The sequence below is a fragment of the Homalodisca vitripennis genome, unplaced genomic scaffold, assembly GCF_021130785.1.
Source record: "Homalodisca vitripennis isolate AUS2020 unplaced genomic scaffold, UT_GWSS_2.1 ScUCBcl_2785;HRSCAF=7874, whole genome shotgun sequence".
NCBI lineage: Eukaryota > Metazoa > Arthropoda > Insecta > Hemiptera > Cicadellidae > Homalodisca > Homalodisca vitripennis.
In genome coordinates this window covers 1-62545 of record NW_025778893.1, presented here as the reverse complement: position 1 = coordinate 62545, position 62545 = coordinate 1, and the positions used below count along the sequence as shown (strand labels likewise).

At 37.3% G+C, this 62545-nt stretch overlaps 2 protein-coding genes across 2 annotated transcripts; both read right to left on the bottom strand.

The window, feature by feature from the left end:
* Positions 1–40535: 40535 nt before the first annotated feature.
* LOC124372231 lies at positions 40536–40877 on the bottom strand. The gene has a single exon (XM_046830606.1). The coding sequence runs from the start codon at positions 40875–40877 to the stop codon at positions 40536–40538; it is 342 nt and encodes a 113-aa protein (XP_046686562.1).
* A 112-nt stretch (positions 40878–40989) lies between these two features.
* LOC124372230 lies at positions 40990–42273 on the bottom strand. The gene has a single exon (XM_046830605.1). It carries the CDS (start codon positions 42271–42273, stop codon positions 40990–40992), a length of 1284 nt encoding a protein of 427 aa, XP_046686561.1.
* Between the last annotated feature and the right edge of the window lie 20272 nt (positions 42274–62545).

Sequence of the window (62545 nt, the reverse complement as noted above, 5' to 3'; positions counted from 1 at the left end):
TAATCTTTTTCATTTAGGTACAGGTACCTTGGAATTTTAAATGAAAAATATTAAAACTATTAATGAAACGCTGATTGTATAAAATTACGTTCATAACATTAAATACAAGATTTTCTTAACTTACATTTTGTTTGCACTTGACCCTATTTCCCCTAAAAAATTTTTTGTCACTCAAAAAGACTAGCACTGCACTCCCGAACGTCGCCTTCCGAATGCACTGCCAGAATTCCTCTATCTCCCTCGTTGTTCCTGGTTTTTTATGTTGCCCCCGCCAGCTCTCGCTGACCACGCCCCTTCCAAATCTCTCCATCGTAATTGGTGAGTACCAATATTTTTGATATTAGTATGGCTGTCTCTTACATAGTCGTATGATGTTTAAAAAATAAGCATTTCCGCTGCTTAAACAAGAATTTCTTGATTGTTCATCATCGGTGTCCTGGGCGGATGTGGTTATCCACTTACATCCGAAGGATGTTTGTTTAGAATTGTAATACAATACTTCCTTTCCCAGAAAATATCTGTTCATTGATTCTATGAATTTTGTTGTACTGATAATTACGTATGTCTTACACTAAAGATGGATAATTCTAACTTTTAATATTTATTGACACCGACACCAGAAGATGACTTATTAAAAGCAGAAACTACGGTTTGTAACTGTTTGACGAAGGTACGTAGTTATTGTTATTTGTAATTTGATTAAGACCGATATACAGTATTTCCGTAAAATAAAAAGTAAAAATAAAAATGAAAGTTAATATATTTAATTTTAGACTTAATATATATGTTTCGTTGATAAAGTTTTTAAACCCTTTTTCCACCGCTTAGCTCATAAAGACCGTTAAACGGTTTATTAATTGATACATATATGGCGCAAATAAAAACGGCTGAAGGTAAATTAGAAATGTTCAGAGCATGTAAATGAGTTGAAGTTTTTATTCATTTATGACTTATGAAAGTTAAATGTTGTAGTTAAATATAATAAAAATCACCGCAATTTAAATGTTTTTCTGGCGAAACAATTTTTTTAATTAAAATATCCTAAAATCTCTTAACAGTGTAATTTTCAGTTTTGCAACCTTTTCATAAGAAAACAATTATGCATCCAAAGCTTTAAAACATTTCTGAGATTATTTTTTATAAATCAAGGTTTTTTTCAATTTATTTTGTATTAAAAATTTTAATTAAAACGTTGTATTATAAAAGGTTTACATTTTTAATATTAAGTTTTGAATTTCTTATTACATGATGTTTATTGACGCTGGGATAATATTTTTCCCACAAAAAAGTACATCAAGAAATGCATCAAAATAATATTTATTTAATAATTGTATGGACCAACTGAAAATCATCACTCTCTGTTAAACCCCCAATTCTTAATACGCCGCATTTTGTCACTTTAAAGGGTTAATGAATCTTCATGGGAACAATTTGCCTCCTATTTAAAAGCTGCAAACAGATCTTAATTTTGATACATAACGTTGTCATCCACCTATAGATAAATTGAAATACGTATTTTTCTAAGTGTTCTAGGTGCCTGAATATCATTATTCAGGTACTATAAAACACAAAATATGATTATTGAACAAAAAAGCACGTATTATTGAAAATAAGTGGTGCTATCTTACAGAGAATTATTGGACATTACTTAACTCAAATCATGGGAGAAGAGGGCCCTTTAACATTCGTCGTATATTTCTAACTAAAAATAGTCGTCTGAGGAATGGTTGACAGTGTTTGAACAATTTTGACTCTAAAATAACAATTTTACGACTATAAATTTATATTATTCAATAACTTAAATTTATAACACAGAATAGAAGAGCTATAAGGTCAAGTTTGTATTGTTAGGAGGCACATTAACGCAACGCAACTCTCCAACAGCAATGACCGTGTAATCTGTTTATCTGTAGCGAGCTAAGCACAGCAATCCATCTGACTGTGAAGCTGCTGCTAAGTGACCATCCATTACAGCAGACACGGTTTACACGGAAAATGCTGATTAATTTACTGTGATACAAAGTTTAGCAGGATAAGCAAATACGTCAGCCCCACCAATTAGTTTCATAACATGAGAATATAATTTTATGAGGAACAAAGACTAAACGGTGGTCAGTAAATGTTAACGCAAAATGGAAAAATTTAAAAATAAATTTTTTTATTTTAGTCCTAATATGTGTTCTGTTGATACAGATTTCAACCCTTTCCCCATCACTTCTATCATAAAACCGCTAAATGTTATTAATTACTACTATATATGTGAATTGTTTTAAAAAAATACCACCTTACCAAACCAGCTGATATTTCCAAGAATGAACCTCTAGATCTGAGATATGCCTACACCACATCCAAAATAATATCCTAATTTAGACCTTAACTTTACAAGTTTGAAATGGCAGATCCAAAAAGCGGCCAAACGATTTGTTTCCTTAGCCATTGAAGAATTGTAGTAACCTGGTGCAAGCAAGAAGAGTGTAAAATAACACGTCAATATCATTATAAAGGAACAAAACCGATTGTTTTTGTAGCATATTTCAAACGTCCATTACTGTTAATTTTAAATGCACTAACTAATTAGATATTCTTTTATCTTATTATTCAACAAGGAATAGTTATCTGCTTACATATCTTAAAAATTGGCATAATTAGAAAGAAACTTCAGAATTGTTTGTAGAAAATCTTTCATCGTTAGTTAAAACATAATATTAGACACTTAGCTAACGTATCCCACTTTAATATATTTACTATACTATTATATAAAATGTATATTTTATTCTTATTAGGAAATATTTCAATGGTAGAATTGAGCAGCATAAGTAAATAACGGTAAGTTACTTGCTTCTTGAGACGTCACAGGAAAAGGACACAGTGTTAGGTCCTTTAAAAGTTTTAAGTATAACTACATAACTTAACCACCATCATTGCAAACTGTGAGTTCAGCTCCAGCTCACCTTCCTTTTTACACAGCGTCTAGAATCGTGCGCTGAATTGAAACAAACCTTACCACCATGTTACCTACGTTATGTGTAGAAAACTCGATTGCTCCACCTTGCTTGGGGATCATATTAGAAACTTGTAGTGCATTTAATTATATACCTGATGACACAATGAGAACATCTTTTCATATAGATACCAATATATTTACTATATTTTGTCTCTGATGTCGAAAAGGTATAAAGAGTACGTTTTTGAGCATTTTTTGAGTACGTTGACTTTTACTGAACTTCTACGGATCTTTTCAGACGAGCATATCTCCAGATTCCAAGAGTAAGTCTGTGACAGCGTCGGATTGCAGGCACAGCACTGAGAGGATAGTGAACTCAATTTCGCATTGAATAAACATTTCCTATCATAGCTACGTTATTTTTGACCAGTATTGATCTTCAGTTTACTTAAAATAAAATTGAGTAACGTGTGGATTACATAAAAATTATCTATTAGTTTTACAAAGTAGGCCTAATAGGAAAAATCTTACCCAGGAATTGTTGGAAGGCAATATTTAAATTCTCGTGACAAGAGGTTTAGTGTTTGCATTGTCTTATACATTTATCTCCTTTATCTGTCAATAGAAACATTGAAAACCTTCCTAGTCTGCTTAAACTTCGTTGTACTTACTAAATATATATACTAACAATTACATATGTTTTCAGTTTAAAAGAATTATAATGATTTAATAAAATACTGTATATAATTACTTATTTTATTCAGTTCAACTTAAACCTGAAGCAGGGTGACAGAAAATGTCTATTAATTATCAACTGATTAAATAGTTTATTTGAAAATAGTTTAAATCCAAAACCATCTACATAGCTTCCATTTCTTATGTCTTAAATCTATGTAGCAATAGCAATACTCTAAATTCAACGTTATGTGGTAAAAAAGGAGACAAATACCACTAAAACCATCAAAACGATGCGGTTAAAAACAGTTAACGTGAGAGCTGGTAACAATATGAAGTAAATCAAGGTGTACTTGGGAGCGTTCACAAACATCCAATCCATCACTGCTGCAATAGTTAACTCTAGAAGAACTAAGCAACATATCGTCGTGGTAAAACAGTGGATCGTAGAACGGTAACGACAGGTCAAAGATTTGCCTTATAAGGACCAAGTGTAAAGTTTTATAAATAAAGAAAGATTTAATAACTGTAGTAAAATAATAAAACCTTAAAATATACATAGAGTTTTATACGATTTCTTTTCTAAAGTATTGCATGTTTTATTGAATAATGTTTTTGGTACATATATTTGTTACAAAGAATAGTTTCTAATTAATGGAACCTTTACCATAAAATGACGAGCTAATTGAATAAACTCCTGCAAAAGATCTAATTAAGTTAGTATCGCAGGTTCTAAATCCACTTTACAGCTGACTGTGAGGTCGCTGAGTGTCTTTACAAAGACAAAGAAACAGCGAGAGAAAGTCAGTTGGTCTCGCCTAATATTAACCTAATTATACCGAGCGTTACAGGGTTTGTTCAGTTTCAGTGCACTCAGACAGAATTTGTTTCTTTTTACTGAATGACGCAACAATATCCTTAAAATGTCTGAAAATCGAAATGTCCTAGGTGTATTACACATTAATACATTAAACTGTAAATCAAATAGAATCATACATAACAGAGAATATTATTTATGTGTTATTATATTATTAATATTTATAAATTGCGTACACAAGAATCTAGATTTATTTATTTGGTATTTAAATACAATAATATAAATAAATATTATAATGATGTAAATGTAACAGGGTTTTACAGACTATTTTTTTGACGAATTCATGAAGGCGTCATACATTAAATTAGTAGATCATACGCTTAGTCCGTCTCTTTTGGAATTAGGCCGCTTTGATTGCCAATACTGGAAAACGATACGTTAAATTTTAAATTTACTCTAAAAATTATTTGATTTTATTCATTACGCCATCATGCGATTTTAACGAGTAACTTCGTTAAAATGGTGGAAATCTGTTGGGAAATGAATGAAAATGATTAAAAAATAAACAAGATAAAACCAGGTTACAGAATAGAACAGAATATACAGTAGGTATCTAATAAATCAGTACGGAGTCACGCTACAATTTTCCGAACGTCACCTAGAATGGAAGGTCACACCGTCTTAAGATTTCACGCCACCTATTTCCTCTATGATGATCACAATTCATTATCTAGTCCATCTCAGTGGCCGGTGTAGACCCATTGTAACCCATTTTGTTCATTATATAAGTGAATAATTAAATGAATAACTCATTTATTTATGTATTCTAACTAGCTGACCTTAAGTTATCGTATATACAGGTAAGCGGTCCTCCACTCCCTCTGCGCCCAATCTCAAGAAGGGTTGAAATTTACATAAAATTACTTAATATAAAAGGAGAAAAAATTGTCCGTTCTACAATAATTTTAATTAGCTAATATATCTTTCAGGGCCAAGTGAAACCAGATAATTTTATATTTATATATAATATATATATATATATATATATATATATTATATATATTACTACAGTTACTTAACAGTTCACTAGCCCTTGTATTGATCGATCCGTTTCATTCATCGTTATTGTGACTCGGTAACGATTTCGTGCCATATTTGTCTGGGAGCCGGGGAGCGAATTCGGGTTGCAATAAGCAAATGGATTAGCGTTAAAATCTATAGAGTTATTTCCCTTGCGAAATTAATCAATCGTTAGGCACGTTTGTTTTCGTGAGTTTGAAAATGGGAGGGTACCAAAATGGTCACACACACACACACACACACACACACACACACACACACACACACACACACACACAACACACACACACACAAACCGCTTGTGCACGCTTCCATAAAGAGTATGGCAGTGGCAGGGATGATGGGACTAATAGTAATAATATATTTTCTTATTCTCTTTCATCACATGACTCAAGTATAAAAAATCACAACCCAAACAATACATAAAGGTATATATAAAAGTATTATATAAAAAAGTACAAAGCAGAATAAACACTATATAAAACTATTAAAAAAATTACTTGCTCAAAATTATATTACAAGATTGATATATTAATAATTATATATAATGACACATTTATATTGTTACAGTACAATATAGAAAAAAAATCATTAATAAACTGATTCGCAATATGATCGCTCACTTATAAAAATTATAGAAGAAAAATATTATAGACGAAATGATTGGCCGAAGATAATAATTTTGAATTAGGATGGTGTTATAACCTTTTTAAATATATATTTTACTGACAATTTTAAATCCTTCCAGCTAAAATAATGTAAATAAAGGTGTATTGAAATTTCAATAATTTTGATTCTTTTTATTTCAATTTCCACCAAATTTAAGGCGTTGGCGAATAATATTTTTTTCTCAAGAAAAATTCCTTCTACAACTTGAACAAAACCAGGTTGTGCTTATACAATGCAAACTGTTTCTCCGATCCTAGAAGACAATAGGCCCATTAACTCTAATAAATGCATATAATTTTCTTTCCAAATTTCAGAAGGCTCTCAATGTCTGCATACATAATAAAATTTTTAATTTTGTCACCGAACTAAAATTAGACTGGCCGGAAAATTTTTTAAAAAAACACATTCAACAATAAGAGGCATCACATTTAATTGGAGCATATTTACAATTATGTAAATGCATACAGTTAACAATACAAGTATTCAATTGACTCACTAGTGTAATAAATGCTGAAAATAGTACAGACCTAACATTAGATCCAGTTATAAATTAGCTTAGTGAGCAGTTTTTCCTTCAGCCCAATTCAAATATTTTCATGTACTTTTTAATACAAGGAGAATAATTTGAATTTTGCTTCAACTTTAGCTATTATACTAAATATAGACAAAACTTTAAAACATATTAGCCTAATTTGTAACATATACAAATTAAATGTGACTAATAGTGATATCGCAAAAATCACATAATTTAATGGATCATTATGGAAGAAGTTGGAGGAATAAAATGTGTTTAAACAAGTGCTAGGAGGATAACAGTAAAACTGGGACTCGTTATTGGAAATAGTTGACAGTGACCTTGAGCCGGGGGCTCAGTTTGGACAATTTATTTTTGTCTATTATTTTTCCCACCTCGGCCACTCTTGTCAGTCGGTGGGGGAGTCACTCCGTCAAGTATTGATTTTCTGCCTGGTTGGGAACTGTTTGGTTGAGGTCAGCTGGTTGACCTTGACTAGTTTTACCGACCAGCTGTTCTCCGGCACCGGCACTGGCTCTGGCTACTGTTCGGAGCGGTCAGGCACGTTCGGAGAAGCTTACTGTGTTCTGGCTGTTCTCTGTTCTTCCCGTTTCTCCCATGGCTGGCTAATTCCCCGACTTTCGGCAGGTAATTGTCTTTTTCACTCTCTTAACTTATTTAGTTGGCGGTTTTTCTTTCCCACCCAGACATATATTATCTTAGATTAGTTATAAGTAATTTATATATATATTTATTTTGTAACTTGTGTTCCTCGTGTACGTGTTCGTGTCGCAAAGTGTTCGTTCCTGTCTTTCGTACGTTCTAAAATTTGTTAATTTATTTACTATGCTAGTTTAGTTTTTTATCTTTTGCTCTAGTGCTTTCTAACTGATCCGTTCGGCGAACGGAAATTATTTTTTCCGTGTACACACCTTGTTTTTATTTAGTGTAAGCGAGACGGTACAGACTTTGTAAATTTTTGTTACCTCGTGTGTTTCGTGTGTTGCGTGCATATTTGGGTGGCAACATCCATGATTTCAATTTTATTATTTAATTATTGCCTTTATTAGTAGCGTGAACTGATTTAGAATTTAATTATTGTTATTTGGGAAATAATGTATTGTTATTATTTGTAAATTATATAATTATTATTATGCCTACCTTACAATTAATATTTAATAGCAAAATGTAAATTATTATAATATTATAATAGAATGATTAAAAATCCAGCGAATTATAGTTATAAGTAATTGTTATCACGCTTAATCATTTAGTATGGCTGTTCTAGCCTATAAGTAAATGTTTATATATTTGAAAATTTTGTTTTGTTTGTAATATTTTAATATTGTCACCAAGTAGTGTATCTTTTAATACTTGGTGTCGAGGTATTTTTGGGAAATAGTCTTCTGATACTTAAAAGGTACTGTTAGTTACAGATTGTTTATTTTTTTTTAATTGTTAAATTTAAATATTTTATTATACTTTGGCAAACATAATTAAGTTTTTATTATTTCTCGGGTTTGTAGTAAAGTTGTTCTGAATATTCTACTGGTTATGTTGGGATTCTATAGGGTCCCCGTGAGTGCCGTCAGCGGGGAGACTGGTGCGGCGAGTCTGCCCGAACAACTGAAAAATTGAATGCCTCGCGCCCTGCCAGCGCTATTGGACCCGGCATCCAACCGGAGTGTAGTGCTCCCCATTCATTTCTTCTGGAACAAGGTTGGATTAAAAATGTGTTTTTTTTACTTCTTATACTTATACTGAACTTGCGAGGACTGGGGTGCAGGGAGCGCTGCCAGATGTTAAGATCTGGAGGAGGGCCAGTACCTAGCCAGTATTTATTTAGTTAGTTACATGACCTGAAGGGGAGGATTTCATCTTTAATTCGGATTCGTGGACGCAACTAAGCCCCCGCCTCCTTCGAAAATTGGCTTTAAATAGATTTTTTTAAATTTCGGCTACAAACTTGAAACAAAATTACTTTTCAAAAATAGTGGGCCTAGAAATTCTACAACCTTTTTCCTCCCCTCAGTTCATAAAAAATTACCAGTTAAAATTTTGCTACTGCCGTACCTGATATATGTTATTTATAGACCAAATTTCTATTTATTGTGTTATTATTATATTATTTATTTATTATGTTATTGTCATTATTGGAATTATATTTATTGTTGTTATTTAGTTTTTAAGTTACGCCGGTGCACCGTGGTGCTGCATAATTGTATTTTGCATGGAAATGTTTGCCACCTACTAATTATATTTCTTGTACTCGAAATCTATGTCTCGTTTTTGTCTCTTCCCACTAGTGGCATGTGATTTTTTTTTTATGATTTTGCTCCGAGTTTGGGAGGGGCACGCTTCCGCGAGGCCTCCTGTATTTTTTCACTAACTCGGAACAAAATGGTAAGCAGAGCGTGGTTACGTGTTTTTACCCTCTACGGGCCCGGGGTTTTTTGTTTTGCCCACTGGTGGTGAGAGAGATGAGTATGAAGTTGTTAGTTTGACTTCCTGCGCCTGTGCCGTCCTCGCTGTGCTATTTTCCGCCGATCGACAGGAAGTGTTGTGAACCTATTTATTTCCTGATTATTGTTTACTTGTGTGTTTTTGTTATACATTGTCATCGTTGTTGTTTTTTTTCTGGTTTTTGTTCTGGTACGGCGTAGTGTTTTGTTGTGGTTTTTTTGGTTTCGCTGCCGTGTTTCGTGGACGGCAGGAATTCTGGGGACCCTGCTGAGAGTGTTGTCTCACTAAGTTATTCACTTGTCGCCTTAGTTATTGCTTTGTTAGTCGTTGACTTCGAGTCAGTGTGTGTTACTTGTTAGTCTTGTGTCATTTATTTATTTATCCTGCCTGTCTCTCTGGTGCCTGAATACTTGTTGAAGGAGGATCTCCATTTTTGAGTTGTTGGCTCGTGGGCGTGGGCTTACTCCGGGTTCCGACTGCGAGTCCATGCGGGAAGCAACTGCGTGATAATATGGAACTGGACACGACCTGGCCTAGAGATTTGATTTGACGTTCCAGAAGCAGAGGCCTATTTTGGAGGCTAAGTTGGAGACGTTTGAGAATAGTCAGGAGGACTGGTTGGAGTCGCCGCCTACTGGCCGAGAGAGGGCTAGGTATTTGTCCCGGCTTACCCATCTACATATGAGGCTGTCGCTACTTAGAGCCAAGCTTACCAGTTCTGGTGATAAGGAGTGGTTGGAGGAACGCGTCACCTTGGTTGACGGCCTGCTGACTGTACTCGAGAGGGACGAGGGGGGCAAAGGCTCCTGAAAAAACTTTGTCTGCGATTGACTCTGCTGCGGCTGTTAAGGGTGAATGCCGGATCCCTGGGTCAGTTGTTGCTGATTTTGATGTGGGCGTGGCGTCGGGGGTGTCTGGTGTGGACGGGGCCCGGGGGGCCTGTGACCCAAATGCCTGCTGGATCTGGGGGACTGGGGACTGTGGTGACGGGATCCTTTGTTCAGTATCACAAGCTTCCGAACCCACTTACCCCGTTGCTGCAGCGAACTACCAACGGTGGATGGTCTAGATACTGAAGCCTTGCTGCGGTTTTCTTTCTGAGATCCTGCGACTGCATGACTTGCCTGGTCTTCAGGGAGCGAGCTTCCTGCATGTCATCTCTCCGTTTTGTAGGCCACCTTTGGGTGACTGTCTGGTTCGAGTTCTCCAGAGGGGTGGTACCCTGGATGATTTTCATAGGGAGGCATTGGATTTCTTTGTTCCTGGTCAGTTGAGGGAACGTCTCCGTGTGGAGAGAAATTCTTTAGGCCTCAGGGCAACGGAGAGAGTTTGGCTAAGTTTGTGGCCGAGGTGAGGGACACTGATAGGGTGTTAAGGCTCAATATCCCCGAAAGTACTGTGGTCACCACCATTCTTGAGGGTCTCAATCCTGAAGAGAGGTCCCGTCTAGTTTTTGCTGGTCGCCCTTCCACCTTTTCTGAACTGGACCGTCTGTGCATTGCTTCGCGCAGCGTGCAGTTTGCTGACCGGCAGAGGGCGGAGAGGAACAATCATCGTTCCATCCAGCCCTCCAGGGCTGTCCACGGCCGTAACAGAGAATCCCGTGGATGGGCCACATCACTCTGGTGGGCTTCATCCACCCATCTGCTATGCCTGTGGTGGAACGAGGTCATACTCGTCGGGAGTGTCCTAGGAGATATCGCACTGGTCCAAAAAACTAGATCAAAGGGGGGGTTTTTCTCTGAAGTTCCCCCGAGGTCTAAGAAAAAATTTCAAAAAAATAGTACCTGTGCGAAAAATTTGATTAATAGTTTGGACACTATGAGCCTAGCAGAGAAGGGAGACCTACGGCTTAGGACAGCATCTTCGGTGTGCCCTTATATCAATATCTTAGTGGGAGGACTCAGTGCATAAGGCCCTAGTTGATTCCGGGTCAGCCTGTAGCCTCATCTCTTCCCGTCTTTTTGAAGCCATTTGAAGGTTAGGTTTGGTGAAGCACACCGAGGAAGTCTTCTTTAACTTGCTGGACTGCTTCTAATTCCCCTCTTCCAATTTCGAAGAAGGCTTCAATCAAGTTTAAGGTTGAATATTTTTCATGGGTTGTGGAGCTTCCTTGTGGCCCAGGACCTGAGTATGGATTGTATTTTGGGGGCGGATTTTATTCAAAAGACTGGTTTGGTGCTGGATCTTCAGGCGGGCCAGTCTTATTTCAAATTCAATCGGCGAGTGTCAGTCCCCTTTTCTGATAAATGCAAATCGACGCCGCAGGTTGTGGAGGTGGAGTGTGAGGAAGGTTTCTGCCCCTGGGGACCCGTTCGGTCACTTGGATGAGGAGCAAGCTGGGGTTCTCCGTGAGCTTTGCTCAAGATTTCCGGAGGTCCTCACACCCAAGCTCGGTTCTACCCATCTCATTGAATATGAAATTCGTCTGACTGACACTCAGCCAGTACGCTCCCACCCATACAAGTTGGCTCCTCCAAAGATGGAGGTTATGCGTGGTATCATCAAGGATCTCTTGGATCAAGGAGTTATTGAGCCCTCAAACTCATCGTATGCCAGTCCAGCGTTCTTGGTTCCAAAGCCTAATGGAAAACATCGTATGGTGGTTGACCTAAGAAAACTTAATGCCAAAATTGAAATAGACTCAGTGCCTCTCCCCGATCTCCATTCTGCTTTTGATTGGTTCGGTAAGGCCAAATTTTTCACTATATTTGATTTGAACCAAGCATATCATCAGATTCCGTTGAAGAAGGAATCACGTCCTCTCACGGCCTTCTGTGTTCCGTGGAATTTGTATCAGTACCGATCTGTGCCTATGGGGCTAGCTGTGGGGGCCCAAACGTTAACTAGGTTTGCTCGACTCCATCTTCCACGATGTGAAGTTCAGGTATGTCTTTAATTATCTTGATGACCTTCTGGTCTACAGTGAGTCTTTCACGGAACACGTTGCCACGTTAAAACATCTTGAGGAGGTCTTGGTTAGGTTGGGTAGGGCTGGCCTTACAGTCAATCCGGAGAAGGTGTCTTACGCCAAGTCTGAAATATCGTTTCTCGGTCACCTCGTGTCGTCTAGGGGTGTATCTATAGACCCTGCCAGGACTCAAGGCATTCGGGATTTCCCTCCTCCGAAGGATGCCAAGGGTGTTGCCAGATTCATCGGCATGGTTAATTTCTACCGTAGGTTTATTCCTGACTTTGCCGAGGTGGCCGCCCCTCTGAACGCCTTAAGAAGGAAAGACGCAAAGTTCGTTTGGGGTGAAGATCAAGAACGTGCTTTTCAACTGCTTAGGGAGGCCATTATCCAACCTCCTGTGCTGCGAATACCGGACTTTAGTAGGCCCTTCATCTTGCAGACTGACTCCTCATCCTGTGCTGTAGGAGCTGTGCTTTCTCAAGAATTCGACGGCGCTCGGCAACCTATAGCTTTTGCATCTAGGACTTTGACCCTTCAGGAAAAGAAACCTTCTATTTATGAGCTGGAGTGTCTGGCGGTCGTTTTCGGCATGGATAAGTTTCGGAGGTTCCTAGAGCATTCCGAATTTCTGCTGGAAACTGACAATCAGGCTCTTTCCTGGCTATTGGCCCATCCTCGACAACTCGGGAAGATTGGTCGCTGGGTTGTCAAAATTGCGGCCTTTAAATTCAGGGTGCAGCACATTCGCGGCACCCAAAACGTCGTCGCCGATGCTCTTTCTAGAATGTATCATCTACCCAGCGATCCTGTTGGTTCTCAAGCACCGTTGTGTGGGACTGTGATGTTGGATTTCCCTGCTGCCTTTGAGAGTTTTGGCTCTCACCAACTTCAAGACCCCGAGTTGTCAAACATCATTGGTGAGCTCCAGGAGGGAGAAGCCCACTCTCCTTACTTCTTGTCCAAGGGTGTCCTCTGCTGTCGTGCCCGAACGCGGAGGTGGTCCCAAGATTGTTCTGCCGAGTGCCCTCATACCGATGGTCTTCTCCTACTTTCATGTTTCTCCCGTGGGCGGTCATTTAGGTATTCACAAGACCATCGCTAAAATCAGAGATAAGTTTATCTGGAAGAGTATGGACAGAGACATTGCTGGTAGAGTACGAGCTTGTCATCTTTGCTCGGTCAGTAAACCAGCACAAAATACCAAATTAGGACTTCTTTCCTCCGAGGTGGCGGAGCGGCCTCTTGAAAAGGTGTTCATTGACTATGTGGGACCCTTTCCCCGTAGCAAGTCAGGGAACACCTCCCTGCTTGTCGCTGTGGATGCTTTCTCTAAGTTTTGCTGGTTGATTCCTCTTAGGAGTGCCACGGCGTCGCTCACCGTCAAGGCACTCAAGTCCCGCCTGCCTTCTACAGAATTTTGGAGTGCCCGCCACCTTCGTCTCAGACAACGGCACACAATTCGTGTCGAGGGAGTTTCATCGCTTCTGTTTTGGGCATGGAATCAAACATGTTACGACATCTCCTTACTACCCCCAGCCTTCTCATGCTGAGCGGTTCAACCGCAATCTCAGAGCCGCCCTCATCGCTTATCACGCTGAGAAACAAACTACCTGGGATGAAAACCTGAGCTGGCTTCAGTTAGCCTTCAATTCTGCTCTTCACGAAAGTCATGATTCCCACGCCTTTCCAGGTCATGTTTAGTCGTCCTCCTTCTGATCCCTTGTCTAATCTCTGGAGTCTGGATAGTCTTCTACCAGTACCTGGTACTCCCAATGTGAGTGACACTTGGGAAGCAGTCAGGGTTAAGCTCCTACAGTCTAGGGAAAGGGTGAGGAGAAAATTCAATAAGGGACGTATTGCTAACCCCTTCCAGGTGGGGGATCTTGTCTTTTGTAAGGCCCATCCGGTCAGTTCGGCCGTTGATAAACGGGCAGCCAAACTTTGCTATCGGTGGACAGGTCCACACCGGATTCTTCGTTTTCTCTCCCCAGTCACTGCTGAGTTAGTTGATCCCGTATCGGGGGAGGTTGTGGCGGAGGGCCCACGTTTCTCATCTGAAGGCCTTCCGTGGTGACACCTCTGGTCATGCTCTGGATACTGGTGCGGCTGCGGGGGTGTCCGGGGACTGATCACCCCTGGTTTTCTCTGTGGTGTCGTTTTACTCTCTTTCTGTTTTCTTCTTTCTCCAAGAGAGGCGCCTCTCAAAATTTCAGGAGGACCGTGTTTTGTCTGCCTCCTGCTCAGGACTTCGTTTCCTGTTAGGGTTCTCGACTTCCCGTATCCTGTGCCAGAGCTTGTTGGTTCTTCTTTCAGTGGGGGAGAGGTTTTGTTTGGGGTTGCACCCTTTTTAGTGGGGGAGGTTGAGCCGGGGCTCAGTTTGGACAATTTTATTTTTGTCTATTATTTTTCCCACCTCGGCCACTCTTGTCAGTCGGTGGGGGAGTCACTCCGTCAAGTATTGATTTTCTGCCTGGTTGGACTGTTTGGTTGAGGTCAGCTGGTTGACCTTGACTAGTTTACCGACCAGCTGTTCTCCGGCACCGGCACTGGCTCTGGCTACTGTTCGGAGCGGTCAGACACGTTCGGAGAAGCTTACTGTGTTCTGGCTGTTCTCTGTTCTTCCCGTTTCTCCATGGCTGGCTAATTCACCGACTTTCGGCAGGTAATTGTCTTTTTCACTCTCTTAACTTATTTAGTTGGCGGTTTTTCTCTCCCACCCAGACATATATTATCTTAGATTAGTTATAAGTAATTTATATATATATTTATTTTGTAACTTGTGTTCCTCGTGTACGTGTTCGTGTCGCAAAGTGTTCGTTCCTGTCTTTCGTACGTTCTAAAATTTGTTAATTTATTTACTATGCTAGTTTAGTTTTTTATCTTTTGCTCTAGTGCTTTCTAACTGATCCGTTCGGCGAACGGAAATTATTTTTTCCGTGTACACACCTTGTTTTTATTTAGTGTAAGCGAGGACGGTACAGACTTTGTAAATTTTTGTTACCTCGTGTTTCGTGTTGCGTGCATATTTGGGTGGCAACATCCATGATTTCAATTTTATTATTTAATTATTGCCTTTATAGTAGCGTGAACTGATTAGAATTTAATTATTGTTATTTGGGAAATAATGTATTGTTATTATTTGTAAATTATATAATTATTATTATGCCTACCTTACAATTAATATTTAATAGCAAAATGTAAATTATTATAATATTATAATAGAATGATTAAAATCCAGCGAATTATAGTTATAAGTAATTGTTATCACGCTTAATCATTTAGTATGGCTGTTCTAGCCTATAAGTAAATGTTTATATATTTGAAAATTTGTTTTGTTTGTAATATTTAATATTGTCACCAAGTAGTGTATCTTTTAATACTTGGTGTCTTGAGGTATTTTTGGGAAATAGTCTTCTGATACTTAAAAGGTACTGTTAGTTACAGATTGTTATTTTTTTTAATTGTTAAATTTAAATATTTTATTATACTTTGGCAAACATAATTAAGTTTTTATTATTTCTCGGGTTGTAGTAAAGTTGTTCTGAATATCTACTGGTTATGTTGGGATTCTATAGGGTCCCCGTGAGTGCCGTCAGCGGGACTGGTGCGGCGAGTCTGCCCGAACAACTGAAAAATTGAATGCCCGCGCCCTGCCAGCGCTATTGGACCGGCATCCAACCGGAGTGTAGTGCTCCCATTCATTTCTTCTGGAACAAGGTTGGATTAAAAATGTGTTTTTTTACTTCTTATACTGAACTTGCGAGGACTGGGGTGCAGGGAGCGCTGCCAGATGTTAGATCTGGAGGAGGGCCAGTACCTAGCCAGTATTTATTTAGTTAGTTACATGACCTGAAGGGGAGGATTTCATCTTTAATTCAAATTCGTGGAGGCAACTAAGCCCCCGCCTCCTTCGAAAATTGGCTTTAAAATAGATTTTTTTAAATTTCGGCTACAAACTTGAAACAAAATTACTTTTCAAAAATAGTGGGCCTAGAAAATTCTACAACCTTTTTCCTCCCCTCAGTTCATAAAAATTACCAGTTAAAATTTTGCTACTGCCGTACCTGATATATGTTATTTATAGACCAAATTTCTATTTATTGTGTTATTATTATATTATTTATTTATTATGTTATTGTCATTATTGGAATTTATATTTTATTGTTGTTATTTAGTTTTTTAAGTTACGCGGTGCACCGTGGTGCTGCATAATTGTATTTTGCATGGAAATGTTTGCCACCTACTAATTATATTTCTTGTACTCGAAATCTTGTCTCGTTTTTGTCTCTTCCCACTAGTGGCATGTGATTTTTTTTTTTATGATTTGCTCCGAGTTTGGGAGGGGCACACTTCCGAGGCCTCCTGTATTTTTCACTAACTCGGAACAACCTGTTTGTGGAATCCTTAGTCGGTACTGATATGGTAAGTTATTGTGCATAATAAATGTGTACGCTGTCCCTTCCTTGATGAAGTTTTGATGACCATTCACGTGAAATATAAATATTACGGTGTTTGCCACAAGATTTCAGCTACACTAGAGAGAGATCACGCTCAACTCAGAACCGAGGCAGAGTTAACTAATATACAAACTCTCGTAGTTTGTACAATCAAAACCACTAACATGACAGCCTTTGACTTGAATACTCGGAATCACAAACAGATACGAAATTGTCAAGAGTAGACCTTGCTCCCCTTGGGCGCTAACATGGGCTCTTATGGAGTTATTTTAACATGGGCTCTTATGGCGATATTTTTAGCATTGTCTCTTATGGGAGATACATTTCGGTGTTTCCTAACCACAGACTTCCTGTTTTCCGGCGACTTATCTCAACCTAGACTTCCTGTTTGTCACACACCTCTTTATCTCTGACTTTAATGTACTGCTTAACCACCCGTCCACAGGTTCCGTGTCGACGCCTATTGACACTCACCTTTTTGAGTACCTGAGAGTCTTAACACTCGCACCCGCGTATCTGATGGCTCCTACCGGAGTCCGACACTGTCCTACTACCTCCCATACTCCGAGCCAGACGTAACGCCCATACCACGGATTTTGACCGCCTAACCTTTAAGGGCCATGCACGACATATTCCGTCACCCATCTTTTCGAGTACCGGAGCGCATGAAAAACCACACCCACATTTCTAACGGCCCCTGCCCAAACATTTCGATTGCCTCCAATACTTAGGGCTCTTAACCACATATATTGCCCACACTGTTATTTATAACACTCCACTCCAGGACCTAGCCGCCCATCTATACCCCCGTCTCTTGCAGACCTACACCTGAACAGTCCCTCACAGGGTTCCAACTTATACTCAAATCGGTACTCTGACCGCCTACCTTTTATCGGATGAATGATGAACTTTTAACCGTGTGCTTTCACCCTGCCGAGACCCTACACTTTTCGATTGCCTCCAGTACTCCTAGCCGAGCGTATCGCTCTTACCCGAATTTTGACCAATTTACAGACCAATGTACCACATAGGCCTGCAATATCCCGTCTCCCGGACTTGCTAAGACCTGCACCTGTATTTCTAACGGTCGCTACAGAAACCTCACACTATCCTATTACCTCTCATACCTCGACTCTTAACCACGGACATTGCACATACTATGATTTCTAACTCCCCCGACCTTTACGTGTGTATAAGCCTATAGCCTCCCACCTCTCTCGTGTACCCAAGCGTCTTCAGCCCTCATCTGCACCCTACCGGGGCCCCATACTTTCCACTCCTAGTCAGGCGTAACACCTATACCCAGATTTTGATCATCTACATTTTACCGACCAATGTATCAAATAGGACTACAATCGTCCATCCCTTGGTCATGCTAAGGACCTACATCTGCAATTTCTAACGAATCCTGCAGAGGCTTCACACTTTCCTATTGTCTCCCATACCTCGGCTCTTAACCACGGATATTGCACATACTATGATATCTAACTCCCCGACCTTTACGTGCGTATACGCCTACAGCCTCCCACCTCTCTCGTGTACCCAAGCGTCTTCAGGCCCTCATCCGCACCCTGCCGGGGCCCCATACTTTCCACTCCTAGTCAGGCGTAACGCCTATACCCAGATTTTGAACGTCTACATTTTACCGAACAATGTATCGAATAGGACTACAATCGTCCGTCTCTTGGACATGCTAAGACCTACATCTGCATTTGTAACGGATCCTACAGAGGCTTCACACTTTCCTATTGTCTCCCATACCTCGGCTCTTAATCACGGATATTGCACATACTATGATTTTTTAACTCCCCGACCTTTACGCGTGTATACGCCTAAAGCCTCCAACCTCTCTCGTGTACACAAGCGTCTTCAGGCCCTCACCCTCACACTGACGGGACAACAACACTTTCCAACTGCCTCCCGTATTACCCAGGGATATCACCCATACCCAATTTTAGACCACCTACACATTACCGACTAGTATCCACAAAGTCCAACAGGCATCCATGTATGTCGTTCACCACGTCTCTTAGCCCTTACACATTTTTAATTGTCCACGACTCCACACTCTAAAGTGTTTACTACGCGTAGCGTCACACTCGAAAATTGTCTTCCCACCATTAATACCCTGTACTGGTTCCCACACATATACTTAACAACGTTTACCGTATTAATCTCCATATACGAGTTGGGCCATTCTCAAAGCCTTGCTGATTTTTACCAAATATATCTTTGACAAAAAAGTTGTTTTTTAATTTTTTGATTTTTATTTATTTTGGTTTATTGTATCTTTTACTTTATTTTTGTACACAAGGTTCCAACATTGTGTTGTATTAAGTGCTTGTTTAAAGAGATTTTTCTTCAAGGAGAGTAACAAATCTCACGGACCGTCACAGTGCTTTTAAAAATGATTTTTTCATATGTAAAAATACTCTAATTACAATTATTGTTTAATGATTCATAAAACCTACCTATAAAAATTTCAAAATCATGAAAATACATTCATAGATTTATATTAAAGTAACTTTTTTAGGTGATGTTGTTGCAAACATAGTGTCATTCCCAGAAAAAAGTACAATTTTGAGTATTTCCATAGTACTCGATGACTAACTTCAAAACCTAACATTTTTTTTTAAGACAACCCATAATGAGTACTATTCAAATATAGAGGTTTTCAATAAAAAAAAAAATGGACTGGGTCATGATTTAAATTTTTATTTGGCGTTGTGACGGTTGTGAGTTTAGTGTGACGGTTGTGAGGTAAGTGTGACGGTTGTGAGTGTTTCCTGATGCTTGTGAAAAAAATGCAATTTTTCGTTAAAACTAACCTTTGAACTATAATATCATCGATGGTACTCAATTTTCTGTATTATTTATAATTTTTGTTGTTAGTTTAATTATTTTTTTCCCCAGTTTTTTTTACAGAAAAGGAAAATTACACACAGATTTGGATTTATTAGTTTATTATAAATTAATGCAAAAATTGTACTGAAACAAAACCAAAAAATTGTACTGAAAAAATTTAAAACATAGTTATAGAACAAAAACAAAAATTAAAATGAAACAGAATTTGAGAATACGATCAAACTGTGAAACTTTACTGGAGCACAACCTATGTTGATAGACTATTTTATTTCACGTTTAAATTTATATCAAGGTCTTTAAAGGAAAAGTTTCCTCTGTGTGATGTGACCTCTGTTAAAAACTTGAATTATATCTTTGAGTTGGACTGAGGCGATGTCATCAGGGAAAATAAATTTTCCACCAGTTGTTTTTCTCAAAAATGTCACCTCGCAGTCACCATCAGCATTACATTTTCATCACTTGTCCAATATAATGGGTAACAGTCTTTTTGTTACAAAATCTCACTAGAACAAAGTCACTATCGGAAAGATCGTTGACAACACTTTCTGGTTGATTAGGAGAAGTAGGGCTAGTAGAATTGTCCAACGTTTCATCTTCATCCGAGCTATATACTTGATGATATATATTCATTCGAGACTGTATTTTTTTGGATTGTAGACCACATAAATCTTTAGTTAAGGAATAAAATAAAATGTATTGTTTATTTACGATTAAACCTTATTAAACGTAAGAAATATTTTTTTTAATTTAATCATAGTATTTAAAGCAAAGAGTACATATATTATCATTTTCTGTTTAGCTGAAAAATATTTTTATTTCATTACACTGAGATATTAAGATGAAATTAAACTGTAACAAACAATATTAGTTATAAGAAAAAATATCAGTTTAAAATATATTTCCAAAAAACAAGACATGTGAAATATTTATGAATGAAGATATTAAATAAATAGTTTAAAAGGATACTAGTAGACGGCGTAGAAGAGTTGATATCAGCATTCAATAAGTTGTGGTCATATGTTGTTTGGTGGGTACACATTGTCTTGTTTCTGCAGTTTATGCACGACAAAAATCTACAGTTCAGCTTTTTTGGACCATCTTGAGAATTCCAGACAACCTGGTGAAGCATCATTGTATTCTTGATCGGCAGCAAATTTAAGTGTTTTTTTTTTAAAATATCATCGACTTCTATCATACTGGCTCCTTCAACTTGTAAAATAAGTGGTCTCATGTTGCCTACAGAGGCCAAGAACTGCTCAATGTTTGCTACATCTTTTCCCAGACGAACTGCAGAGTCAGCTGTTCTTTTTACAGTACCGCCAACACCGTCAGCAATGCTTTTTCCGTGTCCAGCCTCACTGAAATTGTAAGAAGCTATTTGGAACCCAAACAATTTCATAAAGTGACAAAACAGGAAAATGTTACTCTTATTCCTGTACTGTTTTGTAGGTCCATCGCTCATGATGTGTACCCTAGTAACGTTCTCGTGATCTTCTTTTATCTTCCTAAATATAGGGAGAAAGGTGAGCCCAAAATTGCAGCTGCATCATGACGAATTACATAAAGAGACTGTGCAAAATGTCCTGATTTTGATTACAGAGCTATCTTCACACATGGTTTTAGCTAGGTAAGCAACCTGTATGAAGGGCAAGCTGTTCATTCGAAGCTCCGAAATGACGACTTTGAATTTCACTTGAGTATTTCAGCTGGTAGTTTTCAGAACAATCTACCACGATGAATACTTCATCATCATTCAAAATTAGTTCTCACGTACTTTGAAAACTTGCTTTGGTTATGCACTCTAAACTTATGTTTCATGAAAAATTACTATCTGAGAACATAACTTGTCTTTCAAAGTTTGTAATGTACATACGACTTTGACTTTTCTTAGTAACTTTCACAAGTCTTGTCTGTCCATTTTTAACTCGTTCCTCTGGAATTGTTTTCCATTCATAGTGGTATGTAATTGAATCCAATGGTACATCACAGCTTTCATTGAATAAAATCTTGCTCGACTTGCACATCGTACATTCCCTATACATGCAAGTTTTTCTTGGTCACATCACAGCAAAGGCTACTCACTAAATCGTTCAAATTAACATGTTCTATAACTTTATATTGTTTACATTTTTGAAATATGAATGAGAAGTTTTTCATTGGTATTTGCACATGCAGGTATCTCGCTTGTTAGTAGGTCTATTAACTACCCAAAAAGGTTTTAGTCTGCAAAAATGTGGATATGAAATCTTGGCGCCCTGGGTAGAAACAAACTTTTTGTGAAGAGCCAACATGGAATCCGTTAGGTTTCTTAATTGCTTTTTAATTTTTTTTCTAGTAATGGTATCTTTGCGTCCAGGAGTAGAGAAAGAATGTTCATCATCAATAAAGAATTTTTGCACTAAAACCTTGATGTTATGCGAATTTGCAATACGTTTTTTATTTCCAGGCTCTTGTAACTGAGTACTCTTAACTGCCATATCGTTACCTACATTTTCACTGATGACTTTTGTTTCTTGTTTGAATACGACTCTAGAATGTTTTTTCTTCCACTTTTCAGCCTTTTTCTTTTGATGTTTCAATTGCTTTTCCAATTGCTTTATCTTTTTCCTGTATTTGTCTCTACTTTTTCGAAGTCTTTTTTTTCTGCTATCATTTTTCATTGCCTCTTTGGTTTTCAAAAACAGGTTCAATGTGTAAGTCTGTAGCTGCAGACGGTGAATTTGGTGGAGATTGTTCATCAACAAAGTTCTCAATTCGTTGCTGCTGAAGTTTATTTTTTGCGTGTTTATGGTAACGCTTTCTCCATTCAGCTCTTTGTTTTCTCTTTCCACGTTCACTCAAGTCATTAATACTAGGAATCTTCTTTTCTTCTCTTCTTTTCCTACTGCGTTCTTTTTCTTTTTCTTTCATCATAGCGTATTTTTCAGGATCTTCACGAAGCCTCTCTCGTTGTTTTCTTTTTCTCTCAGCTGCAGCTTTTCTTTTGTCACTAGGGGGTGCCATCTTTTTTTTATTTCCATTACTTGGTGGTGTATTCATTTCTTTCATGTATAATAGTTATGTTCTGTAAAACCAATTAAATAAAAGAAATTGCTCTAAATCTAATAATAAATTAAAATAATTTAACTATTCTTTACGTGTTGAAATCTCAAATTTGTATTTTAATTTTTGTAAAAATTATGTATTATAGTATAATTAAGTTTTAGATATATTTTTTAATTCCTAATATTTAATAAGGAAACGTAATTTATCATAAAATATATTATACAAGCAACATATATTATCATAAACTCTTTATCACTCACGACCGGCTAGATCTGCTCACGACCGTCACTTTCTGGGTTGTGACGGTCTTGTGACGGTCGTGAGTGTGACGGTTGTGAGGACCGCATGGTTTATTATTTTTTGTAGGCACACCGAAACATAACCTCAATCGCCATTCCAACAACCACTTGTGTGAAGCAATGCACACACAGTTTATTAAAGTTAAAACTTTGTAATTCTTTATTGACACTTAAAAATAGTATGACGGTCGTGAGTAATAAAGGTTACGTAGGCATGAATACTTACATAAATGATGGAAATGCTGGAGAACTTCAAACAAAATCACCACAATTACAGACCATGTGTCGTTCAAACACTTCCACTATTCCATCCAGCTTGGGTATAAAACTACTAGTGACATCTGGCATCAGTTATGAAAACTAAAAGTTACTGTGACTGTCGTGAGTTTAAACTTGAGGACAGATTAAAAATGCTGCTTTTTACCAACTTTTACTTAAAAAAAAAAATACATCGAATGAAATAATAATAATACAATATGCATTCTTTATTGAATCAAGACAACAAATAATTTTTATTCCGAAAAAAGGCTGAAAGAATTTAGTTCAAAACGGCATTCTTAGCTGGGGACAAAGGACGGTCGTGAGTTCAACCATAGTTTTAAGGAAAGGAAATGTGGAAATAAACATAAATTATGACCTTTAAAAATAATATCTATTAAAAAACATATTTTACTACGCATTCACCTAAAAATTGGGTTTTTATATATTTAAAACAATTCTTTAAAACTAAAAAGGACAGTAAAAAACCACCGCTATGAGAATTGCCCGAGTATTTACCGAACACATCGCACAATATTAGTTAGCCTTAACTTCGTGGGTTCAAACTTGCATTTCGCTCAATTTCTAACATCCCGAGATCCCCATTTTCAAAAAAGAACGAGGCCTAACACGACACTCTCATATTACTGACAAATATTCATACATTACCTGAACGTATATTTACCGAATACTTTCCCAACCGGATATTCTCATCCCGAGGTCCTAGTCTCAAGCTAACAGCTTATAATACGAGGCGTACATTCTGAGCGACTACTATTTGCCGATCCACTGCCTGTGCATATGTTTCAATACCTGGACACATAACGTCTACGAAGTACTTCATATACTCTTATCCCACGCAGCCCATCACGGGACCCTAATTTCTGTTACCTTTCACTTGGATGTCTATCACTTCACCCCGGGACCCCACTCTCAAGCAGACGTAACCGGTAATTAAAAGAACCGTATTTCATTATTAACAAAGCACCATACATTTATTTCAACTACTGCTTAGACATTTAGTTTCCATATTATCAAGTATTTTGTTTTCACTTAACCCACTCCTCCCTTTACGGCACTCCAACTTTTTATCCACAGTAAATCCACCATCACTTTCTAACGGCCAGGCTCTCATTTTCATAACATCAAGCGAGCGTAGCTTAATACGGAGTACCATGCCATACAATTTAAGCTTTACCGTGTGTAATTATATCTGTCGCTTATACTTGGACATCTAAAGGCCCATCATACCTCGCTCCGGTTTCCTAGCTGTTCCCTTACTTTTATTTATTTATAAAGAGACGCATACAGAGGTATTAGTCCAATCGTCTCGAGACCCCGAGTTTACATAAAATCAATATTATACAGCGATATACTAATGTTTATATTATAATCTATACTAGCACTTTATGAAATCTCGACCACAGTGACTTACTCATTGCACCGGCTCAAGACACTGCTCGTGACCGACAGTTTGCGGTTTGCGGTTACCTGTATCCTCGGACTCTGATAATTCATTTTCTACAACAATATTAAAACTAATAACTATTATAATACCTTCAGTACAGCACGGGATATCTGCCATCCGGAATACAGCCGGAATAATACATAGGTACTGCATTCGGTGTGTAATAAGTTTTAATTTCTCTCCCGAGTGTGATATAAAGAGCTTTAACTTATTTATAGTCTATTTTCAAAAACGTATCACGCTTCGTATACTTTGGAATTTAGTTAATCATACCGGACGCGATGATTGAGGTTTGCGGTTACCTGTAAAAACCCAGACGAGTAACGGTACAGCTATTTTTAAGAGCAATTTTAAGAGACCTCATTGATCGGAATAAGCGCGTCCCTGATTGGTCTAAATTAGTGTCCCAGAGCTCCCATTGGTCGGCTCCCTACAAAAGCGGCAACATTCTTCTCTCTCGTCAGTTTTTCAGTGGACGTCAAAGAGGCAGGACGTGTGTTGAGTGCTCTGCTCAGTGTTATTTTAGTGTTATCGAGTGGTTGTATTTTTAATGCTATAGTGACGCTTTCTTAGAGTGAGTCAGCGGTGTTAGTGTGTTTTATATTTATTAAGTGCTTTTTTACTATCATAGTAATTTTATAAAAGTAAATTAGCTTATAGGAGTTTTATTACATTTTCAGTTTATTAAGTGCTTGTGCTTTATTTAGCGATCACAGACATTAAACTCCTTTACACTGTGTGTGTTCTTAAAGTGTTTATACTATTGTTCCTTTGTTATTAAATCTAATACAGTGTTATTGTGCTTTTCTGAAAGTGAACAAGTTAATTCGTTGTGTTACTGTGTTTGTATCGTAGTGACAAACCCAACATAGATTTCGTTCATTTATTTATGTGTCGTATTTATAATAAAGTTTTGTGTAATTTATTTCGGTTATTACATCATACCACAGTGCACTGTAAAAAGGTTTACTGCGCATGCGTAGCTCCTACACTTACTTAAGCGCGTAACGTGGTCTTCTTGTCATTCTTAGACGTGACGTTGAACAGTCAACACCCATTCCAAAAGCTTGTATCAAAGTTGTTTGCTGTATTATTTTAGAGCTAATTACATACAATATGGATCCCGTAAAAAGTTATGCATACCAGTGAAACCTACTGCAGAAGGTTTAGAACATATGGGTCAGAAACAGTTTTCAAGTTTAACCCAGTACCCAAAGGAGTGTCCGAACTTGATTGGATTAAAAAGGGTTTCGGGAGTGTTGTCGAAAAGGCGAAAAGCCGGTACTACCGAAAATGACTACCTAGGCTTCACCTTACATTCTCTGAATTTCAGAACGAAAGATTCCGAATATATCGCTTATAGACCTGCAAATCAAGTTCACGGGGATATAATTTGGGATATATTTGGAAAACTTATCCAAAGTAATACGGATTCGATAAAGTCCATGGACACATTTAGAGTTAAGTGCACCCGCACCAATAGTCCAGTAGGCAGTGGTGGTCCCAGAAGACCTGGCTTGTACAATAATTTTCACGAAGAGTGCAAAGCACGAACAGGTATTGTATCGATAGAAAATGTGGACAATTTGTGTTTACCCCGTGCGTTGGTTGTGGCCAAAGACTACGCCAAAAAAGATCCTCAGTTCAAAGCAATAAGGCAGGACAAGGGTAAGCGACAAACTTTTAGAGCCCAAAAACTGATGACCAAAGCCGGTATCCAAATTTCAGAACAGGGAGCGGGGATCCCCGAACTTACAAAATTCCAAGACCACCTCAAAAAGTACAACATTACAGTTTATAACTACAACAGTAAAGGTCGAGAAGTGTATTTTAATGGTAATAACTCCGATGCTCAGTACAAAATAAATTTGCTGTACCATAACTGCCATTGCAACGTAATAACTAGCCTAACTGCAGCTTTTGCGTGCCATTTCTATTGTGAGGCGTGCCATGTCCCTTACGACCACAAAGGTGAACACAGGTGTTCAAATATCTGTCCTACGTGTCAGATCATTTCTCCACCGTGTAAAGAGGAGCATGGGGGAATTTTTATGCCCTGACTGTAACGTGACCATGAAAAATCAGATCTGTTTTACAGTTTTACAGCCCATAAGAGTGAACGTTGTAAGTCGGTAAAAAATGTTTTACAGTGCCAAAGACTTGTGTTTTTGAACAACCGTAAATCAAAACATGTGTGCGGTGAAGTTTTTTGCAAAATCTGTAACGAATTCATGCCACCAAACCATCAATGTTACATGCGGGTCGACAAAAATAAACCCAAAACTAAAGACTTTCTTTTTATTTTCTTTGATTTGGAGACCCGTCAAGATGAAATTTTAACGGAAGAATCTAGAGTTCATAAAGTTAACCTTTGTGTTTCTCAACAATTTTGTTGGAAATGTATTGATGGTAAATCTTGTGAAATGTGCAAAGACCGAACAAAGATCTTTGATAGTGATCCTGTGAATCAATTTATGAATTACGTAATGGAGGAGAGAAAAAAATTCAAAAAACGTTTGTGTAATGGCTCATAACGGTCAGGGTTTTTGATTTTCAATTTCTGCTAAAGTACGTTCTCGAACAAACAAAATTCACTCCAGAGCTAATTATGCGTGGCACTAAAGTCATTCTCATGGAACTGGATAACGTCAGATTTATCGATTCGCTAAATTATTTCCCCATGGCCCTCTCTGCACTACCCAAAGCCTTTGATCTCCCCCGGAGAAGAAGAAGGGTTACTTCCCTCATCTCTTCAATACCCTAGCGAATCAAAATTATGTAGGCCCCATACCACCCAAGGAGTACTATTGCCCTGAATCCATGTTTGAGAAGTCTTACAAAGATTTTGAAAATTGGCACAACGACCAACTTAACCAAAATGTAGTATTTGATTTCCAAAAAGAACTTGTCGAGTACTGTATTTCAGATGTAGACATATTGGCGCAGGCGTGTATTAAGTTTAGAAACATGTTTTTGAAAGAAATGTAACGTTGATCCCTTCATGGAAGCCGTCACCATTGCCAGTGCCTGTAATTTGGTCTTTAGACGGAATTTTTTGAAACCGAACACCATAGGCCTGGTCCCAAAGAACAGATACCGTATGGTTGATTGCCATGCCACAAAAGCATGAGGCAACATTGCTCCGACTCAGACTCAGGGAGAAGGGTAGGTTCTGATAATACTTGTGCGCAGAACTCCAAGTCCCAGGTGCTAAGGCTCTAACCTAACTGTATTCTTCAAGTTGTTGTTGAAAATTATTTGTTTAATGGGCGCCACCCCGTTGGTAAGGTTGCTGAGGGTAACGACGGGGAAGAAACCCTTCCAAAAGCACACAGTAAGGCAGACCCAAAGCCCTAACATTTATTCATGCTCGGTTCACAAGCTATGATATGAACCCCAATAATACACTGTTTCCTGGAAATCCACTAATAGCATCTAAAGTTATTTCACCTTGATAAACTCAAATTTTACTAAACCACTATGTTTGTGTATCTCGGCACAACTCCATCCTTAAGTATGAAGTGCTGATAACTAATTGTAATCAAGTCCTGAGGGGACTCTAAGTTACACATCAAAATTATTTAAATTTAATTGGCATATATCAATTTATTTAATCTAATTGTGCTTGTTATATTTTTCAATTCCACAAAACTATCACTAAATTATCAAGGAAAATTAAATACTGTATATATATCAGAAAATCTTGGATTTATTTAAACATGATCAAATTAAGAACCCATTTCAAAATTCCAAAAAAGACAGGAAACATATTCAGCTCATCAACCTGATAAGTATCAGTTCAACTTTCTAATAAACTCAATGAGAGGAAGTAAATATTCTTAATCAGGGACCTTAGGTTGAATTCACAAGTATTCACAACAATTAATTTCAATAAAGTATGATAAATCCCCAGAATATATCAGAAATCACCATGGCGGACAATAATAAAAATCTATCACAATAATCAATGATCAGTACTTAATGGCTATAATCAATATTCAATTATGACAATAAACAAACAAAGCAGGTGGCCACCGCTGAAAAGAGTACTCATGAAAACAAACATTAAACCTTTAAATGAACAGTGAGATATTTAATAACTAACATAATGGACAAATGAAGTGACGAATTGCATCACTGGCAGAGTCCAGAAATGCCCCCTGGAATGTCCAGAAGTCTCATAACCGCACCAATATGAAATAGAATCGTTGTATTTAACTTTGACTATCACAGTCTAAGTCCGTGTTGGCCAGCCAAATCCAAAATAATATTTATTCAAGTTCACCGAGTGGAAAAGAATGACTATTCTATCACTTATCGGTTCGTGACAGGCGATACGGTGAGTGAAGTCCCAGTGAGTAGGCACACGGCAGAGGCAATGCGGTGCGGCGGGGGGAGGGCCAATGTCACCACGGCCACCGGTCAGCGGCGACGACACGGGAGCGGCGATGCGACGTGATGCTGATGGCTGTGGCTGTCAACCAACCGTTCCGTTCGCTTGACGATGTCCGGAACGTAAAAATAAAAAAAACCCTCTAAGCAAATTTTCCCTGAAGAAAATGCTGAAAATCCACGACGTGAAGAGGGCTTCCACAATCCAAGTGAACAGGTCGGCAGCTCATCCAAAAACAAGCCTAATTGTCAAGACAACAATGCCATATCACCCGCTCAGGATTAAACTTGCCGGCGCACCGGTCTAAGGTCCAAAGTGGTGGCTCTGGCTCTGCGACAGCGCTTACGGCAATTTCTCAGCGCCTACATAACTTTGATAGGCAAATACTGCACGCTCAGCTTTAGGGAATGCATCGGCCAACTTTGCGGGCTAACTTCCGCAGTGGAAATGTCTAGTTGGGTGATCAATCCAACTTCCGAAATGAGGTCCATAAAACATAAACGTTACATGATAACCAATCGCCTATTGCTTTACAATGGCTGAGCTGGGAGGAAGAACAGCATAGTGTCCGCATCCAGCACGCGGGGAGGGGTAGAGAAATCAAAATCGAGGGATTAAAAGTAGACGGTTTTGATGGAGAACGAATCTATGAATTTCAGGGCTGTTATTTCCATGGGTGCTCAAAATGTTTTCCATTTAATAGAGAAGAACCACTCAAAGAGGACCCTTCCGACTCCCTGAAATTAAGGTTCGAGAGAACCAAAGCTAAAATGGCTCGTCTCCGAGCATCTGACTATGAAGTTATTGAAATGTGGGAGTGTAAATTCAATCATTTAAAGAAAGAACAACAATTGGATTATCTAAATTTTCTCCCCATTCTAAACACACTCCCACTTAACCCCAGAGATGCCTTCTTGGGGGGCAGAACAGGCAACGCAAAATCCTATCACAAGTGCGAGGACGGGGAAACGATTCAATATGTAGACGTTTGCTCCTTGTACCCGTTTGTCAATAAGTTTTCGCCTTATGTTTTATCCAATCCAAAAATATATGTAGGGGACAAGGAGTGTAGAGAAAGAGGCATGGAGGCCGAAGGTCTCCTGAAATGTAAAGTACTGCCTCCACTAAATTTGTACCACCCCGTCCTTCCAGCACGCATGAACAATAAATTAATGTTTGTTTTATGCCGTACATGTGGTCTGGAAATGCTAAACACAGACTGTAACCATAACATCGAAGAAAGAGCATTGACAGGGACATGGACAATGCAGGAAATACGCAAGGCTGTGGAAAAGGGATACAAAATTTTAGAAATGTACGAGCTTTGGGATTATAAAATTATTACTTACGAAGACGGTGGTCTTTTTAAGGATTTTATTAACAAATTTCTCAAGATTAAACAGGAGGCATCGGGCTACCTCTCTTGGTGCCTCACTGAAGAGGACAAGGCCAAGTACGTTCAAAATTATTATGAACACGAAGGTATCAGACTTGATCCTTCCAAAATTGAAAAGAACGGAGGTCTTCGCTCCCTTGCTAAATTGATGTTAAATTCTTTCTGGGGTAAATTTGGTCAAAGGGAAAAATCAGACAAAAACAACAATCATAAGAGACCCTTTTGAATACTTTCAGTTGCTGTCCAACCCTGAAATAGATGTAAATACTACTCAAATTATTAACGATACTGTACTAATTGTGAACTGGCAGCATATTGAAGAAGCCGCAGAAGCCCTAAGGACAGTGAATGTTGTGGTTGCAGCATTTACAACGTCACATGCTCGATTAAAATTGTTTAAAGAACACTTAGAAAAGTTAGGGAGGCAAGTTCTTTACTATGATACAGATAGTGTCCTCTACGTACACAGGGAGGGTATGCACAAGGTCCCCACAGGGGACTACTTGGGCGAAATGTCCGACGAGTTGGCTGACTATGGTCCAGGGTCATACATAGTAGAATTTGTTTCCGGAGGCCCCAAGACTTACGCCTATCTTGTCTGGTCAACAAATAAAAACGCACTAGTTGAAGTTTGTAAAATAAAAGGCCTTACTCTAAATTTAAAAACTAGCGAAAAATTAAATTTTGAAACATTGAAAACATTAGTTCTGAGTAATTCATTTGACTCAGTGGACATCGAAGAGAACAGAATAAGACGAACCAAGGACAAAGACATTGTTACAGTCAAAGAAACGAAGTCTTTTAAAATTACAGGACCCAAAAGGAGACTCGAAGGACCCTACGATACTGTACCGTTTGGATTTAAGAAACAAAAATTAACACTCTAACATGTTAAAAAAAAACTACATTTTCACCAATCACAACGTTAAAATTTCATTACAAATCCTGAGACATACATAGAGAGAAAATAAATGTAATTATAACCCACCACATCCGTTGGTTGTGACCGAACGTTCGTTGTAACGCTTCCTTCAGATGTGTACTACTATTGAATTATGTTATGAGAGCTGACCACGAGTAAAAATCTGAGATTATTTTATTATACAGGTATTTTAATTACGTACAAAAGAACTTTTTAAATACTAGATATTGTACTGTATTATTGCAGCAATTACATATAATATTGCACTCCAGACCCTTCTTTGGATGGTTGGCCGAAAGTGCAAAATACAAGTGTTTTGAGTGTATATCTGCCCTCGTCATCTTTACCTTCAAATGTCACGTAAGTGTGAATGTTTGATCACCCTCGCGTCGAGGGAGCGTCTGCTTCTAAGGCCGGCGTAAAACCTGTAAATCCTGGAGCAGTTCGACCTCTTTTTTACGGCCGGCTTAAAATCCGTAAGCCCGGGAGAGGTTGACCCTTGGACAGTGTGGAGGGTGAGACTGATTTGAAGGAGTGAATGTGGGAACTCAGTAGGATGCGTGGACTTGGGCATGGAGATGAACAAGTCTATGCTCTGAAACGGCTCTCAGCATGAATGAGGTCTCTAAGGCAAGCCTAAACTCCTGGGACCGTGATTGTGTAATATAGTGACCACATTGAATGTGTACTGATGACGGAGCCGATAAACGCTGATTCTCCTCTTCTTAAGCCCTCTGATAAGCCCTCTGATTCTTAAGCAGCAAACTGTTAGATACGTCATTACATAGTTATTTGCTCGAATGTTAGCATTTTATATTTGTTTATTGTTTTTAATAACATAAATACCTTCCAGTCTATGGATAAAATCAATTATCACAAACATTTTACTATACCGATTTTTCTACGTCACTTAAATATGCTCTTATGTGTGATCTCAGGTCAACTTCAATACATACACGCTGACATATCCATCAAACAATATTCACTCTGTAATTTAACCTCAAAATCAGAATGTCTATGTGCTTTAAATAATTATGCCCCTTAAGATTTTTTTCAAATATTGTGTAATTAAAAGTACCAGTACTGACTCTGTCACAGCGCATACGCATGTACACACACACGCAAATACCCACATGCACTACACAGGCTTACAGGTGGATACCAACAGTTTTATTTACAAATTTGTAGTTGACTCGTCTCATGTTCATTCGCAAATGAGCACTCAGATCGTTAACATGGCAACCTTCCTTAAGCTTGAATCTAGAAATATGGTTAACAGAAGTGAGAGGTTTCGTAAAACACGTAAAGAACTAACGTTTTATACTGACCTCTCCCATTGACTTAATAGATTGGCCCCAGGCATTTTCAGAGTACATTGTCGATCATATAAAAGATGGAGCCTCACCTACTGATCACTTTGGAATTACAATTAAACATCAAGGTATAGCCAAATAAGGGATTATACCTTTCATGGCAGCATTTAAATTAACCTCTTACGTGTTTGATGATGCGTTTGAGAAGACATTCGTTATTGTGGAAAACATTGATAGGGCCTTTAATTGTAACAGCAAACTATAGTAAAAGTACCTGAGCAGTTTTCTTCAGTAATAGGCATTTAGTATATCTCCTTGTATTATTAGTAGAGACAGAGAGAGGTTCGGCGTTGAGTTGAGGATCACTCTGTGTTTGCTTTGAAAGGTACACGGAGGAGGAATCAAAATAAGTACAAAGGCCCTTTTTACGTTTTTTAGTGGAGTGAATTGAAAGACTTTTACGTGTATAGTGACCTGTTCTTACAATGGATTAAAAAAACAATAAAAAATTACTCTCACTGACAGAGGGCTTTGGCATTGAGTTGAGAAGTCCTCTCGTCGGGGGTACAAAAAAAAATATGTTGGGAGGTAGCAGATTTGTCATGGAATGACTACCACCGTAAAGAGCGATGGTTGGGGCTCTTTACACACGTGGATAGGCCTACTGGGGAAGGAGCCACGTAAAAAATCTCCTAACGCGCCATGGTCCTACGCCCTGGTCACGCGGCAAGCACGTGTGTACCTAGCGTGGTGGGGAAATGTGACCACTCACCACAACACGGCTGTTAAAACATATAGACCTCACCGAAACATACGAGTATTTATAGGACTATTTCAGGGTTGGACAGCAACTGAAAGTATTCAAAAGGGTCTCTTATGATTGTTGTTTTTGTCTGATTTTCCCTTTGACCAAATTTACCCCAGAAAGAATTTAACATCAATTTAGCAAGGGAGCGAAGACCTCCGTTCTTTTCAATTTTGGAAGGATCAAGTCTGATACCTTCGTGTTCATAATAATTTTGAACGTACTTGGCCTTGTCCTCTTCAGTGAGGCACCAAGAGGGGTAGCCCGATGCCTCCTGTTTAATCTTGAGAAATTTGTTAATAAAATCCTTAAAAAGACCACCGTCTTCGTAAGTAATAATTTTATAATCCCAAAGCTCGTACATTTCTAAAATTTTGTATCCCTTTTCCACAGCCTTGCGTATTTCCTGCATTGTCCATGTCCCTGTCAATGCTCTTTCTTCGATGTTATGGTTACAGTCTGTGTTTAAGCATTTCCAGACCACATGTACGGCATAAAACAAACATTAATTTATTGTTCATGCGTGCTGGAAGGACGGGGTGGTACAAATTTAGTGGAGGCAGTACTTTACATTTCAGGAGACCTTCGGCCTCCATGCCTCTTTCTCTACACTCCTTGTCCCCTACATATATTTTTGGATTGGATAAAACATAAGGCGAAAACTTATTGACAAACGGGTACAAGGAGCAAACGTCTACATATTGAATCGTTTCCCCGTCCTCGCACTTGTGATAGGATTTTGCGTTGCCTGTTCTGCCCCCCAAGAAGGCATCTCTGGGGTTAAGTGGGAGTGTGTTTAGAATGGGGAGAAAATTTAGATAATCCAATTGTTGTTCTTTCTTTAAATGATTGAATTTACACTCCCACATTTCAATAACTTCATAGTCAGATGCTCGGAGACGAGCCATTTTAGCTTTGGTTCTCTCGAACCTTAATTTCAGGGAGTCGGAAGGGTCCTCTTTGAGTGGTTCTTCTCTATTAAATGGAAAACATTTTGAGCACCCATGGAAATAACAGCCCTGAAATTCATAGATTCGTTCTCCATCAAAACCGTCTACTTTTAATCCCTCGATTTTGATTTCTCTACCCCTCCCCGCGTGCTGGATGCGGACACTATGCTGTTCTTCCTCCCAGCTCAGCCATTGTAAAGCAATAGGCGATTGGTTATCATGTAACGTTTATGTTTTATGGACCTCATTTCGGAAGTTGGATTGATCACCCAACTAGACATTTCCACTGCGGAAGTTAGCCCGCAAAGTTGGCCGATGCATTCCCTAAAGCTGAGCGTGCAGTATTTGCCTATCAAAGTTATGTAGGCGCTGAGAAATTGCCGTAAGCGCTGTCGCAGAGCCAGAGCCACCACTTTGGACCTTAGACCGGTGCGCCGGCAAGTTTAATCCTGAGCGGGTGATATGGCATTGTCTTGACAATTAGGCTTGTTTTTGGATGAGCTGCCGACCTGTTCACTTGGATTGTGGAAAGCCCTCTTCACGTCGTGGATTTTCAGCATTTTCTTCAGGGAAAATTTGCTTAGAGGGTTTTATTTTTACGTTCCGGACATTCGTCAAGCGAACGGAACGGTTGGTTGACAGCCACAGCCATCAGCATCACGTCGCATCGCCGCTCCCGTGTCGTCGCCGCTGACCGGTGGCCGTGGTGACATTGGCCCTCCCCCCGCCGCACCGCATTGCCTCTGCCGTGTGCCTACTCACTGGGACTTCACTCACCGTATCGCCTGTCACGAACCGATAAGTGATAGAATAGTCATTCTTTTCCACTCGGTGAACTTGAATAAATATTATTTTGGATTTGGCTGGCCAACACGGACTTAGACTGTGATAGTCAAAGTTAAATACAACGATTCTATTTCATATTGGTGCGGTTATGAGACTTCTGGACATTCCAGGGGGCATTTCTGGACTCTGCCAGTGATGCAATTCGTCACTTCATTTGTCCATTATGTTAGTTATTAAATATCTCACTGTTCATTTAAAGGTTTAATGTTTGTTTTCATGAGTACTCTTTTCAGCGGTGGCCACCTGCTTTGTTGTTTATTGTCATAATTGAATATTGATTATAGCCATTAAGTACTGATTATTGATTATTGTGATAGATTTTTATTATTGTCCGCCATGGTGATTTCTGATATATTCTGGGGATTTATCATACTTTATTGAAATTAATTGTTGTGAATACTTGTGAATTCGACCTAAGGTCCCTGATTAAGAATATTTACTTCCTCTCATTGAGTTTATTAGAAAGTTGAACTGATACTTATCAGGTTGATGAGCTGAATATGTTTCCTGTCTTTTTTGGAATTTTGAAATGGGTTCTTAATTTGATCATGTTTAAATAAATCCAAGATTTTCTGATATATATACAGTATTTAATTTTCCTTGATAATTTAGTGATAGTTTTGTGGAATTGAAAAATATAACAAGCACAATTAGATTAAATAAATTGATATATGCCAATTAAATTTAAATAATTTTGATGTGTAACTTAGAGTCCCCTCAGGACTTGATTACAATTAGTTATCAGCACTTCATACTTAAGGATGGAGTTGTGCCGAGATACACAAACATAGTGGTTTAGTAAAATTTGAGTTTATCAAGGTGAAATAACTTTAGATGCTATTAGTGGATTTCCAGGAAACAGTGTATTATTGGGGTTCATATCATAGCTTGTGAACCGAGCATGAATAAATGTAAGGGCTTTGGGTCTGCCTTACTGTGTGCTTTTGGAAGGGTTTCTTCCCCGTCGTTACCCTCAGCAACCTTACCAACGGGGTGGCGCCCATTAAACAAATAATTTTCAACAACAACTTGAAGAATACAGTTAGGTTAGAGCCTTAGCACCTGGGACTTGGAGTTCTGCGCACAAGTATTATCAGAACCTACCCTTCTCCCTGAGTCTGAGTCGGAGCAATGTTGCCTCATGCTTTTGTGGCATGGCAATCAACCATACGGTATCTGTTCTTTGGGACCAGGCCTATGGTGTTCGGTTTCAAAAAATTCCGTCTAAAGACCAAATTACAGGCACTGGCAATGGTGACGGCTTCCATGAAGGGATCAACGTTACATTCTTTCAAAAACATGTTTCTAAACTTAATACACGCCTGCGCCAATATGTCTACATCTGAAATACAGTACTCGACAAGTTCTTTTTGGAAATCAAATACTACATTTTGGTTAAGTTGGTCGTTGTGCCAATTTTCAAAATCTTTGTAAGACTTCTCAAACATGGATTCAGGGCAATAGTACTCCTTGGGTGGTATGGGGCCTACATAATTTTGATTCGCTAGGGTATTGAAGAGATGAGGGAAGTAACCCTTCTTCTTCTCCGGGGGAGATCAAAGGCTTTGGGTAGTGCAGAGAGGGCCATGGGGAAATAATTTAGCGAATCGATAAATCTGACGTTATCCAGTTCCATGAGAATGACTTTAGTGCCACGCATAATTAGCTCTGGAGTGAATTTTGTTTGTTCGAGAACGTACTTTAGCAGAAATTGAAAATCAAAACCCTGACCGTTATGAGCCATTACACAAACGTTTTTGAATTTTTTTCTCTCCTCCATTACGTAATTCATAAATTGATTCACAGGATCACTATCAAAGATCTTTGTTCGGTCTTTGCACATTTCACAAGATTTACCATCAATACATTTCCAACAAAATTGTTGAGAAACACAAAGGTTAACTTTATGAACTCTAGATTTCCCCTTCCGTTAAAATTTCATCTTGACGGGTCTCCAAATCAAAGAAAATAAAAAGAAAGTCTTTAGTTTTGGGTTTATTTTTGTCGACCCGCATGTAACATTGATGGTTTGGTGGCATGAATTCGTTACAGATTTTGCAAAAAACTTCACCGCACACATGTTTTGATTTACGGTTGTTCAAAAACACAAGTCTTTGGCACTGTAAACATTTTTTTACCGACTTACAACGTTCACTCTTATGGGCTGTAAAACTGTAAAACAGATCTGATTTTTCATGGTCACGTTACAGTCAGGGCATAAAATTCCCCCATGCTCCTCTTTACACGGTGGAGAAATGATCTGACACGTAGGACAGATATTTGAACACCTGTGTTCACCTTTGTGGTCGTAAGGGACATGGCACGCCTCACAATAGAAATGGCACGCAAAAAGCTGCAGTTAGGCTAGTTATTACGTTGCAATGGCAGTTATGGTACAGCAAATTTATTTTGTACTGAGCATCGGAGTTATTACCATTAAAATACACTTCTCGACCTTTACTGTTGTAGTTATAAACTGTAATGTTGTACTTTTTGAGGTGGTCTTGGAATTTTGTAAGTTCGGGGATCCCCGCTCCCTGTTCTGAAATTTGGATACCGGCTTTGGTCATCAGTTTTTGGGCTCTAAAAGTTTGTCGCTTACCCTTGTCCTGCCTTATTGCTTTGAACTGAGGATCTTTTTTGGCGTAGTCTTTGGCCACAACCAACGCACGGGGTAAACACAAATTGTCCACATTTTCTATCGATACAATACCTGTTCGTGCTTTGCACTCTTCGTGAAAATTATTGTACAAGCCAGGTCTTCTGGGACCACCACTGCCTACTGGACTATTGGTGCGGGTGCACTTAACTCTAAATGTGTCCATGGACTTTATCGAATCCGTATTACTTTGGATAAGTTTTCCAAATATATCCCAAATTATATCCCCGTGAACTTGATTTGCAGGTCTATAAGCGATATATTCGGAATCTTTCGTTCTGAAATTCAGAGAATGTAAGGTGAAGCCTAGGTAGTCATTTTCGGTAGTACCGGCTTTCGCCTTTTCGACAACACTCCCGAAACCCTTTTTAATCCAATCAAGTTCGGACACTCCTTTGGGTACTGGGTTAAACTTGAAAACTGTTTCTGACCCATATGTTCTAAACCTTCTGCAGTAGGTTTCACTGGTATGCATAACTTTTACGGGATCCATATTGTATGTAATTAGCTCTAAAATAATACAGCAAACAACTTTGATACAAGCTTTTGGAATGGGTGTTGACTGTTCAACGTCACGTCTAAGAATGACAAGAAGACCACGTTACGCGCTTAAGTAAGTGTAGGAGCTACGCATGCGCAGTAAACCTTTTTACAGTGCACTGTGGTATGATGTAATAACCGAAATAAATTACACAAAACTTTATTATAAATACGACACATAAATAAATGAACGAAATCTATGTTGGGTTTGTCACTACGATACAAACACAGTAACACAACGAATTAACTTGTTCACTTTCAGAAAAGCACAATAACACTGTATTAGATTTAATAACAAAGGAACAATAGTATAAACACTTTAAGAACACACACAGTGTAAAGGAGTTTAATGTCTGTGATCGCTAAATAAAGCACAAGCACTTAATAAACTGAAAATGTAAATAAAACTCCTATAAGCTAATTTACTTTTATAAAATTACTATGATAGTAAAAAAGCACTTAATAAATATAAAACACACTAACACCGCTGACTCACTCTAAGAAAGCGTCACTATAGCATTAAAAATACAACCACTCGATAACACTAAAATAACACTGAGCAGAGCACTCAACACACGTCCTGCCTCTTTGACGTCCACTGAAAAACTGACGAGAGAGAAGAATGTTGCCGCTTTTGTAGGGAGCCGACCAATGGGAGCTCTGGGACACTAATTTAGACCAATCAGGGACGCGCTTATTCCGATCAATGAGGTCTCTTAAAATTGCTCTTAAAAAAATAGCTGTACCGTTACTCGTCTGGGTTTTTACAGGTAACCGCAAACCTCAATCATCGCGTCCGGTATGATTAACTAAATTCAAAGTATACGAAGCGTGATACGTTTTTGAAAATAGACTAATAAATAAGTTAAAGCTCTTTATATCACACTCGGGAGAGAAATTAAAACTTATTACACACCGAATGCAGTACCTATGTATTATTCCGGCTGTATTCCGGATGGCAGATATCCCGTGCTGTACTGAAGGTATTATAATAGTTATTAGTTTTAATATTGTTGTAGAAAATGAATTATCAGAGTCCGAGGATACAGGTAACCGCAAACCGCAAACTGTCGGTCACGAGCAGTGTCTTGAGCCGGTGCAATGAGTAAGTCACTGTGGTCGAGATTTCATAAAGTGCTAGTATAGATTATAATATAAACATTAGTATATCGCTGTATAATATTGATTTTATGTAAACTCGGGGTCTCGAGACGATTGGACTAATACCTCTGTATGCGTCTCTTTATAAATAAATAGAGAGAGAGAGAGAGAGAGAGAGAGAGAGAGAGAGAACATCTTTTATTCACAATCATCAAGATTTGATAAGCGTCAATACAGTCTTCAAATTTCAAATAACATGTTGAGTTAGACTAGACTTGCAAAAGCTAGGTCATTGTCCTTCCAAGAGAGAAACTCATTCACTGCCTAGAATGGCCGCTGCACAAACCACCTCCTCAAGTGTCGTTTGAAGGTGAACTCCCTTAAGTTCTTCAGCTCATCCGGAAGGAGATTGAAGAATCTGGAACCTGCGTAGGAAGGTTTCTTCGCAAACAGCGCTGTGCGATGAGAAAGAAGGTTGAAATTGTTCGCATTCCTGGTTCGGTGCTGGTGGATAGATGAATTTATCGGTGAGTTACTATTGCAGGCTTCCATTATAGTTGCCAAGATGTAAGCTGATGCCACGGTTAGGATTTCCCACTTACGGAAGGTTTCCCTACAGCTTTCACGGAAATCCCAGTCCAGCCATTGCTCTAATCGCCCTCTTCTGGATAAGTAGGATTCTCTCCAAATTGAAGCAGGACGATCCACCCCACAAAGCGATCCCATAGGTCATATGGCTATCAAACAAGGCAAAGTAAGTCGCTCTGACTGCCTCCTCAGTTCCCACAGCTACAATTCTTTTAATGGCAAATAAGGCAGTGCTAAGTCTCCTGCAAAGACAATCTATATGATTCTTCCAAGAGAGGTCAACATCCACAACAACACCCAGGTGTTTGGTGTTGTTTGTGATCAGAAGATTTGGGATACCACATATTAGCTTTTTCTTTGGTCCAAACAGCAACTGCTTTGTTTTTTCCTCGTTTAGAACCAAGTCATTCCTGGAGCAGTAGTCAGAGGCCACACTCAAAGCAATGAAGGAATTGACCTCAACTGAATCCACATTCTTCCCTGATGATAAGATGACGGTATCATCGGCATACATATAGCAATTGCCATAGGGGTTGACATAAGATGGTAAGTCATTAGTAAACAATATAAACATAACAGGACCCAAACACTGATCCTTGAGGCACACCTCTGCGTACAGGCAGAGGACAGGATCTTGACCTGCACAACTTCCCCCCAGTGACGTGAGAAATTTCCACAATTTGTGACCTGTCTTCCAGATAGTCAGAGAACCAGCAGAGAGCCCTTCCATCTATTCCCAGGAAGCTCAGTTTTGATAGAATCAATTCGTGGCCTAGGCAATCAAAAGCCTTACTCATGTCGACGAAGATCCCGGAGACGGAGTAGCCATTCTCTATGTTGTTGATAATGTCCTCTAGAAGTTCCACCCAACCTGTCAGTGTCGACCTACCCTTCATGAAACCATGCTGACATTTGGTAAGAAGGCCATTTATATTGAGCTATTGAAATAGTCTTGTTACGACAATCTTCTCGACGATCTTTGAGAAAGTTGGAACCAACGATATTGGCCTATAGTTTGCCCATGTCCTCTTGTTTCCCTCGTTTATGGAGAGGAAAAACCTTAGCCACTTTTAGTTTAGAAGGGAAGCGTCCCTGCTGAAAGGAGAGATTGCATATGTGTACAAGTGGCACCAGAAGCTCCTCCTTGCAGAACTTAACCATTCTGGAAGAGATCTCGTCCAAACCAGCAGAGGGTTTTTGCTTTATAGAGTCGATCGTCCTAATCAATTCCGCCTCGTTTGTAGCTGTAAACTCATTCAGTCTTACTAGGCCGTTGTAGACTTCCTCGACAGTTGGATTAGGAGGTGAGTGACCTGAGGCAACAGCCGAAGACTGAAGAGTTTTTTCCGCAATATCGACAAAAAACTGGTTAAAACAGGAAGCAATTTCATTAGGATCCGTGATGTTCACTTCGTCAACAGACAAGGATTTTACTTCAGTTTGTGGGACTTTGTTAGGGTTTCGCTCGCAGTTAATCACATCCCAGATGGCCTTGCTTTTATTATCGGATGTACTGATGTGGTTGGAGTTAAAGGTGCGACGAAGCTCTTTTAATTTTAGGTCATATGACTTTTTTAAGGTGTTCGCTCTTATTTTATCTCCATGACCTCCACTGAGAAGATATTGATTGTTGGCTTCCAAGAACCTTCTCTTCAATTCTCTGACCTCTTCACTGCAGAAAATTTCTCTTGTTTTGTTTCTCCCACTCCTAGATTTTCTCGGAGGACAAGTAAGGTCAAGGATCAGTGTGACTGTTGCAATGAAATTGTTGTATGCATCGTTCGTGTCACTGCAGCCTAATACATGATCCCAAGATTCCAGAGCCAAACGATTTTTTAACTGGGTCAAGTTGGTGAGATTGGTGATTCTTCTGGATACAATGGTGGGTTTCTTGAGAGAGATCGGTAGCTGCAGTGAGCACACCTGTCCAGTGTGGTCCGAGATTCCAGTAGGAACCACCCGTACCGTTACTTGGTCCAAGTTCAAGTCAGTACAAACGGCATCGATGGAGGTAGCCGAAGTTGGGGTGATCCTGGTTGGTGGAAGTTGTATTCTTGCCATGGAAAAAGATGCCAGGAGTTCATTTAACATGCTTCTCTCAGTTGTTGATTCGAGATCGTTAATGTTTATGTCCCCAATGAGTAAGACATGCGAATTATTATTTGTAGGAAGTAGATCCAGGATCTCCGCTAGTATCTCAAGAGCTTGTCTGGTGTGGGCTAGACTACCTGAAGGAGGTCGATAAATCCCCACTATAAGCAACACTTTGGAGTTGCTCAGCGTGATCCTCATTGCAGCAACCTCACAAACAAGAGGAATACTAAGGTGTTCGAGTTCCAGATGAGATGTTTCATTCTTCAAGCTATTATTTTTTGTAGATCGCAACTCCACCCTTCATGCGATCTTCCCTACAATAAGCCGCCACCAGAGAGAAATTTATCAGTTTAGTGTTCAAGATCTGTTCAGGTGAGTTTCCATGTTCTGTGATAACTACGAGGTCTGGGTTCAGCTGAAGGAGAGTGTGGTTCAATATTTCAATTTTATTTTGTATCCGGTCTACATTTTGATGGAATATGGTTAGATTCATGGTACCGTTAGCTAGCTTAGGCTCTGAGATGAGAGTCTTGTAAGAAATTTCAGGAGAATCTGTTATCGTCTGTGCCTTGAGCTCCTTACTGGGTCTAAAAAAGACTTTGCTGACGGATTTGAGTTGACAGCTGGCAAAACGCCATTGGCAGGGACAGGTGGTGTGATGTGGGAAAACTCTATCCGACTTACAGATGGTTTCGTGTTCAAGAATTTCATGTCTAAATGCTTCAGAATCATCAGCTGCTACAACTGTTATTAAATTAATGTAAAAATCTAAGTGTTGGTGGTAAAATTCTTCAACAGTTTGTCCCAAGGGACGTATCCTTCCGTTACAGGGGGGATTACAGACAGATTTATTTGAGGGTTCATCGCTAGGCTTGTTCATAATACTCTTGTCAGCAAGAGTGCAGTTGGTTGTGGGAGACTGCTCTGGATTCCTCTCTTTAAGGGTTTCATGGGAGTCATGACAGAAGGAATATAGGGACTGGTAGTTCTTCTCCAATGCCAATAGGTCAGCTTTCATTGTCCTTACTTCATTTTTGATGGTCACCAGTGCCGCGTTAGGAGATATCGTGGGAAAAGATCGCTCACTAGATGCGTCTTGTCGAATAGTGGAGGGGATATCCCCAGCTTCAGACCTCAATGATAAGTTTGCATTGTATAAGCACAACCTGGTTTTGTTCAAGTTGTAGAGGAATTTTTCTTGAGAAAAATATTATTCGCCAACGCCTTAAATTTGGTGGAAATTGAAATAAAAAGAATCAAAATTATTGAAATTTCAATACACCTTTATTTACATTATTTTAGCTGAAAGGATTTAAAATTGTCAGTAAAATATATTTAAAAATGTTATAACACCTCCTAATTCAAAATTATTATCCTCGGCCAATCATTTCGTCCTATATATTTTTCGTCTATATTTTTAAAAGTGAGCGATCAGTTTATTAATGATTTTTTTCTATATTGTACTGTAACAATATAAAATGGTTATTATATATAATTATTAATATGACAATCTTGTAATATAATTTTGAGCAAGTAATTTTTTTAATAGTTTTATATAGTATTTATTCTGCTTTGTACTTTTTATATAATACTTTATATATACCTTATAATTGTTTGGGTATATTGCTTATGTATTGTTTGGGTTGTGATTTTTATACTTGAGTCATGTGATGAAAGAGAATAAGAAAATATTATTACTATTAGTCCATCATCCCTGCCACTGCCATACTCTTTATGGAGGCGTGCACAAGCGGTTTGTGTGTGTGTGTGTGTGTGTGTGTGTGTGTGTGTGTGTGTGTGTGTGTGTGTGTGTGTGTGTGTGTGTGTGTGTGTGACCATTTTGGTACCCTCCCATTTCAAACTCACGAAAACAAACGTGCCTAACGCTAATCCGTTTGCTTATGGAACCCGAATTCGCTCCCGGCTCCCAGACAAATATGGCACGAAATCGTTACCGAGTCACAATAACGATGAATGAAACGGATCGATCAATACAAGGGCTAGTGAACTGTAGTAATATATATATATATATATATATATATATATATATATATATATATATATATATAAATTATCTGGTTTCACTTGCGCTGAAAGATATTTTAGCTAATTAAAATTATTGTAGAACGGACAAATACATAACGAATGAACATATGAGAAAAATATTTTTTACTCTCCCACATGATACATACTTAATGTATATCTTAATACCGTTAAAGCAATAAACGGCTGTTACGTAAACAAAATTCTATTAAATATGTGGAATAGATAATACTGGTAGACACATGGCACAAAGCTCACTAGCAAACACATACCGTAGGCCTGAAATACCTTGTCATCCTGCTCGTGATTAGTTGAAGAACGTGAATGAAGAAGTTTGATTTATATATCTGACCCTTTTTTATGGCCGATCCTGTTTTAAAGAATACCGAGAACCATCTCTTAATGCGAAAATAACGAACTAAAACCTGAAAGTCAATGGGATAATGTCTGTACATATTTTAGCACTAATAATTTAGAATACATCATTATATGTTTCCAATTTTAATAATAAAAAATTCCGTTATAGTAGTTTAGAACAGTATTGTATTGTAGCAAAATGGATGAAGAATGTTTCTAAGTAAAGTCTCTATAAGATTGGATGGAAGAAGTAATGAAGGAATTTATGAGCAGAGCTCTAATTGTTCATCTCAGACTTTCTGCTAAATTTCCTTTGTATACTGAACCTTCAATATCTTTTTTTAAGTAACAGGTTAAATACTTTCACTATGTTCAATGATGTCATACTAAAATGTTTACGTGGTTCTTGTTGATATAATAAACAGTTACTTGTAGTTCAAACTTAGCAAAGTACCGTATGATTTAGATTAATGCATGTAATATTAGGTTAAACACTGGCTGAAGTAATGCTTAAACATAAATATCAAATATATAATAATTCTAATACATTAAATACTTGTCATTAAAAATATTATTATTACATTAATTTAGTTATAACTAATTAGTTGCTGATAACTGGTGTTACGTATAGAAAGAGAAATTAGAATTAAAATTGAAAAGAATTATATCCGAAGATGGGAGTGTGACGATGGGTACCCCCTCCCATCGTCGGAGCCACGAGAGGAGGGATGGAGTGTGGAGAAAGAGTGGACAGCAGCGGCAGTGTGGTTCGAGGTGCGAATGTAGACGACAGCGAGAGCCACACCAGGGGTCCTATGTGAGCCGCCTTCCCGGGTCGGGTCATTAGGTCGGGGCTCGCGTTTTCTGTACGTCACAAATTTGTCGGTTAGGGTATATCTGCGAGTTAGATAGGTGTGTGGTCGCGTCTGGAGGCAGTGAGCGGCTATATTTGTATTAAACATCGGTTATACAGCAGTTGAAGTGTTTGTTCCTTCCACGACACCACCCCCCCTTCGGTCATCACCCGCCGTGTTGAGGTGGACCTCAGCACACCAGCCAAGTGAGTCAAACTTTCACCCTCCTGTGGCGGTTACATCACAGGAGGATGGGTGACATTTAATATAGATAGGATGCACTTGAGGATATAAGCCATCTCACCGATGTTGAATTTGATTCCTACCTCGCTTCATCACAGGGGGGGCTTCCCGCTCCTCCAGGGCCTCTAGGGCTTCCAAAGTTGCAGTGGAATCCACTGAAGAATGAGTCACTTCCGGGTTCCATCACTGGCATTGGAGTGGAAACAAATTTAGAGAGGAGCCATCAAGGGAACAAAGAGGTATACGACCGCGGCTGGATCTGGTCACCTCCGATGAGAGCTACGTTACACAGACTAACTAGTACAAGGAAGAGGGCATCAAAGTCCAAGACGGCACTACTTTATCCAAGAGAGACAGTTGCGAGCTCCAACACGAGACTACAACAAGAACAAAGTGCGAGACTTTGGGGTGACTGCGGCCATACCATATCTCCTCCACCGATACACAATACACTGAACAACGAGTACGAGGAAGAGGGTATTAAAATCCAAGACGGTACTACCTTGCAAAAGAGAGACAAACGCGGTGAGTTCCAATACGAGACTACAACAAGAACAAAGTGCGAGGCTTTGGAGTGACTGCGACCATACCATATATCCTCCAACGATACACAATACACTGACTAATGAGTATGAGAAAAGAGGGTATTGGAACCCAAGACGGCACAGATTCGCCCGCAAGAGAATAAAGTGCGAGATTTTGAAATGACTGCGAACGGACCATATCTCCTCTAACAGTAAGTGATACACTAACTGATCGGGCGTCTACGGGACACTCCTGGACGGCGGAGAGACAGAAAAGGTAGGTTCAAGGGTCACAAACAACTCACCATGTATTGATTTTGCCCTGAACTATTTCAAAGATAGTGTCCCGAGTTAGCGAAAAAGACAGGAGGTCTCGGAAGCGCGCCCCTCTCAAACTCGGAGCAAACCATAAATTGTGTTGTACTAAATATTGAAATTTAAAACCATTTACTTACTATTTATACATAAAAAATATTAGACAACTGATAAACTGGTAGTTTTACTAAGAAAACTAAACCAAATCAAAATCACATTTATTTCCACAAATTACTGAACATACATAAGTAATATTTTATGTTACTCCTAGAATGCTAGACTATGTTGAAAGCTCTTTATTGGTAGACTTGCGTAAAAATGACTCACACAAGGATGTGTTATTGAAAATCGTAAAAAAAATGTGTCAAACATTGACAAAAACGTTAATAGTGGCTATACATTAATTTTTAAATATGCATGTGTACACAAATGTCTAATCACATTTTTTAAATCTTTCTGAACTTAATTTTGTTGATAAAGGCTGATTCATTTCTGTAAAAGAGTGGAAATGACATAAGAACAATCACGTCATCACTTGATCTGGTTCACCCCACAAACGTTTTATTGCAGAGCTCACAGTACGTTGTAGTAAACCTATCTTTGCTGTACCAACACTTACTGCAATATTTCGTCGGTCACTTTTTCTTGTTGAACAAATTCTCGTCTCGTTTTTTTATACTTGAAGAACAGATGTCAATGTTACCTACAAAGGACTTTCAGATTGTGCTCTTTCGAAGTCTAATATTTTTTCATTCATGACAAATCTGCTCATGGAGCAAAGAGCATAACTTCTAGTATGGTTAATACAATTATTCATCTTTTTTCTTTGGATGTAGTTGTGGCAGTAGAGAACAATACTATTAATCCATGCAATATTCAAAATGTTATAAAAGAATGCTATTGTCCATCTTTCAGCTTTCTTGCTATGACTCATAGTAAGACATATTTGGTCGAGGCTGTAAACAGCTAATGTGGTTGCGTTATACGTCATTTCCACTTAAGGTTTATTTTTACAGCATCTTGTTTACCATATAAGGTTGAAAACAGCAGCATAATGGACTTGTTTTTCTTAGGCAATGCACACCGCAATTGAAACAAGAAGATACATGATTTAAGACGTCTATCTTGACAATTGGTATCTTTGAACTCAGGAGAAAAAATGTTTTGTTTTGATCATCACAACATCCGTTAGTTGGTATTCGTTTGGGATTTCATCTCTTAAAGGAAAGCTACAAAAACCAAATGTATATCGTGGCGTCGATTTGATCCCTTGATCAAAGTTTTCAACAAAGCAGTCAGCTGTTGGTTATCTCCTGTCCTCGTTTTTTTGTCTAGATACTGCATTGCGATTATCATGTACTCAGAACCATTTTCATAATTCATAATTTCTCTTTTATCTTACACTTATGGCTTCGATGTTATATGCATACACAATTTTAAGTTTTCTTACATAGTTTGTTTTAATATTTGTTTGAACTTTTTCTACTGCATTTTCTTGTTGGACATCTGGATTCCATGATGGATCGTCATAGCTGTCGTTGAATTCACATTCGGATACTATATGTTTTCTATAAGGTACAAAATTATCAAAATCGGTCCAGCCGTTCTCGAGTTTTACCTAGACTAACGAACAGTAATTCACACACACACACACACACACACACACACACACACACACACACACACACACACACACACACACACACACACACACACACACACACACACACACACACACACACACACACACACACACACACACACACACACACACACACACACACACACACACACACACACACACACACACACACACACACACACACTCACACCACAATGTCATGTTATATGAATATTATTTATTATTATATTAGGACTAAAATGTAAAAAAAAAAATATCTATGCTTTTCTGATGACATTCATGAAATTATTTAACAACAAAATTGTTATTTAATACTAAATTTCATACATTATGATTTTTTATTGCTTTGGAAATGGTGCTCTATAGACCAAATGCAGGTAAATGTTAGTACACAAATTTTATAAATTTTTATAAATATTTATATACATATATATATATATATATATATATATATATATATATATATATATATATATATATATATATATATATATATTTTATAAATACTCAACTATATGTTTGTCTACTTTCAGAAAAAGTAAAAACCATTAAATATTTATACGAAAAAACCACAAGAGAGTGCAGTTAAGGGAGGAGCCTATTTTGCCCGTAACCTTGGAGCGGCCAACGAGAGCTGAGCGACGTTGCCAAAACTTGTTCCCCGCTGTAACCACAAGCCGCGCGAGTCCAGCATTCTTAAAATACTTAACCGTTACGCTCGAAAGAAATGTTAGAGCTGTCTTGAATTAATTAACTACGTATTACAAAATGTAATTTTACGGTCATTTTAAAAAAAAGTACATCTCTGTAGCTTATTTCCATGTTGAGGTTAAATGGATTGAAATAAATTATTGTATTATATTACTCATATACGAAGATCGTAGGATTAAAATCTTTAAAATAAAAAACCAGAACTTATAATGAGGGTTCTCCCATATAAAACCCAACAAAAAACTTATGAACTCGACGTATTAGCCAATGAAATGGGACATACAGTTGTCAGGCTCCCTCCTTATCACTGCCAGTACAATCCCATTGAAATGGTATGGGCTCAAGTGAAGGGAGAGGTAGCACGTAATAATAAGACATTTAAAATAACCGACGTTGAGAAATTTGTTCATGATGCTCTGGACAAAGTGACTAAAGAAGACTGGCAATCAAGAGTTCAGCACGCAGAAGCCTTGCAGCAAGCTGATTTTGAAAAGGAATGTATCCGCACAAGTGTTGTAGATCAATTAATTATAAACTTAGCAGACAATATTCTGACACGAGTAGCAGTGAGGCAGAAAGTGAAAATGAAGAAGACTCCGAGGTTTTGGCTACGATGTTGCCGCCTGAGAGCGAATAAATAATATACAAGTGCAAAGGTAAGAATATTATTAAGTCAATCATGCTTTTTAACGTATTTCATTTTAAAATAGTAGGCCTAAAAATTATTTAGTGGAAAATTTGATTATTTCATAATTTAAAAATATAATTGTTCGATAATTTTAAAATTGATTATCTTGTTATATTGTTTTAATTATTTTTAATCAAGGAACACGTCATGCAGTGTCCAATATAAGCAACATGTATATTAATTTTTGTGTGTGTTTAGTAATCGTTTAAAATCACTGAAAAGTTGTATGGAAATAAGCAAGTACTTTACTCTGACTAACTAACGGGACGATTTGTTTGTTTTAATCGATAGTTCGTTTGTAATAACATTAATAAACTATACAAGTAATTTAAATATAATATAGCAAACTGTCAACGCATTTTAAATATTGTTTTTCAATTATACTGATAAGTTTTAAAATGTTCAGTGTCAGTGTTAGTTGTGACAGCGCAGCGGTTTATCAGCCACAATGCGCCAGCCGTGCCGGGCGGCAGCGGCAGTTGTGTGGCAACGTCGCGCAGGCCAGTCCATTCTATTGGTCGCCGCCAACTGCACTCTTTGGTGGTTCCTTGTATAGGTATATTACTTGTTGAACCATTTTCTTTTGAATTGCCTTTATTACATCTAGATGGAAAATCAAGATCATGAATTATAAAATTCTATTTTTAAGAAACTATTATAACCCACCAGTAATAATAACGCTTTATTTAACACTAGTTCATTAAAGATTGCACTAAGCCTTGCCAGGGGTTATAAATTCATAAGTAGATAAATTAGGAACTATCGTCACAATATTTTAATCTATAACTAGATTATTTGAGTTTGGATATATGTACCTCTTTGAGGGCAATAAGCTAAAAATTAATGTTTGATCATCAAATGTATTATTAACTTCTCATGCCAATATATAACCTACTAAGATGCAAATTCCGTAATGGTATACATTATGATAAAATGAATGTGAATTTTGCGCAGTTAAATTGTACAATATTATTTACAGTTGAAACTACCTTAATATTATATTTACAGCAATAAAATAGTATCAAATCTTACTGAATAAAACCTAACGTTTTGTTGCATAGTAAATTACTTTGCTGCTACTCTTTTCCTTACCGGAAATAAACATTTTGCAAATTAACTTTTAAAGTTATGTTTAGAACTCTTATCTTATTAATAATTTAGAATTGCATAATTGAAATCTGAAAACTCTTATTTTTTTTAAGTTATTTAATTATATATTTTACTTCACGTAAATGTACTAAATACTAAATGTACAAACTGATTACCTCTTTGGTAGCTAAAAGAAATTAAATTAAAGTATCTAAAACCGTTGAATCAATTGTGACCAAGATAGATACATCACCTTCTGTTGAATATTGTTGATGGCTTTGAGAGTTACTACTAAATAATTGTACGCTAATTATCTCTTTGGTAGTTAAAGGAAATTAAATTCAGGTTTCTAAATCTGATCAACCAAATGTTATCAAAATAATTGGTACATTGGGATTATACCGACCACACCAGTATGAAGAACACAAAAATATAAATTTATAGAAACAAACATGATAGAACGAAAAAACAACTCTTTAATTACAAAATTACAACAATTATCAATTATTGTTAATGGGGTCAGATTCCGTTATATGCCCCCCATCGCTTAAACTTTTTTCAATGAACTTAGAACGTTATAAGTAGTTGAGTAACATAACTAACATTCCATAAAACAACAAGCATTTCCAGGTATTGTGATCGGCATTGTTGTCGCTGTTATATTATCTTTCTCGAGAATCCCGATTACACCAGGCCGCGCGGCATCACATGATTATTTAAGTTTTTTGCACGGTACATAATTGCCTTTTCCATTACAATTCAATTTATATTTCTGATCAGCCCCTCTAGAATTTGATATTTTACTGATAGGTACTATCTCGAGGGATGTTTTTCTGCACCAAAGGTGCTGCCGAAGCCCGCGCTGATGGCCGGAGGGCACTCGCATTTTGGGTGACGGAGTGTGATCAAGAATAAAAAACAAGTTTTATGTGTTTTTTCCAATAAAGAGTTTAGTTTTAGTTTGGTAATTTTTGTTTTTTTTTAAATTTTTGTGTTTGGAGAAAAGTAGGGGTAAAACAACAAAGCAACGCACCAGCTGAACGGGCGGCGAGACTCTGCAATCACGTTATCTACTAGATCGCTTGACTTTGACCTCTGTCTGAGGATGGGGAGGGGTTTGCGATAAGACATTTCCTGTTTTATATTGACGAAATATTGTTCTACGCTAATCTAGTAATCAGTAGAAGCAAAATGTCAAATAACGATTCATGTCTCGGTGTGGTCGGTATAATCCCAAAGTACCAAATAATTACATCCCCTTCTGTATATAATTGTTGATGGCTTTGAGAGTAAATGAACTACTGTTTTCTCATGGCTTTGACGCGATTTCATATTGAATAACAGGGACGTTGACATGGTTAAATAAACACTCCTGAAAAAAAGTGATGGTCGCTGATGAAACACCTATTAAGTAGTAAGTTGGAATCTTATTATAAGTTGAATCGGAAGTACACATGTTTAGGGTACATATCTGTTCAGTGTTCATTGATAAAATAATCTAAAGCCTAACACAATTACCACTGGGTTTCATTTAAGGTTTAGCGTGTGATGAAGCGTATCAGGTTTAAGTGAATTAAATTTCAAACGACTTATGAGAGTTTGCCATGTTGTCCTGGTTATAAATATATACATACATATATACAATAAATACATATACATACATATGCCTCAAAATTATTCCTAGGTAATAATGTGTCTGCCTCTAAACGTTGTATTCTAAATAAGGCTAAGGTATTTCTAGGGCCTTATTAGAGTTTTCGAAAACTCATTAGATGAAGAAAGTAAGAACATCTTGTCCAGAAAGTGTACTTTAGTCCAAAAAGTACTACCTAAAAAACATTCAGAAAAGTAATATTTTTGCAAGAGATTGCAATCCAATTACAGCCCATTTGGGTGGTGGTGGATTTTCTTAAAAAGGTTTTCTTTTTTATCAAGAAAATAATCCACACGTTTTTCAAATTTTATCCTTCTAGGCCATCTGGAAGTTGAAAACAGATATATATATATATATATATATATATATATATATATATATATATATATATATAATTCTTCTAAGGGTTTTAACCATTATGATTGATATTTTTGAAAATGATTTTGTTTTATATTGAAGTCGTGAGGAACGTGCGTGTCAAATTTAAACTTTTTAGGACTTTGGAAATACAAATTTAAAGTAAGATCTTCTAGGTAGTGCAACCCAGTTTCAACATGTGCGGGTATTTGTGCAATTTATTTAGTGAGAGATTTGCCTTTTTTACATAAAGATAAAAATATTATCCAAAATACTTATCTTCGAAGTTACAAAATCTTACTAATATAAAGTTGTGGAAATTATCAGTAAATTAGATTGTGGAACCTGCATTGTACAGCTAAGGCCTTTTGACCATTATTAAAACCATGTACCTCATGCCAATTTTTGGTTCACACAAATTTTCATATATCTGGATTTAAAGCAAATTAGAGGACCTTAACAATGATTTCAGCACGTATAAATTAAACATTTAAACAAAACCAGCTTGGGAACGCGTGATCAATGTCTGTCCTTTTCTCGTCTAAGTGAGCAATTTCCCAATATGTAATAAAGTATTGTTTATTGTGTTTATTAGATATAACCAGAGTTAACAACAACAGTTTTCAAACTTCTTTTTAAACACTGATCCTAGCGTTACATGAAATAACCCAGCTTTAAATCCTTCTTAAGAATGCTTATATGTAAAAAGTAAACGTTGGAGTCAAATTCCCGAAAGAAAATACTATTTGCAGTAACATTGTACCATAGTTCAAATTCATTTATGCTGAATCGCGGTAGGAAGTAGGCTTTTATTAACTAGACGCGGTGCGGGGACATTGTTTGTTTCAGTTGGACCGGCAATCAGCTGATCGGTCAGTGACGTATCGGGTGATGCGTTCCTCCCGGCTTCGCTGGAGGAGCGGTCAGTCTAGTCTTGGCGATTGAGGAGTACGTGTAGCGGTCGAGTTAGTAGCTGAAGTTCTTTCTCTAACCCAATAGTTGGGATTTAGAGTAATTTATTTTTCGTGGGTAAAGTCAATTTGAAGTATTTAAAATTTTTAGTGCGTTTTATTTTGCGATCTGCCTCCGTAATCTTCAAAGTAGTAAGTCCCGTACCAGCGTATAGTTAATATCTTTTATTTTATAATACTGTATTAAAAATTTCTAAAGTTTTCCCATCTTTCAGAGTCTGAAAATTTAATTCAAATTTTTGAAGTTTTGTGAATTAAATTTTGGTGATAAAAGTAAATATCAAGTTTTGTGTTATATTAATTTTGAGTATTTTGAGAAGAGAACTTTTATTTTGTTTTGTTAATTTAAAAACCATTTTTGGAGAAGTATACATTTTTAGTTTTAATTTTAATTTCAGTACCTTTTGATCAGACTCTTAATTAGATTTGATTGATTGAGTGATTTTTGAATAAAATTGAATCAAAAGTTTGTAAACTTTGTAAACTTTTGGGTGAACTTGAATTTCGGAATAAACCAAGTATTTCCGAAAAGTTGTTTAATTTATAAAGTATTAGCTCCATATAAATTACAAAATATGTGCTGTAATAACGGTACATAAATTGCGCCACTCTGCTATTTCTTTTTGAGCATAAACTTGTACAACAGGTTATTTACAGGAAAAGAACTTGTAAACTGGTATAAACTTGTATAATTCATGAAAGTGTGTGTAAACTGGTATAAGACTTGTGTAAGACTTGTATGAACTTGAACAGTGTGTATAAACCTGCATAATTTTGTGTAGTGAGTAAGACTTAGGACTTAGAATAATATTGTGAGTTTGGAATATTTGATTTATTTTAAGAAAATTGTTTTAAAATAAAATGGAGCTAGCGCGTGTGAATTTGTTGCTCAAAAAGGAATTAAAAATATTTCAATATTTGAAATAAATTTAGGGGCGGAAATACTTTCGAAAACGACACTATGTGAATGTTAGGAAAATGTGAAGGTCCACTTTGAAATTTTAATATTAGGGACAGGGCTTGTAATCTGAAAGGGGTTATAAAATAATTATGGTTATGAAAGGTACAAGAACAATGAGGGCAGGAGATAGGAATATTGTTGAGAGTTTCCTGTGTACATTTTAAAAAGGTCCGGATGTGCCCAAGCCACAATAGCCCAGCCCCTTGTAAAAAGGATTTGTTTGTAGAGTCCGTATCGTAAAGTTAATTACAAGTGAACCCGATAAGTGAAAGCGAAGTGACTCTGATAAGTGAAAACTAAGTGGGCCCGATAAGTGAAAGAGTTTATGACACGGCAGTAAAGATAGGACTGGGCAATATGATTGAATATTTTCATGTTAAATGCTTATCAGAAAATAACAAGGAAATATTGATCCTGGTCAAAATGTGTTTTTTTTTGTTTTAAAATAAAGATAGGTTGTTTTTTTCTTTAAAGGTGCATATTTCTAAATTAAAATTTAAATACAAAATGTGAAATTTTAGAAGTCAATAAACATTAACTCCCCCGCGCAAAGGTCAGTATGTTTTATTTTCAGGACAATTATATTGTTGAAAAGGAATTGAAAGATGGGTCTAAAAACAATAAAATGACAATATAATTTATTTCTAAATTAACTTCAAGAATTGATTATATAATTATGTATTAATTTGGCCCAAAACAAAAAAACAAGTTAAGTATGAGAGTCCAGTAGTTTATTATAATAATACAAATAAATATTGGAATATGAAAGGGTGATGTGACGACGTTTTTATTTTCAGAAATTGTATGGCTAAGATGAGAAGTCATAATATAAAATGCCTGTGTAAGTGTGTGATAGGAGTGTTGTTGTAAACCATGTAATTTTCAGGAGGGACAATGAACGGCATTAATGGTGTATGAAATTAATACACAGAGGTATCGTGATATATCATGAGATATATTTCTTCCCTGTTCCTTCAAATGTAGAAGGACAGGGTAATTTTGGTAATGTTGTGGTGTTGTTGTCCCCTGTTCCTTCCAATAGAGAAGGACAGGGTAATATTTTTTGGTATACAATGAGTTGTTATTAATAGTGATATTTCTTCCCTGTTCCTTCAAATGTAGAAGGGACAGGGTAATATTGTTTTTTTATCACTATATGAGGTTTATTGTGTGTAAACAATTGATTATTGTGCCATTGTAATCCCTGTAAATTGATTGTATGTGTAATTAACAACATCTGGTAATGGTTTACATTCGTGACACTGGCGCAGGCGTACAATAAGAACACCGTGAAAGACTAACAGCCATACAATTATACGGAGGGAATATTTTGTAAAAGGAATGTCCTCCAAGAGCTCAATGCCTCGCTGGCTGAAATTGTTATTAGATTGGAGGAGCAGGTAGCAGTGCTATTAGCGAACCAGAGCCAGCCAACCACGAGATCAACGAGGGCGCCGCACTGCACCGCCGCACAATCATTGGAGAAGCTACCTGCCTCGACTCCTCACCCACCACATCCCTCTGCGATGGCTACCTGGGGAGCCACACTGGACGTCGGACACTCCTACCACATCACCCCTCGGACTACACATCAACAGCCTCCACGTAGTGATAAGTACAAAAGAATTGTTAGTTAAAAGTGTGCATGTGGAGGGATATTATTGTACTTAGTCCGGGATGAGTGTTTAAAGGTTTAGGTTCCTACCGTGATTGCAGCTTCGGGCTAGGGAAAATATGTACCATAGTTCAAATTCATTTATGCTGAATCGCGGTAGGAAGTAGGCTTTTATTAACTAGACGCGGTGCGGGGACATTGTTTGTTCAGTTGGACCGGCAATCAGCTGATCGGTCAGTGACGTATCGGGTGATGCGTTCCTCCCGGCTCGCTGGAGGAGCGGTCAGTCTAGTCTTGGCGATTGAGGAGTACGTGTAGCGGTCGAGTTAGTAGCTGAAGTTCTTTCTCTAACCCAATAGTTGGGATTTAGAGTAATTTATTTTTCGTGGGTAAAGTCAATTTGAAGTATTTAAACATTGTTAGTGCGTTTTATTTTGCGATCTGCCTCCGTAATCTTCAAAGTAGTAAGTCCCGTACCAGCGTATAGTTAATATCTTTTATTTTATAATACTGTATTAAAAATTTCTAAAGTTTTCCCATCTTTCAGAGTCTGAAAATTTAATTCAAATTTTTGAAGTTTTGTGAATTAAATTTTGGTGATAAAGTAAATATCAAGTTTTGTGTTATATTAATTTTGAGTATTTTGAGAAGAGAACTTTTATTTTGTTTTGTTAATTTTAAACCATTTTTGGAGAAGTATACATTTTTAGTTTAATTTTAATTTCAGTACCTTTTGATCAGACTCTTAATTAGATTTGATTGATTGAGTGATTTTTGAATAAAATGGAATCAAAAGTTTGTAAACTTTGTAAACTTTTGGGTGAACTTGAATTTCGGAATAAACCAAGTATTTCCGAAAAGTTGTTTAATTTTATAAAGTATTAGCTCCATATAAATTACAAAATATGTGCTGTAATAACGGTACAACATTATACATGTTTCATTATTTTTATGTACAACAGCCTTGTCAATGCTAATGGCGCAGTGTAGTGGGTACAGTGGTTATCACGAGATAAACAAATCAAGCAACATTGAGCTTGGCTGCTGCTTGGTTGGGAGGCCGCTAAGTGATCCTGTCTTTAGAAGGATTCCTGTTTGGAGCCTTTGGCCCCTAGGTCAAGCGTTGGAGAGGGCTTCTCAGCCCTAACTTCGATTGGTAAGACATTACTTAAACTTTCCTTTAATTTACATGCAGCTTGCATAGTGAATTTGAGTACAATATAAAAAAAAAATTTAATTTTGCTTAAGTGCTCAATCTGATTTGATACAATATTATTGAGATGGTGAATTGGTTCATTAAGGTTTACCTATTTGTTTTATTTTGAACATTATATTCTTAGTTTTCTTTCAATAATTAAGGTAGAAAAATGCAAATTCAAACTCACCAGTTCATACTTTGATTTTCGTGTATTTAATTGTTTAGTGATTAATGAATAATGAACGCTATGCAACACTGCTATGATAGCGTGTAGGAGTGTGATCTACAAAACCAGACATTTTATTAATTGACTGGAAAATTTACAAAATGCACTCTGTTATAATCATCATACGTTTTACTACACATCAGACCTAGTTTATTAAGTGCTAATTAATTTTATTATAGACCATTTTTGTGATAATGTAGACGTTATAGTATTTTATATCGAATTGCCTCTAAATAATCCTAACACAATTTATTTTCTTCCACCGCTTTCCATTGCCCGAAAGGATATAATTTTCGAAAAAGCGCTCGAGGCCGAAACATGGAGTAAAGGGAAATAAGTCTTATAACTATACTGTTTAATATGAGTAAAATAGATAATTCTGTCACTGTTCTTTAGTGCAAAACAGTAGAATGACAGTCCCTCCACGTCACACTTTATGAAAAAGGTGTATATATTATACATTGCTGATGTTTAAAGCCACATATAACTATATTTGTATAACTATGGCAAAGTATGACGAGTTAAAAATAGACTAAACTTCTTTCAAATATCTAATTAAAGAAATTATGAAAACTTACGACAAAAGGACTATCAATATCAGCTAAAAAATCTTAAAATACAGATATAATAACTTGTAGGTGCTATTAAAAATTTCAGCTGCAGACAACAGCGTCTTATAATATTAATTCTGGTCCATCGATAGGAGATAGAAAAATGCTATTTATGAAAATGTATTGTTTATAGCAGAGTAAAATAATCGTTTATATACCGGCTGAAACGAATAGCAATACACTATTATTTCTCCTATACTTCCTAACATCGATGGTTATTATAGTTTTTTTTATGTACAAAATTAAATAAATACTCATTAAAAATAAAACTACAGAGTTAATAATACGATTACTTTATATCTGTAATGATTCCAAGTTATGAAAACTTAATTTAAAAGGTGTAAAATAATACAGCCACTAGCTGTGTACGATTTGCTTGCGTTGTGCGTTGAACTAATTAATCGCAAAACTTCGTATTGTAAAATACTTATAAATATTTACTTATAGTAATAAAATAAAATACTTATACTTTTTTTTTCTTTCATTACGTTTGTTCCTGTCTTTGTTCAAGAATCGTAAGCAGAGTATTATTTCAAGTGAGTTGCTCAAAAATTAGTCATTCACGAAGATATTTTAGTTTATTTGAGATATTTTAAGAGTTTGCCTACAAGGAACCATGGAATTCATAGATCTCAGTTTTAAAAACAGTATAACAATATGATCATCATCCAGTTACTGCTTTAGTCCTCTCAAAAGTTTATAAAGTTACAGAAAAATGTGTGCAACTTACAATGATATAGATATCGTCAATGATATAATCTCTTTTGATTGCAGCACAAAAGAAACTGGTATTTTATCCCTGCATACATTTTTGGTGATGACAATTTCTATTTATTTTCTTAAGTAGATCCCTCATGAAGATTATATAATTTCCCGTTGAGGGAGTATAAGAAGATATTTTAGTACAGAAAGGCCCGACTTAGTCGACCTTAGACCGCACCATAAAGTAGCCTGTCACAGTCGTAAATTGTCGCCTTGGCCATGTCAGCTGTTCGTGACTTCAACACTCTCATTTCGCGGAAACTTGTCACAATTTTTTCATCACAGCGTTTCCGAGTGCCAGCTCAGAAACCCCTTGTAACGATCAACGAGCTTTTGTTAGTTAAAAACATATTAGACGAAATATTACATTATTATCAATAATAAGAGTAGTTACAGTAGTGTGCAGTAGTAGAAACGTCTCATTGTCATACATTGTAAGTTCCTTATCTAACTAAGAATAAATAACTGATTTATAGGCGTATACTGGGTAATCAACATACACACTCACATTTTGAACAAACAAATGTAACTTTTAAAATACAGATATATCATAGTTCTTAGAAATAATTAACTATGTATATTATATCATCATACTTGTATTAGGATTTCAATTCATGAGGCTGTATTGGAAAATAAGAATATAGCCTTGTGAATACCTAAACTACAAATCTGACACAAGTGGACGGACAGTTATGAGAAGAACAGAGCCTGCCATAAACATTGGATTCATCAGGATGAAAAGCTATTTCTAAATACAAATGTATAAATGTACTAAACTTCGAAATGCCGAAACCAACGTCCAAGGAGTTAATTGAGCAAACAAAAAGGATTACTTGCGAGTCGTTAATTCCCGTTAAGGACTAGAATAGGTTCTCAGGTCCTGCTCTCCATTATATTACACCAAAACATTTACAAATATAATGTTAGGAAGTCCTGGCACTGATAATATTGCTATTACATAGACATATTGTGATGTATTTCTACCAGCTCCATTCGAGAATTCTAGCGCAGTGGCGTTCGATTTGGCAATTCCTAATTAGCAAATATAGTTTTCAAGTGACTTGAATGTTTTTTAATGACAATTCTACCTAGATAGAAAGTCAACTCTTTGATGGTACACGTATGGATTTTTATTTAAAACATGATTTCAATAACATCGCTGTTCTCCCATGGAACTGAATATTATCTTAGAGGTTCTTTCTGGTTGGGTTATACCTGCTAGTACAAACCTAAACTGGGTATAGCAAAATCAGATTACTGTGATACCCAAGGGGTAGGCACAATATTCCCCACAAATGTCGAGATATTGTAGTACGAAGGACTGGTTGATAGGTCCAGTTTTACAACGGGGGATGTTGGAGTCGATGTGGATTCCTTAAAGGCTTGGTAATGCCTAAATGTGAGGAAGTATTGTTCCACCGCCTCCCCTGACTTTTTACTGCAATATGCCGGAACAGAATTAGTCTTCCTTTTTTCCAAATCGACACATGTGTGACATTGCCCATTATTCCTCCTCGTGGGTTCTTGCTTGTACTCCTACCTTCCTGTCCTATATTTTTTACAGTATTGTATAACTAACTGTTAGAGAATACGTAACTCAAGTGAGGTAGTTTATAAAAGTTAATAGAAGCTCTTTTAAATCTTTGATTACCTTTAATAGATAGTAAGACGAGGCAAACAAGACACTTCCACTTGTGAATTTTCCCTCAGCGTCAGTCAGAAATCAGAAGTTGTGATTGTGGTTTTGCAATCACCAGTCCTCCAGCCAATCAGTGTCACAGAGTAGCTGTGATTCTCTCCACATAACTTAGTTATACAATCTTGTCAAGCCTCCGCGCTCTTGACTGCGTTTGTATTTGAATTAAATTTGTCCATTAGTTTCATTTTGTTGTAATGTACAGCTTTTACATAGTTCTTAAATATACGATAAGTTATGCTTTATTTCATTGAATAGAATATTATAAAATTCAACGATTAATATTTTTAAGCAACTAATCTATATAAATTTTAACTGTACATAATTTTAAACGACGGTTTTAAAAAGGATATCATTAGTGTGGGCAAATAAATTACAGCAATATAATATAACGTAAAATAATGGCATTGCTCGAATTAAATTTCCTTTGGATTAGCATCAAACATTAGGCTTCCATCCTTCAAACCAATAAACCACTAAGTGGTCATCGCTCACAAAGCGCGTTCAGCCTCTCTCTCAAAACTATTTTCTTCCACATAATCAAGATAAGTAAGACATTCTAGCTCGATAAAACTCTAAGAAATAGTTAAAAAATTGCATTGTTTGATTTTGAATACTTTGATAATTCAATTTTATAGTTCCCGGATTCAAATAATTAGTTAACATGCTGTGATTAAGGGGGTGTGTGTATTAGTAGTCTCTTGGGCATTGAAATCTCGGATTCAAATCCATAGACTCAACTGTTATAAATAGTTATGACTGACAAGGTAGTAATAAAATAAAATAATACTAAAATATGTTTAAGATAGCAATTGATTTACACTTTTGCAAATATTTCTGTAAGATAAATTTATAGTTCTTTCCAATAACTTCACTGAGAAACTTAGGCACTTTGTAATCATACTGAAATAAAAGTGGCTAAAAACTAAAATGTGACATATTTACAGCAAATACTTGAGTTTAAACTTCAGGAATTGACATTAATTATACAAGAAATCACATTAATCTCTAATGTTTATATAAACAAGCTTTTCCAATGTCGACCCAAGCTACCGGTGCTGCATTACACCTTTCCGGTGCACAAAGTATGAGGAAATATTTTTGTAACAACCATGTGCTCATGACGTGCCGCCTTGTCGCGCCGCCCAGTGTAAACACACATTTTGCCGCCGACAGGAGCGTCCGTCGCCCTTCTCGGCGCGTCGCTCTTACCGTATAGCTTAGTACGGGGCCTAATTGACTTTGAAATACAAAAGTTTAAAGAAAGGATTTCAAATAAATCTAAGATATATTTATTATGGGGATCTCAGGATATTACATTACTTTACAACTAATGTTTTAATGATGGGGAATTTTATAATTTTGGTTATTATTCTATTTTACAGAGTAAACCCAATGGTAATGTTACAGCGTGTTGAACACATTGAGAGACAGTGAGCACACGCACAATGTTATGATAACAAATCCTGAACCAAACCTTGTTAGGGCAGGGGGACGCCGACCTGAACTTGTCCATTAAACCTGGCCATAGAGTAGCCTTAGCTTAACTTTCCTGTGAAAACAGTGCGGATACGTTTGCACAGTTTAGTTTGTTGTTCATTTAAAGTTTAAAGTTGCTCTATTTATTCCTTTTTTGTAGTAAATGAAAAATATAAATTACTCCATATACAATAAATTGATTCATAACGCTTTATTAGGTATAAGAGTGGAAAATATTAATTAAGAATTACGTACTTGGATAATATTTAAAATCGCAAAGAACTTTACTAAAATTAGTACAGCTAAATACACAGAATACCCCAGCTCTCTTGCTGACTTTCATGGTTTCTGTCCTCACAATGTGTGTGTAAGGTATCCTATTATCGGCCTACATCTACATATAGCACTCCTTACTCTTACATATTTTTTATATTTTTTTACTTACTATGTTATTCAGGCTTTTTTTACCATGCA

Coding starts and splice junctions, on each gene's coding strand:
- LOC124372231 (XM_046830606.1), bottom strand. CDS start 40,877: ATGAAGGGTAGGTCGACACTGACAGGTTGGGTGGAACTTCTAGAGGAC.
- LOC124372230 (XM_046830605.1), bottom strand. CDS start 42,273: ATGAGGATCACGCTGAGCAACTCCAAAGTGTTGCTTATAGTGGGGATT.